Source organism: Manis javanica, chromosome X (genome assembly GCF_040802235.1).
Source record: "Manis javanica isolate MJ-LG chromosome X, MJ_LKY, whole genome shotgun sequence".
In the NCBI taxonomy this organism is placed as follows: domain Eukaryota; kingdom Metazoa; phylum Chordata; class Mammalia; order Pholidota; family Manidae; genus Manis; species Manis javanica.
Genome location: NC_133174.1, coordinates 138234956 through 138306473, shown reverse-complemented (window position 1 = coordinate 138306473; position 71518 = coordinate 138234956). Strand labels below are relative to the sequence as shown.

The 71518-nt window shown below is 47.0% G+C and overlaps 1 protein-coding gene, 1 long non-coding RNA gene and 1 pseudogene across 3 annotated transcripts; 2 read left to right on the top strand and 1 right to left on the bottom strand.

Annotated features, from left to right (window-relative positions):
- Positions 1-31614: 31614 nt before the first annotated feature.
- Positions 31615-70726, bottom strand: LOC140847405 (uncharacterized). Of its 2 annotated transcripts, none has more exons than XR_012127391.1 (5): positions 70658-70726; positions 65943-66111; positions 63394-63499; positions 33257-33361; positions 31615-33129 (listed from the first exon to the last, which is right to left on the bottom strand). It is a non-coding gene; the product is annotated as an uncharacterized lncRNA (long non-coding RNA). The 2 variants fall into 2 exon arrangements; XR_012127392.1 differs by lacking the exon at positions 70658-70726 and adding an exon at positions 69000-69113.
- Positions 38069-63075, top strand: LOC108401461 (tafazzin-like). The gene is made up of 8 exons (XM_037025087.2): positions 38069-38139; positions 38388-38473; positions 60859-60939; positions 61063-61104; positions 61330-61392; positions 61588-61640; positions 62057-62134; positions 62247-63075. Exons 1-8 carry the CDS (start codon positions 38069-38071, stop codon positions 62346-62348), a joined length of 576 nt encoding a protein of 191 aa, XP_036880982.2. The 3' UTR covers positions 62349-63075.
- LOC140847456 (ATP-dependent RNA helicase DDX3X pseudogene) lies at positions 47922-51492 on the top strand (annotated as a pseudogene).
- Positions 70727-71518: the final 792 nt, after the last annotated feature.

The following is a 71518-nucleotide window of genomic DNA, read 5'->3' as shown; positions in this document are numbered from 1 at the left end:
GCAGTCTCTGGCAAACGCTGACAGCTCTGGCGTTCAGGTGGAATTATCACTGGAAACTCTCCCCTCACAGGACAAAGAGGGAGGAAAAGCCACAGTTACAGATAAACACAAACTTGGCAAAGAGTTCTGTTTCATAAATAAAAATACTGAAGGGCGCTACAGCCCTGAGAGGGTCCCCCCTGCTCACGGCTGAAGCTGCCCTATGATACATCACACCTGCAGGTCTGCAGGGCAAGTCTAGCCTCCCAAAGGCCTGCCTCACTCCTTCAGCATTCAGCACACGCCTACCACATGCTCACCGCACTGGGGGCTGCACCAGGTGCTAGGGAGGGGACAGAGGCACAAATAAACATAGTGCAGGACCACAAGCAGTGAGGGAAAAGTGGGGGTCAGGTGAGACATAGGGTGCTTTGGACTAATGGCAGTAGCAGTAGAGAAATTAACACATTTGAGAGGGTGCTCAGAAGATAGAACCAAGAAGAGTTCATGATGGATTGTGTACAGGTGGTGGAGAAGAGTCCAGGATGTCTTCCAGGTTTCCGGCTTGGGTAATTTGCAGATGTCATTATTCAGGGTCAAAAATACAAGAAGGGTTTGGGGAAAGACATGCTGTTTGAAGGACATTTGCATAAAGATTACCAGTAGGCAATTGGATCATACATGCAGATAGTGATGGAAGCCACAAAAATGATTGAGCTTTCCCAATAGAATGTATGGTCTGGGTAAAGAAGACAGTCAAGGGCAGGAGAACCCTGAAAGATATTGGCATTTAAGAGCTGGGCAGAAGAAAAGAAGCCTGCAAAGCAGACATTTACTATGGATCCTTCCATCACTACCTCCATATCCTATGTCTGAGGTCAACAGTAGGGCAGCAGTGAGTGCTACAGCAAACCACAGGGGGGTGACAGTGCAGAAAACCGCCTTGGGAACTGTAGGGCCGGTAAGGTCCCCCCATCCCATTCATCCGCCCCCAAACATACTGCAAATGATACAGATATTGCTCCCAAAATGCATTTTACATTCATCTAATATTGTTTGTGTTGGTGAGCCACCAGAGAAAGTTTGATTAAAATTTTGATTAAAAACTTTCAATCCTTCTGTTGACTCAAATGGTCTCGTTTGCTCTCTTCAATATTATTTTTGTACAATACCAAGATTCTATCTTGACCAATGGGAAAACAAAAAGTGATTTCATCTAATGGATCTGAGGATTCACTTGTCTTCATCTATTTTCTACATTTTAAAAGTCAGTGCAAATTTCTTTTTTAAAGTATGTTAAATTTGAAAACACCTTGACCATTCACTATGTATCACCTTCCCCCCACTTAAGAACAAAAATCTCTCCAGAAAAACAAAAACGCATGCAGTGAAGAGGTTAAGCAAGCCGAAGAATCAAGGTTGGAGTTGCACTCACATATTGCTGAAGGGGGTGGCTTCAGGGTTTATTTCTCATTCTTTTGGACAATTAGCTCTGTTGCTATCTATGTGAGAAAATCAATGTTGGGCTACACTTAGTCATCACCAATCAATTGCTCCATGATCAGTTCAGATTCGTTCTCTTGAGAGTTTTTAAGTAAGTTTAGCTAAAGGGGAACTTGATGCCTGTCTGCATTAGCTGTTGCAGAAGAATCTCTCTCCCTCTCTCTGTGACATGGTGTTGATATATGACAATAACCAGAGACTTGCTTATTTTGAAATCAGAAACCCCAGAGACTAGCATTTAATTTCAGCACCTTTGTTATGATAAATTCATTTCTTGGCCATGTCAGGACTCTTTCTTGGCCATGTCAAACTTCTCACCACCTTTGGGAGAAGACTTCTTCCCTCTGAGCTAGTTTGGGGAGGGGATGGGAGTGCAATGAATCACAGACCTGGGGCTATGCACTTGTCACCGACTGGGCTTCTCTAGATCCTGAGTTACATGGGTCAACTGCTAGTCCTATTATCCTACGTTGAGTCAATGAGGTCAAGGTCAAGCACGATTCTTGTCTTCACGGGGGCTCTCTGTTTGTGAACTGTAGACTATCTCCCTCCCTCAGTTTTGCAAATATATTTAAAGATATAAATATATTTGTGTCACTAGCTTACTCTATAGTAAAAGTCCGGTATATAATACATGTAACATACAAATGTGTCTTAATTGACTATGAGATTGGTAAGGTTACTAGTAGGCTATTAGCAACACTCAGGGGGAGTCAAAAGTTACAGATAGGTTTTGACTGTGCAGGGTCTCAGCTCCCCTAACCCCTAGGTTGTTCAAGTGTCAACTGTATATATTTGCAAGAAAAAAGAAAATGAGGAAACAACAGATAAATCAGGGCAGATCCTGTCCCTCACTTACAAATGATCGCCTTGATACCTTCCCACTTCACCTCTGCCCCTGTGCCCTGGCCGGAGTCCTATCCCCGGATGGGACTTGCTGCTCTCAGAGCGTATAGGTTTGGAGGACAGCAGAGTAAGAGGCGCACCCAGCGGGGTAGGCAGGAGAGTGGGGCCGCCGACCTGTTAGCTCCACTTTCAAGGTGATTTGCTCAGTGTGACTGCTTGCCTGACACTGAGTTGCACTATAACTAGCCCCCGTTTGGGGGGTTTTTTGTTTGTTTGTTTCACTAGAAGGAGTTAGGGAGCATGCCTAATGAAATGAAAAGCTTGGTGCAGCCTGACAGGACTGAAGACCCAGAAAAGGGAAGGAGGAAGACACAGCCAATTTTCACTTACAGAAAAATACCAGACAAGTTTATCTCTGAAATCCCTTTCTAGTCCCAAGCACAGTGCCAGGCACAGTGGGCTCCTTAGGAAATGGCAGCTGAATCAAGGTGACTTGCCCCCTTACCAACTTCAGGTAAGGGTCTCCTTTTCCTCCCACTCCCTGACAGGCACGTCCTGCTTCCAGGCCACAGCTCTCGCTGGTGCGAGCCAGATGCCTGCTCCATTGTGCCCTTCATGGCTTTTGATGGACTAGTCCGGCGGTAGCTGAATGCACTGCTCCCAGAGACACATGCCATCAGAGTTCCGGAGATGAATGTACAAATAAGTTTTTGCTATGTGACATACTCATTAGTAAATTGGGGTGACTCAGTTTCTTCCAAGACTTTTAATTAGAAAGGATGCTCCAATTTTTATTGTCTGCCTCATTGAGCTGTGAGCAATGAAAGGGGCAGGGCATTTGTTACCTCAGAATGTGACAAGAGCAAAATTATCAACAGGTTTTGACTACTATACGTATGACATTAAAAAAATGGCCAGCACAGACAGAGTGCTTCTTGAGTCTCAGGCACTGTTTTGGGTGCTGAGTGTATATTTACTTATTTAGACTTTGTAACAGCCTCACAAGGGAGATACTACTATTATCCCAATTTTACAGATGAAGTGCTGTGGCTAAGCAACTGGCTAAAAATTACAGCTACTAGGTAGCCAAGCTGGGATTCAAATTCAGGCTGCTTAGTTCCAGCTTGGCATACTGAGCCTCAGTTTCCTGCCTCAAAGTCGTTGCTCATACTGCTCCCCATTGCTAACATTTCCCCTCCATTTGCCAAAACTCCTCCCATCCCTTGAGGTCAGGAGACAGTGCCTCCTTCGTGATGCCTTCCCAGATCCTCCTCTTTGGAATCAGCCTCCTTTTCTGTGCTCCCAGAGCTTTGCACACTTTTTTCATGGCACGTTTCACACTTTGCCTCTGATTCATGCTACTTACAAAGTTTTACCGAGTATGCTAATACCTCCCACCATGGGCTGCGGTGACTCTCTGTGGAGGCTGGACTTAGCTCACCCACGTGGCCCCTGTAAGTGCCCAGTAGAGTCTTACACAAAGTAGGTGAATACAGTATGGTCCCTCTCCTCAAAACATTGATAATCGCCAACTTAAATGCATCATTCCTGTGCGAGGAGAACCGACGGCCTATTTATACAGATCATGACAGCTGCCATCTGAATGGTCAACTCCACGAGTGGGAATCTTCATAATGGTCTTTTCCTGATTGTCCCTGGGATAACAGGTAAGCTGCTGTGGCTTAGTAATCATAGTAACCTTAGGATACTTGAGGAAAGGGAACTCAGCTCAGGCTCCCACCGGAACTCGGAAACTCATGCCCGGAGTCCTTGCCGGGGGTTCACAGGTGATGAGCATGGCCGGGACATGGCAGGTGCCTCTTCTCCCCTGCAGTCAGCCTGTACCTGTGTCTACAGCCTTGCTGGAAGGAAAGTCTTCCCAGGGTTGAACTAGAATCTGCCTTCCTCGTGTCTCTGGGTCTTGGTTCCTCTTTCTGCCCCACAGTAAGAATACAACAAATCTGTCTTCTTCAGTCAATCATTTTGGCAATTTGATCCTGATCAACTCTTCAGTACATGACACAAATGATTCAGACAACCGAACTTGGTCATCACACCCACCAAACTGGATTACCCTTTCAGCTGTTTGATGGATTACTTAGCAAACAGACCCAAGGGATTGGAAATGATTAATTATTGTTTCCATGTGTGGATATTGTCACAGGACGGGCACTGGCTTGTTAAGTGCCTAACTGGCAGAATAACGTCTACCCACTCACAGTGCACAGGTATGGCCACCAACTTCTTGCACTCCATGGGTTTTGGCGTGAGCATTGCCTTCTCCCCTTTAGACCACACTGTGTCCCAGGACAAACGCCTCTTCCCTCTCTATCTTCCTCTGGAGCTTCTCATGACCTGGCCAGCCCTCACTTCAGGGATATGGGAAAGGAGCTGGCCTGGAGGCTCTGGGTGGGCTGAGTTTGCTACCAGACAGCTGTCCTGTTCCCCCAAGGCCTCTGGGCCTCACACCCTGAGATCTTCCCACACTGCCCCCATGAAACACAGAGGGGCTTATGCAGGTCTAGCCTGACGATCAGCCTTGGGATCCAAAAGCTCTCCAAGGCTCAGCTCCCAGTGCAACCTGAGATTATAAGAGGGTCCATAGAATTTTCAGGGTTTTGGTAACGTTTGTGGATATTGACAAAGAAAGTCCCAAGAGCCAAAGAAAAATAACCATGCTCTAAGATTAAGGCCTAGAAAGAAAATGTCCAATTTCAAATTTTGAACCAAAAGTTGTAGGAAGAAGGCATCTGGACAGTTTATAAATGTATGCAACATAAGAGTGATCCTAACAGAAGGTCTAATTCCACTGATTCCATTTTATTGGCTGATCTGTTTTGTGTCTGGGGCCAGGACAAATGAGATCTAATTGGGAAAATGGGTCAATTGCCTGAGCTATTGTCCAGGAAACATTGGAATCAAAACCAGCTTCAAATTCAACTTTCATCACTGACTGTTTTGTCTTGGGCAAGTCATTTAGCCTCTCTGAGCCTCAATTACATCATGTGAGAAATCAGTTCAGTAATCCCTGCCCTGCCTACCTCCAGGATGGCCTGAAGACGCTGTGAGACAACATACGTGAAGACTCCGATTTGTTTTCCTTGAGAAACATCTGAAGTAACACAGAGGCTGCTTCCCAGGACTGCCAGTGAGTTAATACTGAGCAATAAAAATGATGTCCGAACCCCAAATGACCCAACCCACCTCTCAAGAAAGTACTTATGGTGACTTGGGAGGAAAAGGCCTTCTGCAGACCCTCTTCCTTCATGGTCATTTAAACATAAAGTATGTGTTTAGGTCTGTCGGCCTGAGTAGTGTCTTTATACTTAAAGCCAGACTTGACCTACTGGAATGTGGCAGGAGTTGCTAACTTGTCACCCAGTTGACATCAGCAGTTTCTATCGTCCTAAGGGGTGGGGGCAGGTGGGGGGCCCTGCAGAAAGGCATATCTTTCTGTAAGCTTTTGTTCTAATGGTGTGAAGAATAGCAGTTCATTTAAAGTTTCTGTTCTGTTTAAACTGTTGTGTAGAAGAATGCTGCCCCAGGCCCAGGGATATGCTAAAGTCTTCCAAAGTCACATCTTCTCAGTCTCTTGTTCTCTGCCTTCAGTACTTTCTTCTCTATCCTATGGTAGATGAACCCACTAGCAGTCTCACACTCTGCTCTTTCCCTGCCTGCCAGGAGCCCCCTTCAATTTTCTACCATTCAAAGCACATTTCGCACAGTAATTGGCAAAACTTTCTCAATTTAATGAGGCTTCTGGACAATTCCAAAACATCCCCCCACTTTAAAGTGGGTGCTCCCCAATAACAACTGAAACTTTAATCCTGAAACTCTGACTTTCATGCTTCTCCTGAAATAATATCTCTGATGACTTTTTGTGACTATTGGAGACCTTTGAATAGATATTGAATTAAATCACTGGCAATAAACATCCAGGAGTCATGTGAAAAAATCCCACAATTAAATGTTCATCTTGCCCATAAGAACAATTTCATTGATATTTCTTTGACTGATATATCTTATATCTTCACCAAGAGTTGTGTTAAGGGAAAATTTATTTATAAAATTATGTATTACATCACATTTCCTATTGTCTAGCATTACAAAAAATAGGTAAGTGTTCCGTCGTGATAGGAAAGAAACAATTTATTCTCAAAAGCACATTTTAGGATATAGCAAAAATTTTTAAATATTGCATATTCAGTAGATTTACTAACTTTATTAGCATTAAGTTCTAAAATAACACTGGGAAAAATTTGGTAAACATTATGAGTTAATTCTGTGAATCACTAATGGGTGCTCAGGATGGATTTTTCTCCCCTCAAACAGCCTCCCAAGTGAGCTATTCAGAATGTCTCCTGGTTCATCTGTGAAACCTCCCAGGGCTTCTGGGGTATTAAACAAGATGATTTTCCTCAAGGATTAGGAACCAAACTTCAACCAGAATGTATTTAGAATACACACACCTTGGCTGTCAAATTGAACCCTTATATTAGAATTTCCACTCATTTACAATATTGACTGAATGCTTAAATACACATTAAAGCAAGAGTACCTAGATCAGGCAAGGTGGAGAGAGGGCAAGCGTGGACAGGACAGGCCTGGGTAGCAAAAGTAATTATCAACAGCCTCACGGTCCTATCACCTTATGCCAAAAATAGACAAGAGCTCCCAAAGGATAGCGCAGTGATCCTGGGAGATTCATCAGCTACTTTTAAGTCCTCCCCTTGGTGAAAAGTGGCTTTCTTAGCTCAGTGCCACAGGGGACATCTTTGAATCAATCACTATAATGTTGGCATCGGAAGGGTCGTCAAAGCCAGTAGGTATGTGCTACCCATGTATGAGTGCCTGTGTGCCGAGACTGGTGTGAGATGCCAGAATCACCAAAGATCAGTGAAGCATAGGCCTCACGAAGCTCTCAATCTAGTCCACTTCCTAATTCTATACCCAGAAAGCTGGTCCACAGAGTAGAAGGGGTTTGTCCAAGGCCATCTGCTGCTCAGAAGACCAGCCCCAGCTGAGCCAGCATTTAGTGGCCCTCTCTTCCTCATCATGGTGCTGCCTTAGTGCAGCATGTTGTGGATTTTGTTTTTGTTCTGGGGTTTGCATTTGTTGCAGCATTAAAATAGCTTGAAATCACTAAAAGAGTTTCAAACCACTCTTAGCCTTAACGTCATATTGGGCTACAGCATCAGTGAGGAAAGAGAAGACCCTGCTTGCAGCTCCCACTCCCCTTTGAGAAGCCTGGGCTCAGGAAACTCTGAGCAAGGGGCCATTCCAGGAGCAGCGCAAGAGCAGGCAGATGACTCTCTCCTGCCCCCACGCCTTTTCCCGTGGGACTTTCTGGCCAGCCCTTGGAGAGGGAATAAGGAATGTAAGGAGAAACCATGAGTTTTTCCTGCAAGAGCATTGGATGTGCCCAAATAGCTTCCCTGGCTGGGTCTCCAAAGAGCAGAGAGGAAGTCCTCCCAGGCAGCCTTCTCCTCAGAAGGAGCCAAAATGGCCAGACGGGTGGAAGAAGGCATGATTATACATATTCAATTTAATAAAGTTAAGATTAGGGGAACTTAGCCTGAAAAAAAAATTGCAGGTTGTTTCCACCATACAAATTATTGAACCATTTACTGAGTTTGCTTTCCTGCATAGATATGCCATTAGAGAAAAGCACAAAGTCCTAGGCTCGCAAGGCTACTTGAGACTTTTAACAGCCACTGAGTTCGATCCAAACCTCTGACAACGTTCCAACCAAGAGGTCCTCCAGCCCTTCCTTGATTACCCCCGGGGCTCTCTGGGACCTCACTACCTCCCGCAGCAGTCCCCTCGGTGGGGCTCCACAGGCTTTGATTGCTCCTGAGCTCCTCCTGGCCAGGAGCGGGGCTCTATGAGCCTGTGCTGTAGCACTAGCCCTCCCAAAGCATGGCTTGTGGGCCCATGGAGCTTTGAAATTCTGATACCAAGTAGTTTCTGAAGAAAATGAGACTGACTCTCCCTAATAAGGCTACAAACTGGGCAGCGTTGTTCACAGAGGGCTCCACACACAGGCTTTGGAGAGTGCTTTGTTTTTAGGTTTGGATTTTTAAAAGCACATTGTGAGCCATGTCCACAGCTTACAGCTCCCTTGGGTAAGCTCGGTAGGAGCCGGGTGAGAAGCAGCAGAACCAAAGTGGTGCCAAGGCCTGGCCTGAGGAGGCGGACACATTCGCACGCTTCAAGTAGCTTCCCTTAGCAGGCACCGCTAGTCCCTGAGCACAGCCAAGTCCACGATTTCAAGGTCTTAGTGACGCAGTGGTCTGAGGGTGTGCTCTGAGGGAGCTGAGAGGCTGTGACTCTGATTGATTTTCATTGCCTAAGTATCAACTAGATACAACACAGTCCTGCCTTCTATGCATAACTCCCAGGGTCTTGCTTTTTCCACTCCAATTTCAAGTTATATTTGAAAACTCCCACTTTGCAGAGATTGAGAAGCAAATAAAAAACCAGAGGTGGGGAAGAAAGGGCCCTGAAAGTTCAAATATTACAGCTGGTCTTTGGAGAGCCGGGAAACAAGAACATCACTACGTCAGTTCTCTGGTAGAAAGAGACCATCGGTGCTGGGGTCTGACACAGGAAAAGCACCAACTGCCTCATTAGCAGAGGGCTTTTACTTTATTAGTCTAGAGTCTTTGACCAAATGCTGAGCCTTTCACAAAGAAACCTGCCTGTGAGTATCAGTACAACGTGGCTACAGGCATGTCCAAAGAGAATGATCAAGATGGCCACATCTTTAATATTCTTGAAATGTTCCGTTGGGTTCCTTTCAGCCACAGGCCATGTTGAAACTGCTTCCTCACATGTGAGCCCGTGAAACCATTCAGTGAGCACCCAAGGGTCTGATATAGGAAGGAGTTAGCAGTATTGATTAAGGATTTTCTGAGAAACCAACTGTTGAAAAGATCAAACGAGACACAGTTTTTCTAGAAGATTATCCCCAGGAATGTATACATTCTTCAATCCTTAAAATGGAAGCAAAAGTGGGGCATGAGGGGAGGGGAGGCAGATTGCCAGTAAGCACCCGTCAGTTCACCCCAGGAGTGATAGTCAGGGGAAAGAGATATGGCTGGAGCTGGGGCAGTATCTATCAGTAACTTGCTGGGTAATATTAATTAGGACATTTAAGCTATTTTACTCAGCCTATAAACATGAGTCAGATGTGAGGCATATATGACACAATGCTTAAGGAAATATTCTGCAAGCTGTAGAAATGTTCTTCACATGTGCAGGCTCTCATTATGCGTTACTATAGCCCCGGCAAGCCCTAAGCAGAGCACAGAACTAAGTGCATGCGCTGGGAGGCAGGCTACCTCGATTCGGTCCTTGTTCTGACCTACAGCAAGTTACTTAATTGCTCTGTGCCTCAGTTTCCCTATCTGTAAAATATGGGTAATGCAAGCAGTTACCTCATAAGATTGTTATGAGGACTGTATGAAAGGAAACATGTCAGGCCCTCAGCAGAGTGCCTGGCACACACAGGAAGAGCTCGTCCATCCTCAGGTCCTGTTACTGGTGCCATCAGAGTCTGACCTGTGGGTGTGCGCACTGGCAGCCTTGGGGGACTTTCTCCCTGTTCAACGCCCGGGCATCTGCTAATAATCATAGTGCTAGTAGTGCTGGCAGTGGTGATAATGACACTAAAAAGAGTGTCACGATGCTCCCCCTCACACTGTGGTCCGTGGCTCACACTAGCCCTGCGAAGTAGCCAGGGCAAGGATCTGTACCGCTGTTTTACAGATGAGGAAACTGAGGTATACAGGGTTGAAAGATTCGCCCAAGGTCACAGAGCTAATGAGGGTGACAGGAGCGCTGGTACCCAGGGCTTTCACCTCTGAATCCCATGCTCTTTGCCACGTGCCTTGCTGTCACCCCAGGGAGAGGGAGAGCCTGCATGTGTCTCATCTACAAGACAAGCAGCTTTCCTATCAAAATCTAACTCCTTGGCTCAGAGTACAATGCTTTCAGAAACAAGAAAATGGCCCCTGCTCTTCCCTGAGGACATCGAATGTTCGCTAATATCATTGTAGCAACAAAAATGAATATGATTTACAAATCCCATGGACCTGCAAGAGATGCAGATTAAATTTGTAAAAATATATAATTATCTACTAACATGTTTTGCATCAATAAGAAAAAATACCAGTCATAAATTCTGGAAAGCATATAGGTGAGAAAGGATTTGATTTCTCCACTGAAAGACACATGAAACAGCAGGACCCTTCTGGGAAGATATATGGGCAGACATTATGAAGGGCGCAGAGCCTGCTGCCCTTTTCCTCTTTCGCCGGTTTCTGACAGGTGGCAGCGGTCTGCACCCTCCAGGATGTACTTCTCCTCTGCACCCCCCGCCCGCGCAGTGGGCCAGCGCTCCGGTCTCAGGGCACACCGCCCGGGAGGCACCGTGGGGGGTGCAGTGTGGAGCTTCCCGGCGGGGCGGAAGGACCCGTCATGGGAAAGCTGGGTACTGAGGACAACTGCCAACATGAGCAGGCATAGAGAGAACAGCATAATGATCCCCCGCTCACCCATCACCCAGCCCTAACCAAGACCAAGGCTCACAGTGAATGTGCTTCGTCTCTGCCCTTCCCCTTGCCTGGGACTGTTTGGAAGCGAACCTCAGGTGTCCTACCATTTCGTCGGTAAATACTGCAGGTCACATTTCAAGCAGATGATACTGTCCTGGATTTTGCGGGGCCTGACTTAGCCATAAGCTAGCTGTGTGTTACTGGACAGAAAGTCACCCCTTGGAGCCTCAGTTTCCCCTGCCTGTAAAATAAGGCTGAGTGCAATTCCTGCCAGCTCTTGCCTCTGGGGAGTCCAGGGTTATCATTTTTCTTGTTTTACAGGTTTGCAATATCATTTTCATTTTAAAATATACCTCCTGGAGAAGAAATATCTTCCTATATAAGAAAAAAGAGATTCCACAAATGTATGCCCAGTGACATATTTCTGATGCTACACAATGGAATGCCCATCTCTTCTGAAGCATCTTACGGAGAAATAACCTTGAACACATTAGGTCACACAGAATAGTAACAGCTTAATTCTGTCTACTCCGCCTCTCTGCAGTCAATTGAGAAATAATTCCTATGGTGGAGTAAAGAGTCAAATATTTCAAGTTAAAACTTTAAAGAAAAATATTTGTTAGTTAAATTATTTGAATTTGAGAATCCTTCTTGAGCTAGAGCGGAGCAAGGCGAAGACTTGCTGAAGCAAGCCCTGATTATCTGGGTGATACCCCAACTGATGCTTAATCCAGTAGCCTCAAGTTTCCAGAGCACAGGCAGGAAGAAGCAAAGAAGATGAAGAAAAATACTTTCCAACTTCCACCTTTGACAATCAAATATCTCCCAGTAATGAAAATGGATGTTGCACAATTCCCACCCCAAGATGCACATACTTCTTTTCCAGGAGTGCCTCAGAGGCCACGGGCAATGGCTGGCACTCTCTGTTCTGTGTACAGACCCCACAAACAGGCCCAGCCTTCCAGGCCATGGGACAAATCCAAAAGCCAGGGACAGCCTACCTGGGGACTGCTCCGAAGCCTACAGTGGACGCTGCACGTCAGGGCCCAAATGCCAGCTGGGGGTCTGGTCAAAAGGCAAGCTGATCACACACACACACACACACACACACACACACCACACACACACACACACACACACACACACACACACACTGACCCCTGGACTTCAGCTTGATAACTGTTATGTACTAGTGGCTCCATCAGTCAGTAGGACATGGCAAGGGTTTATCTACCTGCTCACTAATGAAGGTTTCAGTTAATCACCTAGAGAAGAACCTTCTCCAGACGTCTAGATATAAGAGGACGCTTCGAGGATCTGGGTGCTCGTAGAATAGAAGTGAAGGGTTCTGGAGCCAGAGACACATATCTGAAGAGCAGAGCTCAAACAAAGCAAGTTCGGAACTGACTGGCAATCCCACCACACCTGGCAGCTGTTGTACCTGAATTGACCTTAGGTTGCCAAGTCGAGTATTATGGTCCACTTCCTGTCCTTCCAAAGAAAACGGCTTAGGACGTTGGGGGCCCTCATAAACTCTTCCAGGCAAGAGGACTGGGGACCAGTCACTACGGTTAGGAGAAGCACCTGCCTTCTGTGAATTCCACCGTTTCCCTGCTCTTTGATTTTTGCCTGCATTATTTTTTCTAAGTTTCCTAGATAGCATCCTTCTCTGAAAATGCTACACTTCTCTCCAATGCCCTTCAGTTAGGACGGAAAGCAAGAGGAATCCTTGCGCTGTGGAGGTCCTGACAACGGATTGGATCATTCCTGGATCAAAGTTCAGGGGCCTTCTAGTAAGACATTAAGAAACTCAGGCTTGAATAGATTTAGAATAAGGGATTAAAGATGGCAGCGTGAGAGGAGAGACAGAGGCTTCCTCCTAAAACTGGATACAATTAGAAAATATAGTTGGCGCAACTAATCCTGAGAGAGCAACAGGAAAGAGGACGGCATCAGACTGCACACACCTCGAGAAAAGAGCAGACCTCAGCGAACGGGGTAACGTACCAGAGCTGTGGCTCCGTGGGACCCGAGCCCCTCCCCCACCCCAGCTCACCGGGGTGAGCAGGGAAGGAGTGGAAGGCCTGGGACTGCTGAATACCTGGCTCTGGAGTCCTGCGCTGGGAACACAAACCTACATTTCACAGTGCTTTCATGAGACTCACATGACTACCGGGTTGGAAAGTTAAAACAGGCAGAGTTCCTGGGTAGACTGAGATCCCGCCGCTTGTGGGAAGCAGGGATCCATATCTGGCTGCTCTGGGACAAAAACCTATGCCTGTGTGACCGGCCCACTGGCTCAGGCAGTGGAGACAGGCACAGCTGCTGGGAGGCGGGGAACAGCTCTTTCCTCCCAGGAGGTACCAGTACAGCTCCCCTATGACCTTCGACATTGCTTCAGGGGCAGAGCAGCTCCAGAATAGAGCTTCTGGACACTAGAGGGCGCCATATACAAACATGAAACGCCAAAGGAACCTTGTCCAGAGTAAAATTATTAATACAACTCCCAAGAAAGATTTAAATGATATGGACCTCATGACTCTTCCTGAAAGGGAGTTCAAAATAAAAATAATCAACATTCTAATGGAGGTATGGAAAGACATCCAAGGACTCAGGAACGAATTCAGGTCAGAGATCCAATCATTGAAGAGCATGATGGAGGATATTAAAAGCAGGTTGGATACAGTGGAGGAGACAATAAATGAATATAAAGAGCTTGTGCTCTTAGGGCCTGTTCTGTGGACAGCACTTTGCTCAGTGCGCCATGTGTGGCTAACTGGGACGATTTGGCAGAAAAAAATTCTGAGAAAAATGAAACTCAAAGCAAGAGAACTTCGAGGGGTTTTAGTACGCATTTTCCAGGCTTCCAAATGGATGCTGGGGTCACTCCTAAATGGACCGTGCTGTGCGCACTTGTTTAAAATCTGCTGGAGGAAGTGACTACTGTGGGGAGCATTGAAAGGAATTTCTTTATAGAGGAAAAGAGGAGAGGGAGCCTGAATTCAGACAACCCTCCAGAAAGGGTGATGTTCACAGCCCTGAGAGAGGGATATTTCATACAGTAACAAAGTGGTGCTTATTAGGCAAATGGCAGGGAGAGAGAAAACCTGGAATCCCGACTCTGATGCTTATGAGCTTCTGCGGCCTCGTGCAAGCCCCTTCATGCTTCTGAGCCCATTGTCACCTGGGAAAAATTGAGATAATAAGCCCTTCCCTGTCTGCAGGGCAGAATGATCAGGAGGCCCCAGAGCCATAATGTAGGGGAACACACTCTGCTTATGTTCATGCCAAGGCTTGACTAAATATGAGTCGTTGTCTTTTCTCTCCCCTAGTAAACTGAGAGGAGCTTGCATCTTACTCATTTTTTCAAATTGTGCCTGATATTTACTTAGTCGGTCAACAAACATTTCATTGGCTCCCTGTGCTTAACAAGTACAAAATTGAATGGGAGAGAAATGACAATGTTTGTTTCTGCATTCCACCTTAGGCACTTTAGAAGTGCTTGTTAAATGAGTGGGTGGAAGATGTGGGTTCCTCTTCAGGACCACTAACCTGGAGCTTGGAAGCCGTGCTGTGCCCCGCAGGGCCAACGCTCCCACGCTCACAGCTCCAGCCCCTCTCGAGCAGTCCTCCTCTGCATCCCAACACTGCCAGCATCCCGAACGACCATGGCATCTGTGAGAAGGATCCATCCAGCGCCCAGGCCTTGGCTCCCTGACCTCCTTACCCCCTGTCCTCCGCCACCTAGTCACAGCCGTACTGACGCTGGGACGCCCATGCGCTTCACCTTCGCAACCAGATTCATAGGGCTGACGACCTGACCTCTTCCGCTTCCAGCTGGCTGACCCATTTCTTCCCAGTCTATCAGTGGGCCAGCTGTCTCCGTACTTCCAACCAGTGGCACTTCAGTTTCCTTATCCGTCAGTGCCCTCCTGCGGTCTTCACCTCCCACCTTCCCCAGCTTAGACCCATGTGCCCCAGGACTCCATCCAGGACTGTTCGCAGTCCCCAGCAAGCAAGGCCGTGCTCTGGAGCACCCACACGATGGGGTCGCATCTCCCTCCGGTGTCTGGGGCCGGCCAGGGCCAGCAGTGCTACCTAACCAGAGTGCTCTGGGCCTGAGCCAAGACCCTCAGGGGCCCCAAGGCCCAGTTCTTCTCTGAAGGACAATCTTTGATCCTGTATTCCCATTGGGAGGCCGACAAGATGCCACAGGAGCTCCAGGTTCTTACCTATAGACTTTTTTCCGAAGGTTTCATGGCCTGGCCTTGGTTCTAGGAGGCAGGCACCATGGACCCTTGGGCTTGCCGCTTGCTGTCTACAGCACTCAATGGCAGGGGAAGGTGATAGCAGGTGTCGTTTATCTGGTTCACCTTCTCCACTGCCCACCAACCATTGCTGGCACCCAGAGCATCACCACACCCCTGCTGCAGGCCTCACACCGTTTGTCAAGCTGTCTTCCGGTCTAGACATGCCTATCCCCTCTGAGGGCTTTTCACACCACTTCTCTGCACCACCAACAGAACTTTCTGATTAACATCCTCTCTCTCCCCGCAGTCAGTAGGGTGATGTGCTCTCCCACGTGGGTTTCAAGCCCTGCCAGAAGAGGGACACGCTATTCCTACATGATGGGACCACTCTTTGTTTTCAAGCCTTGCTGCTGGGGCCTTGCCTGTCCTCCCTTCTGGTGGCATTGTGTGCCATGCAGGGGTGCAGCCAACATGGAGAAAGATCCTGTTCTAGGAAGGCAGGGATTACATCCTAGAGCACTCAAGGGAACACCTGGTCGGAAGATGTGCTGTTCTACATTTAGGCTGTAAAATGCCAATCAGTAAATTGGCTGTGACAAGACAACAACTTATCCTTCACCTTTTTATGCCAACTCTGCGGAGGGCCTCTGCTTGCAGTCGCCACCAGCAGAGCAGAGCAACAAGGTCTGAGAGTCAACTGGAACCTGGTGTCCATGGCTTGGGCCCAGTGGATAATGACAGCCTCACCAACAATGACGTAGCCAGCATTAAGTTAGTGGCATCAAGAGGGTTAATGGTGTCAGCCAACAAGATCTAGACTGTTCCAATACCAGCAGGTTCCGAAGAGCCATGGCTTGTGAGTAACAGTATCAATACTTCCCTTCTCTGTGGGAGATATGAAATTTTCCATTCCAGGTGTGCTGGGCAACAAAGAACATGAAGAGATGGTTCCTGGACCTGAACAGGAAGTCATGGGGCCTGAGTCTCACATGACCCTTCACATGCAACTGACCAGGCAGTAAACAGACAGCGAAGTCCCTCCTCTCCCTATTGGGTTAAATCCTCAGAGACAAATTCCAATACCTCACATAGGACCGTGAATTTTGTCATAGATGTTTTCACTCAATTGCTTTTAGGGACCCACAAAAAATATTTGCCTGGAGCCCTGCACATCCTAGGGACACCCCCGACTCTACTTACTCTTTTACCACCTTTCTCAGACCCCTCCCTCCATTATCCGTCTGCGGTAACCTGTTGGAAGATTCTAGGCTCCAATGAATCCAACTATAAGTTTCCTCTGGGCCTGCGCTTAACCTGCTCAGTGATATTGGAGGGAAAACCCACATCACACACAGATGGGTGCTGCTGTCTATTCACTGACCTCAGCTGACCTCAGCTGGGCCTGCTGGTCTCCTAATGTGCTCTGTTCTCCCACTCTTTATAAGTCTTTCTTTAAACATCTATCTTTTATAAGCCTTCAACCACTCTTTTCTATTTCCCCTTCACTTGAGATGACTGGCTGCCTGCTTCACAGAGAGAATTGGTGCCACCAGGTAAGGATTTCCAGCCATTCAGCCTATAAGCGTGTGCAGCCACTTCCTTCCCCCTCCTTCCAACAGCAGTGGCCCTTCTCCCATCTACAGCAGGCCTGAGACTGTTTCCCTTGATCCCATCGTCAAGGATTCACTCACTGAAATATCTTTGTCTATGGTGTCTCCTATCTTGACTATCTACCAGGTTCTTCCAAACAGCATTTAAATATGCTCAAGTCTCTCCTGCCTTAAAATTATCTCCCTTAAACTTAAAATCCCCTTTTAGCAACTACCCAGGCTGTCTGTGTCTCATTCACAAACTTCTCAAAATAGTTACCTAGAGTTATGTTCTCCACTGACTCACCTCCAACTCCTCAACCCTGTGCAGTCAGTCCCCTCCCACCCCTTGGCATTGCTCTAGACATCACCATGACCTCCATGTCACCAGACTCAAAGGACACTTTCATGCCTACTTTCCTTAACTGGCCAGCAACATTGACCACCACTGACCTCTTACAACAGCTGTGGGGCAAGGTGGCTCCCGGGGCAGGTACCTGTCGTGAAGGCCAGGACTGTACTGCTGCTGTGAGCCCCCAGCTGAGGCTCTGCGGTCCCAAGTTAGAACGGGTGCAATCTGGATGGCGAGGTGGCTTTCTTGGACAGTACTAGACAGTGCCAGGCAGCAGAGGGCCGGGAGGAAGCTGCCAGGATGGGGGTGTAGGGGGAACTGAGGGGGATGTCCCAGAACTGGGATTGCAAAGACAAGAACACTGGAAGTGCAGGCGGCTGGGAGATGAGGCGAGGCGAGGCCACCATAGGGGCCCAGAAGGGAAGACGTGGAGGAGGGGAGACTCAGTGATGGCAGAAGGGGTGAGTGCAGAGTCCTAGCGGTGTGAAGGGAGGCCAGATCCAGCCAGCCCAGCCTTCTGGCAAGCTCTTGAGGAAAACGCAGCCGAACTTCAGGCTGGGCCCTTTACTGTTCCAGAGCCAGTTTGCCTCCGGATGGCATCTTAGCTGCCACAACATCAATAGGAACTCCAGGAGGCAGAATACTGTCTGGGCCCCGTTTGGAAGACTAAGGACATGGCTGCTGGTTTTATTACTTCTTCAGGCTTATAAGAAGAGAAACTTAGATGTGGAAATGTGTTTGATGGTCTGAAAGAGAACAATTTCTATCTCTCTACTCTCCCTAGCTACTTGAATATTTAGAGATAACCCCATTCTCCTCCGTGGCAATATATTAAGGTGGTGCCGAATTAATGCTCTTTAATTACTTGTTGACCATCAGTCTCCCCTGCTAGGTTAGAGTTCCATGAGGACAGGGGCCCTCTCAGGTTTATGGCACCATGTTGTTTGACCTTAGGACAGTGCCTTGCACACAGTGGGTCGGGTGGACCCTCTGCAAGTGTTAGTTCGGCGAATGAATGCCTGGAAACTCACTGCTCTAATCAGGAGGGCTTTAAGTAAAAAGAAAAATAGCAGTGGACAGAGATGGAATGCTCAAATCGTGCCATAAACATGGGCACCTTGGAGCAGTTCAAATATGGCAGAGAGAAAAAAATTCTCAAAGAGGCCCAGTAATTCTTAGGAGAAAATAATTGGAAAGGGGGCAAAGAACAAAGCATGTGGTCTCAGCTGTCAATATACCAATGGAGCATGAAGACCGTGGCATCAATGCTGCAACACAAGCCCATAGGTGTCACCAAGATTTGCAAGGATGTGACTCATGGCTGAAAGTGACTTTGAAAATGCACACTTTGTCCAAAAGGAGAAGCTTTTGTGGACAAGAAGGCAAGACAGCATTTAAAGCGAGCAAATATTCAGGGCCCTAATGCTGAAGCTTGAGTAAAGGTCAGTGTGCAGGGACAAAGGCCGGCCAGTGCCACTCACACCTCGGTCTGCCTCGGTCACTGTTTGCTTAGTGCCTAAGTGGTGAAACCCTCCTGTGGGAGCAGGGCACCGAACACCTGGCCTGTTGGGAGGTGGTGGTCATTACATGGATTCCAAAACGGACTCAGAGGCCAGGGCTCCAAGGGCTGGGTGGCTGGCAGCCCTACATGCTGCATGTTTTCTATGGCCGCAGCGCTTGATCCGACAGACTGCTTCCTTCTCATCCCACCAGATGCCTTCCTACATCTGCTCTCACTACCCATGCAGCTACCTTCCTGGACCTGATGACCTTTTCTAGTCTTCATGCTGGAAAGTTCCAGATGGTCTACCTTCTGGAAATTTGAGTTTCTCTTATCATACTCCACCTGAGCTGGAAGAAATCAGAGTTAGCTAAGTACCTGGAATTGTGTCTAGCCCCTAAATGCCATGCAATTCATATTCACTCATTGACTCTAATCCATCCCCTCCAGCCCAAGCTCCCTCCCACACTCACACTGTGTAGATGGGGCAATCAAGACCTGGAGAATGGAGGGCACCCTCCTTCTCTCTCTCCCCCTGGGATATTTTCTACTTAATAAAGAGGCTCAGCATCTTCAGTAGGAGTAATCAGCAAAGCCAGAAAAAAGCCTTCAAGTTGATGAGATCGTATGTTACAGGTGGCAAATAGGATCACCATCACCAGTAGCGTTTAGTGTCACTGGGAAAAATACTCCAGGTCCCTGGAAAGTAGGCTAAGATGCTAGTCAATTTCTATACTAGACTTTTCTCTCAGAGATACAGAAATCCTCATTTGTACTCATTCAAGAAATGAATATGTTAGAAATTTAATGCCAAAGATTTGAAGGATTGGCTTAAATGCCCTGGAAATACATCAGAGCAAATTCCAGGTTGACCAGAGATTTATATGTGAAAAATAGAACCATAAACATGTAGAAGAACATATAGGTTAATATTTTTATATTCTTTTATACTTTTATACACAGCACACAGGAACAACAAATTGTGAAAAAATTTGCAAATTTGTGAAAAAAACAACTAAAGTGTTAACAGTCTCACTATTGAAACTCTTGAAAATCTATAAGAAAAAAGATAAACAACTCGACAGAAAAATAAGCAAAGAACATGTATGGAAGTCACCAAAAGTTAATAAAGGTTTGAAAAGATGTTCAATCAAACTACCAATTAGAGAAATATATTGTTGCTGTGAGTATAGATTAATGCAAATTTTCTGCAGGGCAATCTGGAGAAGGTTACGGATCAGATGGGGATGCAAGAGCCTTGTTTACAAAAAACGTCTCAGAAACAATTGAAATGTCCGTTAGTAGGATTCAGTTAACCAGGTTACTAGAGTAACAATACAAAGCAATTTTATGGGTGTGTTAAAAGTAGTGATAAAAATCTGTATTTATTGACATTATACGATGTCCTCAGAATATTATTTATTAAGTGGGAACAAAATAATATTAAGTGAAAACAAAAATAATATACATGAAATAATTTCTTTTTAATGAAAAAAGTTTATAAAACTTGATAAAAGCCTGCAGGTGCATCAAAATTTTAGTTATGGTTTTTCTCATGTGGGACTATATGTGATTTTCATGATCCTCTTTATATTTTTGGGGTTGTCTGAAAATTTTTTAATAATAATGTTTATTTATTTAACAAACATTCTTAAACTGCTCACAGTTGTCAGGAATTGTTCTAAGAACTTTACAAATATTAACTCATCTTCCCAGAACAGAAAAATGGCAGTACTAAAGTATTGCCATGTGTGGGGTAGAGGGGAGGGGCTGTGCCTCAGGAGCGGTTGGCTGCTAGCTAATATGCGACTCTCACGGAAGAAACCCCCCAGTCTTGACTCACAGCTGTCTCTTCTTAATGACACAACAAGGTCAGCAAGGTCAGCAGGTCATGGGGGCCCCATTCCCTTGCCTTTCTCTGATTCCTTTCAATGATGGGACAGCCAATTAGCCATTAGGGATCAGCCCAAGAGAGCTTAAGCAGAGGAGCATGTTGGAACTGGGAAGGGGGCTTCCAGTCACATGGGCCCCTCTTTGATTCTGGGCTCCAGTACTTACGCGCTGTGTGATTTGGGGCAAGTTGCTTCATTTTTCAGAATGAAGCAACTTGTCTTCTAAATTGGAGCTTGCTCACTTTCCCCTCCTGTTTGAAGAGCTGGTCTCCATCCTGCAGATCATCCCAGCATGCTGTGGTCAGGGTCACCTGGACCCAGAGCAAGCTGTGAAGGCACCCTCAGCTTATCTGGTGGGTTTGGGGATTACTGGTTCTTGGTCTTGGAGGTCTGAATGTTTTGCATTTTCAAATGTGTTTGCGTCCTTTCTGTTAAACCTGGAAGCACCATTCGGTAAGCAAATTACCACATGGACAGTCTGCTTGGTACATTTATTCTCTGGCCTCTGAGGATGGACCCCTCTTGAAGATGATCAGTGCACCCCTCACCCTTCTTGGTCCTCTCCATCTCAGCCCGGCACTGCCCAAGAATATCTCCTTCCCAACTCCCCCAGATTTCACCCTTTTCCTTTCTCCCCCAAAACCTTATTATCTCATACTTTGAGAATGACACCAGAATCTGGAGCACAACCGACAGGGCTTCGGGCCAGGGCGAGGTCATGCCGTAAGTTTGGCTGGCCCTACCTGGCGGCTGGGATTCAACGCTGGGAGGCTTCTAAGAGTCATACATGGCAGGTCCCTAGAGAGCACCACCTTTATTCTACAGATGGCAAGACTGAGGCTTAGAAAGGGGCAGGATCTTAACAAAGGTCATGGGAATTAATGGTGGGAACAGGATTAGTTCTAAAGATAGTTATAGTGGTTCTAGCAACAGCACAGAACAGTTTTATCAGTGTTAGTTCAGCCCAACTCTACTTGCTCATTCACTCAACAAATACTCATTGAAGCCTACTTTGTATCCAGTGCTAGGGATGCAGCAGTGACAAGGATGGACAGTTCTGCCGTCCCCACTAAGCTCACAGTCTGGTAGGAGAGGCAGGCTTGAGTACCAGAAGCATTACGAGAAGCAGTACAGCAGGGTAGGCAGGTGCACGGGCTCCGGAGCTGCTCTGACTGGCGTTCCCAGCCTCCTGCTGCCACTTAACAGCTGTGGGAACTGAGGCAATTTCCTTAACACTCTTTTCCTCATCTCTGAAATGGGGATATTCATGGGGTTTTGCAGATAAACCCTTTAGAGCAATGGCTGCCACCCAGTTAGTACTCAAAAATGTTAGCTAGTATAGTACCACCACTATGAAGGCACCCAGAGAAATGTGCTAAGAAGGACAAGTCCATTTTGAGTACCCAAAGTAGACATTCAGCCTCTTCACTGGAGCCATCAGAAGGTGGCCGAGCGCCTTTCAAGCCCCTTCCTCCTGGCCTAGGGGAATTTGCAAAGGGCTGCAGCACTGGCTCCAAGTCCCAGGTGGCCTGGTCAAGAGCTTTCACCTCTCAGGCTCCAGCTGCTAAAGCTGCGATGGAAGGGGTGACCTCTGTGATCACTGCCAGCTGAGGCAAGAATTGTCATGGTCTTGTGTTGAAATGTATGGAAGAAACCTCTACACAGATTTCCTCTCCAAGTTGCCCAGGGACCATTCTCGTTTTCACTTTCTTTTAATTGAAGTATAGTTAATACATAATACTAGTTTGGGGTGTACAACATAGTGACTCAACAATTACTGTGCATTACAAAATGCTCACTACTGTAAGTGTGCTCACCATCTGTCAGCATACAAAGTTACTACAATATTTTTTACTATGTTCCCTATGCTATACTTTCATCTCTGTGACTTATTTTACAGTTACCAGTCCGTACCTCTTGATTCCCTTCACCTATTTCATCTATCCCCCACCCCCTTCCCTCTGGCAACTACCAGCTCTCTGTATTTATGAGTCTATTTCTGTTTTGTTTGTTCATTTGTTTTATTTTTGTTTTAGATTCCACATATAAGTGAAATCCTATGGTATTTGTCTTTCTCTGTCTGACTGACTTCACTTAGCTTAATACCTGCTAGGTCCATCCATATTTTCACACATGCCAAGAGTTCATTCATTCTTCTTTATGGCTGAGTAATATTTCATTGTGCGTGTGTGCATGTGTGTGTGTGTATGTATCATATATATTCATATATGTGTCTTGCCAATGGGTTTCAGCCCCAGGCAAGTTAGCTCTGGATTCAGTGTGACCAAAAAAATTGACAACAAAACGTTCTTGGGGTGAAAGGGTTATACCCAACTATATTTCCAGGTGGCAGGTCAGTCACTAAAATCCCGTTCACTCAGAGCGAGTCTGCATGCAGCAAGCTGGTCTCTGCCTCTGGGTCCCTGTGTCTGCACAGCTGTCCTCTGGGCCCCTCTGTCCACACAGCCATCCTCTGGGCCCCTCTGTTCTCACAGCCGTCCCACACAGCCATCCTCTGGGCCTCTCTGCACAGTCGTCCCACACAGCTGTCCTCTGGGCCTCTGTCCTCGGTGCTGCCACCACTACAGCCTCTGCTCTGCTCTCCTGCAGCCTTGCAGCCCTGCCACGGTGTTATCCCCACAGCACTGGGCAGAGCTCTTTATATAGAGTCAACAGCCCACAGGTGTGCAGTGACCTAGTCAACCACAGCCAGGTGAGAATCCTGGCCACAGGAACTCTCATTTTATCCATAATATGTTATATACATGTATATCAAATCTTCTTTATCCATTCATCTATTGGTGGACACTTAGATTGCTGCTATATCCTGGCTATTGTAAATAAAGTGGCAATAAACATAGGAGTGCATGTATTTTTTCAAATCAGGGGTTTTGTTTTCTTTGGGTAAATTTCTAGAAGTGGAATTACTGGGTCAAATGGTGTTTCTATTTTTAGTTTTTTGAGGAACCTCCATGCTGCTTTCCACAGTGGCTGCACCAGTTTACATTCCCACCAACAGTGTAGGAGGGCTCACTTTTCTCCACATCCTCGCCAACTTGCTATTTCTTGTCTTTTGGATGGTGACCATTTTAACTGGTATGTGGTGATATCTCATTGTGGTTTTGATTTATATTTCCCTGATGATTAACAATGTGGAGCATATTTTCATGTGCCTGTTGGACCTCTGTATGTCTTCTTTGGAAAAATGTCTATTTAGGTCCTCTGCCCACTTTTTAATCAGATCATTTTTTTTTTGGTGTTGAAGTGTATGAGTTCTTTATACATTTTGGATTTTAACCCTTTATTGGATACATCATTGGCAAATATCTTTTCTCATTCAGTAGGCTGTCTTTCTGTTTTGTGAATGGTTTCCTTTGCTGTGCAGAAGTTTTTTAGTTTGACGTCATTCCTCTTGTCTATTTTTGCTGTCGTTTCCCTTGCCTGGGGAGATGTACCCAGAAAAAAAAATTGCTAATGCTGGTGTTCCAGTGTCTACTGCCTGTGCTTTCTTTTAGTTTTATGGTTTCAAGTTCTTCTTTAATGAGTTCTCTTACACAACTTGGTGCTTTTCAAAGGATACTTGTCAAAGGCACTACTAAGACATAGTCTTCAAGGCTTTTAGCAATTAAGTCTTAATGTTTTTCTACCTCCAGGCCACCTCTGCAGACAGTCTTATACAGGAAACTGGATTAGTAAACTCCCTCCCTTGCTCGAACCATCCTGGCATTATTTTCCTGCCATTGAAGGGTGGGCCATCACTCTCCCTCTTGAACTCCACTTTTGTGCTTATGCAGCTTGTCTTGGAGACTGGAAACAACCTGAGGATAGGGACTCAGTTTCTTTCTCTGGGAATTCCTCAAAGTGTTTAACAGAGAACCAGTACCAGACAAAGGCCGAGATAATGAGGTGTTTGGTGAGCAAGTTATACATGGCAGTAATTCTTGAAGTGTGGATATTGATCGCCTACACTGAGTCACCTGGGGGACACGGATTTGGAAGTATAGATCTAAAGCCGCCTCAGCACCTGTATGAATTGGATCTTGGAAGACAGGGAGCAGTAGTCTGCATTTTTTAGAAGTTCCCTAGATGATTTGAAAGCATCCTGTAGTCTGAAGACCACTGGGCTAGACATTCTAATTACTTAGTTGAAGGCTAAGTGGGACAGCAATTCATTATCCCAGTCATCAGCTAAAGAAGTGATCCAAGTGAGTTATTTTCCCCAAATTTACTTTCATTTCTCTTTTTCTTTTTGTATCATTAATGTACAATCACATGAGCAATACTGTGGTTACTAGATTCCCCCCATTACCAAGTCCCCACCACATATTCCATTACAATCACGGTCCATCAGCGTAGTACGATGCTATAGAATCACTACTTGTCTTCTCTGTGTTGTACAGCCCTCCCTGTGCCCCCTACCAACATTATGTCTGCTAATCATAATACATCCTTTTTCCCCCTTATCCCTCCCTTCCCACCCATCTTCCCCAGTTCCTTTCCCTTTGGTAACTGTGAGTCCATTCTTGGGTTCTGCGAGTCTGCTGCTGTTTTGTTCCTTCAGTTTTTGCTTTGTTCTTGTACTCCACAGATGAGTGCAATCATTTGGTACCTGTCTTTCTCAACCTGGCTTATTTCACTGAACATAATCCCCTCTAGCTCCATCCATGTTGTTGCAAATGGTAGGATTTGTTTTCTTCTTATGGCTGAAAAATATCCCATTGTGTATATGTACTACATCTTCTTTATCCATTCATCTACTGATGGACACTTAGGGTGCTTCCATTTCTTGGCTATTGTAAATAGTGCTGCAATAAACATAGGGGTGCATATGTCTTTTTCAAACTGGGATCCTAGATTTTTAGGGTAAATTCCTAGGAGTGGAATTCCTGGTTCAAATGGTATTTCTATTTTTAGTTTTTTGAGGAACCTCCACATTCTTTCCACACTGGTTGAACTAGTTTACATTCCCACCAGCAGTGTAGGAGGGTTCCCCTTTCTCCGCATCCTTGCCAGCATTTGTTGTTCCTAGTCTTTTCTATGTTGGCCATCCTAAACTGGTGTGAGGTGGTATCTCATTGTGGTTTTAATTCGCATTTCCCTGATGATTAGCGACGTGGAGCATCTTTTCATGTGCCTGTTGGCCATCTGAAATTTTTTCTTTGGAGAATTGTCGGTTCAGATCCCCTGCACATTTTTTAATTGGATTATTTGCTTTTTGTTTGTTGAGGTGCGCGAGCTCTTTATATATTTTGGATGTCAACCCTTTATCGGATCTGTCATTTATGAATATATTCTCCCATACTGTAGGATGTCTTTTTGTTCTACTGATGGTGTCCTTTGCTGTACAGAAGTTTTTCAGCTTGATATTGTCTCACTTGTTTATTTTTGCTTTTGTTTCCCTTGCCTGGGGAGATATGTTCATGAAGAAGTTGCTCATGTTTATGTCCAAGAGATTTTTGCCTGTGTTTTTCTAAGTGTTCTATGCTTTCATGACTTACATTCAGGTCTTTTATCCATTTTGAATTTACTTTTGTGTATGCAGTTAGACAGTGATCCAGGTTCATTCTCTTACATGTAGCTGTCCAGTTTTGCCAGCACCAGCTATTGAAGAGGCTGTCATTTCCCCATTGTATATCCATGGCTCCTTTATTGTATATTAATTGACCATATGTGTTTGGGTTAATATCTCAACTCTCTATTCTGTTACACTGGTCTGTGGGTCTGTTCTTGTGCCAATACCAAATTGTCTTGATTACTGTGGCTTTGTAGTAGAGCTTGAAGTTGGAGAGTATAATTCCCCCGCTTTATTCTTCCTTCTCAGGATTGCTTTGGCTATTCAGTGTCTTTTGTGGTTCCATATGAATTTTAAAACTATTTGTTTCAGTTTGTTGAAGAATGCCATTGGTATTTTGATATGGATTGCATTGAATCTGTAGATTGCTTTAGGCAGGATGGCCATTTTGACAATATTAATTCTTCCTACCCAAGAGCATGGGGTGAATTTCCAATTATTAGGGTCCTCTTTAATTTCACTTAAAGTGTGTCTTATAGTTTTCAGGGTATAGGTCTTTCACATCCTTGGTTAGGTTTATTCCTAGGTATTTTATTCTTTTTGATGCTATTGTGAATAGAATTATTTTCCTGATTTCTCTTTCTGCTACCTCATCATTAGTGTACAGGAATGCAACAGAGTTCTCTGTATTTATTTTGTTTCGTGCAACTTTGCTGAATTCAGATATTAGATCTAGTAGTTTTGGAGTGGAGTCTTTAAGGTTTTTTATGTACAGTATCATGTCATCTGCACACAGGGACAGTTTGACTTCTTCCTTACCAATCTGGATGCCTTGTATTTCTTTGTCTTGTCTGATTGCTGCACCTAGGACATCCAGTACTATGTTGAATATCAGTGGGGAGAGTGGGCATCCCTGCCTTCTTCCCGATCTTAGGAGAAAAGCTTTCAGCTTCTCGCTGTTAAAGATGATGCTGGCTGTGAGTTTGTCATATATGACCTTTATTATGTTGAGGTACTTGCCCTCTATGCCCATTTTGCTGAGAGTTTTTATCGTGAATGGATGTTGAATTTTGTCGAATACTTTTTAGGCATCTATGGAGATGATCATGTGGTTTTTGTCCTTCTTTTTGTTGCTGTGGTGGATGATGTTGATGGATTTTCGAATGCTGTACCATCCTTGCATCCCTGAGATGAATCCCACTTGATCATAGAGTATGATCCTCTTGATGTATTTTTGAATTCAGTTTGCTAATATTTTATTGAGTATTTTTGCATCTATGCTCATCAGGGATATTGGTCTGTAATTTTCTTTTTTGGTGGGGTCTTTTCCTGGTTTTGGTATTAGAGTGATGCTGGCTTCATAGAATGAGGTTGGAAGTATTCTCTCTTCTTCTATTTTTTGGAAAACTTTAAGAAGAATGAGTATAATGTCTTCTCTGTATGTCTGATTAAATTCAGTGGTGAATCCATCTGGCCCAGGGGTTTGGTTCTCCAGTAGCTTTTTGATTACTGATTCAATTTCATTGCTGGTAATTAGTCTATTTAGATTTTCTGTTTCTTCCTTGGTCCATCTTGGAAGGTTGTATTTTTCTAGGAAGTTGTCCATTTCTTCTAGGTTATCCAGCTTCTTAGCATATAGGTTTTCATAGTATTCTCTAATAATTTTTTGTATTTCTGTGGGGTCCATTGTGATTTTTCCTTTCTCATTTCTGATTCTGTTTATGTGTGTAGATTCTCTTTTTCTCTTAATAAGCCTGGCTAAGGGTTTATCTATTTTGTCTATTTTCTCAAAGAACCAGCTCTTGGTTTCATTGATTTTTTTCTATTGTTTTATTCTTCTCAATTTTATTTATTTCTTCTCTGCTCTTTATTATGTCCCTCCTTCTGCTGACTTTGGGCCCCATTTGTTTTTCTTTTTCCAGTTTCAATAATTGTGACTTTAGACTATTCATTTGGAATTGTTCTTCTTTCTGTAAATAGGACTGGGTTGCTATATATTTTCCTCTTAGAACTGCCTTCACTGCATCCCACAGAAGTTGGGGTGTTGTGCTGTTGTTGTCATTTGTCTCCATATATTGCTTGATCTCTGTTTTAATTTGGCCATTGATTCATTGATTACTTAGGAGCATGTTGTTAAGCCTCCATGTATTTGTGAGCCTTTTCGTTTTCTTTGTACAATTTATTTCTAGTTTTATACCTTTGTGGTCTGAGAAGTTGGTTGGTAGAATTTCAATCTTTTTAAATTTATTGAGGCTCTTTTTGTGGCCTACTATGCAGTCTATTCTGTAAAATGTTTCATGTGTACTTGGGAAGAATGCATATCCTGGAGCTTTTGGTTGTTCTGTAGATGTCTGTTAGGTCCATCTGTTCTAGTGTGTTGTTCAGTGCCTCTGTGTCCTTACTTATTTTCCATCTGGTGGATCTGTCCTTTGGAGTGAATGGTGTGTTGAAGTCTCCTAGAACGAATACATTGCATTCTATTTCCTCCTTTAATTCTGTTAGTATTTGTTTCACGTATGTCAGTTTTCCTGTATTGCATGCATATATATTTATAATGGTTATATCCTACTGGACTGACCCCTTTATCATTATGTAATGTCCTTTATCTCTTGTTACTTTCTGTGTTTTGAAGTCTATTTTGTCTGATACTAGTACTGCAACACCTGCTTTTTTCTCCCTGTTGTTTGCATGAAATATCTTTCTCCATCCCTTGACTTTTAGTCTGTGCATGTCTTTGGGTTTGAGGTGAGTCTCTTGTAAGCAGCATATAGATGAGTCTTGCTTTTTTATCCATTCTATTACTCTGTGTCTTTTGATTGGTGCATTCAGTCCATTTACATTTAGGGTGATTATTGACAGATATGTACTTATTGCCATTGTAGGCTTTGGATTTGTGGTTACCAAAGGTTCAAGGTTAGTTTCTTTACTATCTAACCATCTAACTTAACTCTCTTAAGCTATTATAAACACCGTCTGATGATTCTTTATTTCTCTCCCTTCTTATTCTTCCTCCTCCATTCTTTATATGTTCAGTGTTTTATTCTGTGCTCTTTTGTGTTTCCTTTGACTGCTTTTGGGGATAGTTGATTTTATTTTTTGCCTTTAGTTAGTGTTTGGTTGGTCTGCTTTCTTTGCTGTGATTTTATTTTCTCTGGTGACATCTATTTAGCCTTAGGAGTGCTTCCATCTAGAGCAGTCCCTTTAAAATATCTTGTAGAGGTGGTTTGTGGGAGGCAAATTCCCTCAACTTTTGCTTGTCTGGGAATTGTTTAATCCCTCCTTCACATTTAAATGATAATCATGCTGGATATAGTATTCTTGGTTCAAGGCCCTTCTGTTTCATTGCATTAAATACATCATGCCATTCTCTTCTGGCCTGTAAGGTTTCTGTTGAGAAGTCTGATGATAGCCTAATGGGTTTTCCTTTGAAGGTGACCTTTTTTCTATTTGTGCCATTGTTAATGGAACCTTCCTTTTGTTATTTTCTAGCTGGTTATGTGTCTACATATAAAAACTTCTGATTTCTGGACATTAGTTCTGTTACCTGTTACTTTACTAATATCTTCCATTGTTTATAGCAGTTTTTCCATTAATTCTTCCTGTCTAGTTTTATGTGTGTATTTTCCTCTCTCGTGTCTAATTACATCGGATCATACCTCCACCACAATGTCAAACAGTAATGAGTATTAGGCATCTCTTTTTGTTTTGTTTCTGACTTCTCTGAGCTAAAGTTTCCCCATTGAACAAGTTACTGGCTTTGGGGCTGAGATCTGTATATTTGATTAGCTAAGGCACTTTGATCCAGCTATATTCCTTGTGAGAAGTCACTAACCACAACACTCCCACAATTCTGAAAGAAAAAATGTGACTTTCCTACTGAGTGTGTGCTGTTCAATACCTGCTTCCATTGATTAAAATACTGTATGAAAGAAAACAAGCTGGAGGACAGGTACAAAGGGCACATGCAGAGTAATGTTACTACGTTCACATTGTATGTGCTAGCAAAGCATCTGGCAATAAACCTAGCTGGACAATTGTATTAAAATTCCTTCCTTTGGCCCATTAAGTAATAAGATAATTTAATGACAAGAGAGTTTTAGTGTCTGTGAAGAGAATTTTTAAGAATATATATGGAACATGAGTTTGTTTAATTGGGCTAAAGCACCTAAAGTCTTACTTGTATTATTATATATTTGCTACTTAACAATTCTCCAATTTTCAAATCCCTTTACCATCATTTATTAGTTAGTATTGATTCTGCTTGTGGATTAAGAGTTAAGCACAAAGGCTCTGGAACCAGGCTGTAGGGCCGAATCAAATGCTGGCTCCACATGCCTGTTGTGTGAACTTCAGTAAGTGCTTGACCTCATTTTCTTCAGTTTCTTCATCTGTAAAATGAAGCCACAAATGTCCCACCTGGGTTCCATGACTTCCCAGCTTTTCCATTGCATCTTAGCCCTTTTACCTCTTGTGACTCAGTTTCTACAATTGTGAAACATGTTGCATATTTCATACAACTCCAACGAGGTTCAAATATGAAGTACAGGAAAGGACTCTAATAAAATGCAACATTTTCATAGAAAAATTTTTGGTTAACATGTGGCCTTGGGGAAAAGTAGGCAAACAGCTGTTGCTTCAGAAAGACAGATGATAATGTTTTTATATTTTCCTTTTGCTTCTAATGGTTACTGCATCATTTGCTCTGGACATATTTAGTACCTTCTGCCTGCAAATTTCAAGATACCCTCATTCTAATGTCTTGAAGACATTGTATCATCAAGCACCTGACCACATTCACTGGTAGTCCATGGAAAAGAGGAGAAGCAGTTGGGGGAAACTATGTGTAAGGGAACTCTCCCTTGACAAGAAGCCACAATACTATCAAATGGGGTCACCTTTGAATGTAGAACAGAAGTCCCGCAGGTTCTATTATGTCTACCTTAGTCAGTCAGCCCCCAGTAGTCACCAACATTTAGGTTCACAGGTATGATCAGAGTGAAAGTACCATAAAATTTATGCATTCATTAGAAACATGACCCCAAAAATTAATTTCAATCCTGAGGATAAGAAAGGGAACCACTGCAGTCAAAGGTGTAATCTTTGTGTCTCTGAGCAATCCTTATCAGACACTTGGGGCTTCACTGTGGAAGAACTCCATAAGCATTCACGACATGAAGGATTTTTAGCCCTATTGAGAGTGATGCTTGCTTTGACTGCTACAGATCAAAACATGGAATCATGATATTGCATAAGTGCACTGGCTTATAATGCTGGCTTATAACCCATTTGTAAGTGTTAAGGGAATAAAACAAGTGTCAGCTGTTTGATCACTAAGTATGTGAAAAACAGAAAAAAACAGAGATACACCTCTCCTACAAATCCATTTTTGAAACCTAACACGTTGAAAACAATTTCTGTAACTTAGACTAAAAATGCATGCACTTAACTGGCTTTCTCCAAATACATTCTGGAACGATTTTATGTTCATTAAATCAAGTGTTTCCAAACGAAGTTGGACTGCAATTGTTGAGTCAGTCAAACGGTATTAGAACAAAAGATGACTTTCTTGACATTAGTCATTTTTCAAAGGAGATATTTAATTACTATGGAAGAAAATAAAATACAAGCTGTAGTCTACCAATTAGAATTTTAAGGGGCTAAATGGGATTTCCTATAATTTGTATTTAGTAAAAGATGTCTGACCAGTTCTGGAGAAAAATGAATCTTTACATTTACTTTAAGGGGACTTGTCCCTTTTTGATATTCTGAATTTAAAATTTATTGTTACAAAAAAGTGGACACTAACCACTACCCCTTTTTAAAAGTAGAACGTTAGCATAAACACAGTAGACATTTAAGAAAGTTTGTCTCTTAACAGAACATTTTTTGAAAAATCTTGTCTTTAGACTATCGGCCACAGTTGCTGCAAGTACACGTTTACCCATTTGTAAGTGTTAAGGGAATAAAACAAGTGTCAGCTGTTTGATCACTAAGTATGTGAAAAACAGAAAAAAACAGAGATACACCTCTCCTACAAATCCATTTTTGAAACCTAACACGTTGAAAACAATTTCTGTAACTCAGACTAAGAATGCATGCACTTAACTGGCTTTCTCCAAATACATTCTGGAACAATTTTATGTTCATTAAATCAAATGTTTCCAAACGAAGTTTTTGAATATTGTTAAAAAAGTGCCCATTACAAAAGGAAAGATATAAGAATTACTTATTAAACTTACTATTTAAGTTTTTAGAGGAATCTACAAATATCCATATACTCACTATTAAACTTGAAAAACATAGCTTTGCAAGTAATTCATCCCTAAAGACACATGTGAAATATTTAAACTATAATAAATTAGGTGTATGTATATGTTAATGAAATACTTTTAATCAATGCTAAGTTCAGGCGTCATTTAATAGTGGACCAACACCAATTAAAAATGACAGTTGGATGTCTTGCTGAAGATAACATTTTACAAAACCAAATCCCAACACTGAGCAGTTCATATTCTCGTTCATTTGTATTAATGGTGTTTAGCAGTTTAATTCTCTCAAAAATGCAAACTGAAGTTTAGCTTTTAATAACTTTTATAAGGCTCTAGAATAGATTTTCTTTTAAAGTCTTCCATAGAATTGGCTCTGTAACCTACTGAGAAAACCCAAAAGGGTACACATATAAAAGACTTTGTATTCTTTATTTTTTTTTCCTTAAGGAAGAACAATGCAACAACGTTTCCTACTTGTGCTTTCTACGTTTAGGGATTGATACAGAATTGCTGGCGCTAAAGCCTAAAATTGAATCAAATAGTTGCTAAAAGTTAATTAACATGTTAGGGACAGAAAGTCACTACTAACAAAGGGCTGAAAGCTTGATACTTATAACTGTGGAGTTGCTGCTACCCATATATATACTGTGCAGGTTTTTTGAGGTTTCTTTACACAGAAAGGGGGTCTTGCAACTTAACAAACAAGCTGTGACAAACAAGGTGTGCTGCCTACAACTAGAAACTTTTAAACCAGTATAATGTGCTTCAATGTAGCTGATGGTACATGTGTGTCATATAAATTAGGTTCCAGTTCTTTCTTCGAAGTCATCATATTAACGGGGACAGAAGGACTTGTACAGCTGCAGGTCGAACTGTTTCTGTTTCAGGAAAGGAAATTAAATGTTTGCACATTATTTTGGTAATTGTTATATGTATTTCAGCAAACAAAATACCCCAAGGCTCACGCTATTCCTTAGTTCTTAATATTAAATATACAGTACTTACAGCTTCCATCAGAATACTCTTTTGAAACTTATCCCTCTCTTCTCTAATTTCACCTTGTTTACCAGCAAGAAGACGCTCATGATCCTTCTCTAAGTCTTCCATACTCTGAAACAAAAAGCTTAGCTCAGTTACAAACCACCAATTTTCATCTCACATTCTAAATATGTACAATTAAACTTCAAACTAACCACTCTTAGTATCAAAAGGATGTGCATTACTTATTCCAAACAAATGTATTATAACTAATACATGCAGATCAAAACGCCCACTTAAGACATTTTTTAATGTCACATTTGAGTAAAATATTATTATTGTAGAGGCACCACACAGCACACTTTGCTCGAAACAGTGGGTTACTGAACAGTTAAGGTCAAGGTGGAGCAAAGAAAGACACTGACAGTCCCACAGAATGAAACACTGTGACTTCAATGCTCTTTAACAGGTTTTCTAAACATCAGGTAACAACCAATGCACTTATAAGGCTAATAATCAATCATTCCCTCAATTGGAGGGAACAAAATTATCTGTAAGAATGGCATTTTTTTATATCATTAATGCACAATTATTTCAACAACATTATGGTTACTAGACTCCCCCATTATCAAGTCCCCCCCACATACCCCATTACAGTCACTGTCCATCAGCATAGTAAGATGCTATAGAATCACTACTTGTCTTCTCTATATATACTGCCTTCCCCAAGTCCCCTACATTGGGAAACTTAATTAACATGTTAGGGACAAAAAGTCATATGTGTGCTAATTGTAATGCCCCATTTTCTCCCTTAGCTCTCCCTTCCCACCCACCATTTCCAGTCCCTTTCCCTTTGGTAACTGTGAGTCCATTCTTGGTTTCTGAGAGTCTGCTGCTGTTTTGTTCCTTCAGTTTTTGCTTTGTTGTTATACTTCACAGATAAGTGAAATCATTTGATACTTGTCTTTCTCTGCCTGGCTTATTTCACTGAGCATAATACCCTCTAGCTCCAGCCATGTTGCTGCAAATGGTACGATTTGTTTTCTTCTTATGGCTGAATAATATTCCATTGTGTATATGTACCACATCTTCTTTATCCATTCATCTACTGATGGACACTTAGGTTGCTTCCATTTCTTGGCTATTGTAAATAGTGCTGCGATAAACATAGGGGTGCATCTGTATTTTTCAAACTGGGCTGCAGTCTGTGTATGTCTTTGGGTTTGAAGTGAGTCTCTTGTAGGCAGCATATAGATGTATCTTGTTTTTTAATCCATTCAGTGACTCTATGTCTTTTGATTGGTGCATTCAGACCATTTACACTTAGGGTGATTATCGATAGGTATGTATTTATTGCCATTGCAGACTTTAGATTTGTGGTTACCAAAGGTTCAAGGGTAATTCCCTTACTATCTAACAGTCTAATTTAACTCACTTTGTGTGCTATTACAAATACAACATAAAGGTCCTTTTTTCCCTTCCTTTTTCTTCCTCCTCCATTCTTTGTATGTTATGAATCATATTCTGTACTCTTTGTCTATCCCTTGGGTGACATCTATTTAGCCTTAGGAATACTTCCAACTATAGAAGTCCCTCGAAAATGCACTGTAGAGGTGGTTTGTGGGAGGTAAATTCTCTCAGGTTTTGCTTGTCTGGAAATTGTTTAATCCCTCCTTCAAATTTAAATGATAATCTTGCTGGATAAAGTAATCTTGGATTCAGGCCCTTCTGTTTCATTGCATTGAATACATCATGCCACTCCCTTCTGGCCTATAAGGTTTCTGCTGAGAAGTCTGATGTTAGCCTGATGGGCTTTCCTTTGTAGGTGATCTTATTTCTCTCTCTGGCTGCTTTTAGCAGTCTGTCTTTATCCTTGATCTTTGCCATTTTAATTATTATATGTCTTGATGTTGTCTTCCTTGGGTCTCTTGTGTTGGGAGATCTGTGTACCTCCATGGTTTAAGAGACTATCTCCTTCCCCAGATTGAGGAAGTTTTCAGCAATTACCTCCTCAATGACACTTTCTATCCCTTTTTCTCTCTCTTCTTCTTCTGGTACCCCTATAATACAAATATTGTTCTGTTTGGGTTCATCACACAGTTCTCTCAATATTCTCTCATTCTTAGAGATTCTTTTTTCTCTTTGTGCCAAAGCTTCTTTATATTCCTCTTCTCTAATTTCTATTCCATTTACTGTCAGTTCAACTACATCTAATCTGCTTCTAAATCCCTCCATTGTATGTTTCATTTCAGATATGGAATTTCTTAATGATTGAATCTGACTTAAATTTGTTCCTGAGTTCTTGAATGTTTTTTTGTACCCCCATAAGCATGTTTATGATTTTTATTTTGAACTCTCTTTCAGGAAGATTGGTGAGTTCAGTTTCATTTGACGCTTTCTCTGGGGTTTGTGAGATTTTCGTCTGAACCATGTTCTTTTGATGTTTCCTATTTCTGTGTGGTGCCCACTAGTGCCCAGAAGCTCCAGTCTCTGGAGCTGCTCAGCTCCTAGAGTGAGGTTGGGGGTCGTAGGTGAGCGGAGCTGGTGCCTGGGGGGGAGGAAAGATGTTTCCTTATTCCCGTCTGCGGTGCCTGTCTCCGGTGTCAGAGCCAGTGGGCCAAGCACACAGGTGTAAGCCTGTGTGCTTTGCGTCTCTAGCTGTTGTAGGTGGGGCCTCCCTCTGGCTGGCCTCAAGCCAGCACAATGACTGCAGTTTTGTGAACCAGTGTTGGCAGACTAGGAGGAAGGTGCAGCAGGCTGCATGTCACAGTGGAGGGCCTCGGAGCTGAGTAGGCAACCAGGGGGATGGAGCACCTGAAGCTCCTCAAAGTTCCCAACCAGCTGGGCAGCATGCGCCCAGACAGCCTTGTCCAGCTCTCGCCTCCCCCATGCAGCAAGCTCCATGCAAACCCCACTCCTTCAGCAGCTCTCTCGCTGCTAGGAAGCCTCTCAGACCGCCGGCCTTTCCCTTGTCCCAGAGCAGCCAGGTGTGGATCCCCTCCTCCACAAATGGCCGGAATCTGTCTCTCAAGCACTCCACCTGTCTGAGCTCTCCAACGTCCAGAGCACCACACAGTGTAGGTTTCTGCTCCCAAAGCAGATCTTCAGAGCTGGGTGTTCAGCAGTCCCAGGCTTTCACCCCCTCCCCTGCCCCAATTTCTCTTCCTCCCGCAGGTGAGCTGGGGTGGGGGAAGTGCTCGGGTCCCGCCAGATTAAGGCTTTTGTATGTTACCCTGTAACATTTCATGAGGTCTGCTCTGTTCATGAGGTCTGTATGCAGTCTGGTTCAGCCTTCTTTCTTGTTGTTTAAGGATTAGTTGTATCAATTAACTACATTTTCATACTATCTGTGGTTTTGGAAGGAATTCTCCATCTCACCTCTCATGCCGCCATCTTGAATCCCTCCTCCCAAGAATGACATTTTTAAGTCATGAAAAACAAACTCATGTTCTAACTCTCTACTACTCATTCCACAAATAGTGATCTAGTGTGTCCTATACAAAAAGGACTCTGTCAAATGCTATGGAGGAATCTGAAAATGAATACATGGCCTCCTCCTTGTTCCAGTGAGAACAGAAAACACTCAAGTAAAAATGACACGAAAACTTTATGACAATTAAGGAAACAAATGGCTGTGACTATGAAGTGGTAAGTAAGACGGATTCCAATTTAGTTGGCTAAAGAATACGATTTCAACAGATAAAGAAAAGAGGAACTTGGAAGTATTCTAGGGGCAGAGCATAAGCAAAGCAAGGAAGTAATGGTAGGTTAGTTCAGATAAAGCAACTCATCTGGAGGCCTGGGAGGGAAGAAAGGATGTAGGCATTGAGAGCACAAAGGGAGTCTTGTTATGGGGCACACGCTGAATACCTGAGAATTGAAAATGGGAAGCTAATGACAGGTTTTCAGGAGGGAAGGCATACATTCTGGAAGATCACATTGCAGAACTGTGAAGGGTGGATTGGAGAAGAGAGCAATCAGATAAGAGTTTTAATAGTACAAGCAGAGAATGATGAGGTCCTGAACTGGGTCAGCAGCAGCGGGAATTCAAAGAAAGCTGCTCAAGTACAGGTGCAGAGGTAAACATTGCAGGGCCTGGTCATAACTGGATGGGAAGGATACAGGACTCGGAGGCGTCAAAGACAATACTAAACAGTTCATTCTCTGAGTGCTGGCATTTGGTAATAACCTTTGGAAGAATTCTTCTTTGGTACTTCATCAAATCTTCACACCAATTAATAAATGGTTCTCAAGGAGCATTAGAGCAACACTTGTTCTCTACTTGGAAACTAAAATTTTGTATATACATAATTCTGAAATCCTTTATAGAATATTTATTTCAAAACTCTTTTGCTAGTTTACTTATACCATCTCAAGTAGTTTAAGAAGAGTGACACATTAACATGCATTTGAACAAGGTGATTAGTAAAAAGAACACCTTCCCACCCCACCCCCACCAAAAAGAAAAAGAAAAGAAAGGGAACGTACAGGATTCCCATCGCCTCCTGAGTAAGTATATGTATCTGCACAAAGTGTCACCGAGGACAATTTGCTAATGTGCAAACGTCACAGATCATTGTCAATTCACAAACCTTTAGCCCTCCTCTGGCTTTTTCCTTGTTATGCATTTCAACCTTCTCTTATGGTTATAAGTTTGCATAGAAAGTCATTAATGTTCTAAAAGCAAATATTCCATTTGAATATAAAAGCAGCCTTCACTAATTATGATGACCTACTTCATATTTAACAATAACTGTTAATACAAGTAAAAGACCTCCCTCATTCCCTGAAACGGGGTGGCAGGAAAAGGTGTTCCCTAGGGACAAGGTCAATTGACACATGAAACTTTCCTCTCCTTCTCTAGGGATCCTGAAACTCCGCCGCATCTGGAACCTGAAGTTGATGCGTTGGTGAGGAGCAATGGGCCCCTCGCACTGGGCCTGGCAGGCTTCACCCGTCTCTGCCCAGATTTGCCCTCCTCCTTCTTTGCCAGGAGGTGGCGTCCAGCAGTCCAGGCAGGGCATTGGGTGGGGCCCGCAGGCCCTCCTGTGCCTCCGTTCTCCATTGCTGATGATGGCAGGCATCATGCTCGGGGGGGGGGGAGGGGGGAGGCAGGGTACAAGGGAGGCAGGGGTGACTGTGCCTGTCCCCACTCCAGGACCCCTGCAGCTGCAGACGTCTGCTTCACCAAGGAGCTACATTCACACTTCTTCAGCTTGGGCAAGTGTGTGCCCGTGTGCCGAGGTGAGCAGCTCCCTGGGAAGGGCTGCCGGGCCAGTGGGTGTAGGAAGGTGTTTCTGGGGGCTTCTTTGCCCTCCCTTGGGGCAGGAGGCTGGGCCCAATGCCTCTGGCTTGGCAGTACTGGCAGTGGAGGGACCCAGCTGGGACAGGCAAGCTGGGGACAAGGGGAGCCGCAGTAGCATACGGCCCAGCTACATTGTGTGGCAGCAGAGGTGGCAGTGGCTGCTGGAGGAGCAATGGCTTCTCGGAGAGCACTCAGTTCTCCACGACCGCCTGAGGCTTGTGCAGACCTACAGCAGTCAAGGAGGCATTATCTACAGCCCCTTCTCTGGGGGGCACTGCTGACAGACTAAATGATGGCAGTGTGGGGTCACTGCTCTGTGAGGGTGGTGGTATATACCGGAGTCTGCAGGGTTTGGGCGAATAAATAGGATTGTGTGTTGATGGGGGGGTAGGGGCCATTTTGACCCCCCAGTCTCCATATAAAAGGGCTTGGAGAGATTAAGCCATTGCTCGAAGGTCAAGGGGGAAGAGATGGCAAAGCCAGGGTCCACATACACGTTGCTCTTTGCTCGGGGGTAGTAGAATTTTCCCAGGCATAGTATGGAAGGAAAGGTGTTCTAGACAAAGGAGGCACATGCCAGAAGCTGCAGAGGTAAATGGCAAAGGTAGAAAATGTAGGTTGGCTGTTGAGTATAAAGGTTCTGGAATAATTGTGTTGAGCAGCTGGGACTCTGTCCGTTCTCTCACTGCGGTAGTGATGTGCTTTCATCAGTGGCCCAGAGAGCACCACGGCTGCAGCAAGGCTGGTGGACTGGAGCTGGGCCAGGAGGGGGTAGGGAATCTGGTTAGGGGTTCCTGCAGTAATTCTGGCACCAGACGCTGAGTAGCTGAGCCTTTGCTGATCACTGCTGAGAGCCGGCGAAGGGGACAACTTTGGGATGTGCTCTGGAGGTAGAGTTGGCAGGACACTTGGTCGACTGGGTGTGGGAGATGGGGCAAGGAAAAGAGAACTCAAAGGTGATTCCAGGAGATATCTGGTAGTACGAGTCACGGGGAGGATGGGATGAGGGGAAATCAGCGTGGGGGTTGGAAAGGAAGGGGAGTCCCAAGTTGCACGTGCTTCATCTGAGGAGCCTCTCACCCAAGAAAGGGAGCAGCCGAGAGGCAGTGGGATGTGCTGTTCCACAACTCAAAAGAATGTTCAGGAATAAAGATACTGGGGACTCAATCAAAAATGAAATCACAAACATAGAGGCAAGATTGCAGAGAACAGAGAGAGAGCAGGGGCTCAGGATGGTACCTCAGAGTACAGGGCAGCAGGAAGCAATGGCCAGAGAGGAAGCGAAGTAGGGCCCCTTGGCACCGTGGGAGCCTCCAGTGACCCCACAGAAGCCATTTCTGTGGAGTGACAGTGGCAGGAGCTGCAGGGGGTGGATAAGCAGGAGTGGAGAAGGCAGAGAAGTAACCAAAGTGTGTTAGAAGTCAAGGGAGAGTTTCTTATTTCTTCCTTCTGGCTGGTCAAAGTAAAACAGTAACATCCAGTAAAGTCAGTGAAGAATAAAGGAGCACTTTTAATGAGAAGCTGCAGTGCCTGCCCCTCCAGATCCGCAGACCTGCTCCCTGGACACAGCTGCCTTTCCGGAATGCTCTCTTTGTGCTGCTTTGGGCAGCTACTTAACTTCTCTGAAACGTAAGCAGAGGCCACAATGTTGAGGCGAGTGACCATGGCACTGGTTATCACTCCCTGCTCCTGGGCCCCCATCCCCACATCTCAGCTCCTCCCTTCTGCAGCCGCAGACAGAGGCCTTCCATGTCCACTTGCCGTTCTGTTCCCTTCCTTGACCTGTATCTAAGTTCTATTGCACAATTAAAAAAAGAAAGCAAAATATTAATCTTAACCTCCTTTAATCAAAGAAAGTAGGCAGGGACAGGCTATTTATCAAACACGTTTTGTGTGCAGCAAAGGTCTAACAACAGGTGTTAAAGCAGGTGAAGTGTCTTTGCTTCTGTGTTCTGAAAAAGTCCTTTTCCCTGAAACACAGATAGGCCTTGTGAGAGGGCATGAAGTGTCAGCGTGATCTTGCACAAGCTATACAAGTGAGTAGAGATAGCATTTGCAAAAGGTAAACATTATGAAGTGTTGCTCCAAAAGCATACTAGCTTTTTATTTTGTTATCATTAATCTACAATTAATAAAGAACATTATGTTTATTAGGGTCCCCCCTTCACCAAGTCCCCCCCACAAATCCCATTACAGTCACTGTCCATCCGTGTAGTAAGGTGTTCTAGAATCACTAGTCTTCTCTGTGTTGCACAGCCCTCCCCATGCACCCCCCTACATTATACATGCTAATCGTATTTGGTTGGTCTGCTTTCTTTGCTGTGATTTTATTTTCTCTGGTGACATCTATTTAGCCTTAGGAGTGCTCCCATCTAGAGCAGTCCCTCTAAAATCCCCTGTAGAGGTGCTTTGTGGGAGGCAAATTCCCTCAACTTTTGCTTGTCTGGGAATTATTTAATCCCTCCTTCATATTTAAATGATAGTCGTTCTGGATACACTATTCTTGGTTCAAGGCCCTTCTCTTTCATTGCATTAAATATATCATGCCATTCTCTTCTGGCCCATAAGGTTACTGTTGAGAAGTCTGATGATAGCCTGATGGGTTTTCCTTTGTAGGTGACCTTTTTTCTCTCTCACTCCCTTTAATACTCTGTCCTTGATCTTTGCCATTTTAATTACTGTGTCTTGGTGTTGTCCTCTTTGGATCCTTTCTGTTGGGAGTTCTGTGTACTTCCATGGTCTGACTGATTATTTCCTACCCCAGTTTGGGAAAGTTTTAAGCCATTATTTCTTCAAAGACATTTTCTATCCCTTTTTCTCTCTTCTTCTGGTACCCCTATAATGCAGATATTGTTCCTTTTGAATTGGTCACACAGTTCTCTTAATATTGTTTCATTTGTGGAGATCCTTTTTTTTTTTAGATAATTATTTTTAATTGAAGGGTAGTTGACACACAGTATTACATTAGTTTCAGGTGTACAACACAGTGATTCAACATTTATACACATGATAATTCTAGGTACTAGCTATGACCATACCAAGTTGTTACAATATTTTGACTATATTACTTATGCTATACATTACATCCCAGTTACTTATTTATTTTACAATGGGAAGTGTGTACTTTTATTTTTTGTGAGGGCATCTCTCCTATTTATTGATCAAATGGTTGTTAACAACAATAAAATTCTGTATAGGGGACTCAATGTTCAATGTATGATCATTAATCCACCCCAGGCCTAATTTTCATCAGTCTCCAATCTTCTGAAGCATAACGAACAAGTTCTTACATGGAGAACAAATTCTTACATAGTGAATAAGTTACATGGTGAATAGTACAAGGGCAGTCATCACAGAAACTTTCGGTTTTGATCATGCATTATGAACTATAAACAGTTCAAATATGAATATTTGATTTTTATACTTGATTTATATGTGGATACCACATTTCTCTCTTTATTATTATTTTTAATAAAATGCTGAAGTGGTAAGTAGATGCAAGATAAAGGTAGAAAACAGTTTAGTGTTGTAAGAGAGCAAATGTAGATGATCAGATGTGTGCCTGTAGACTATGTGTTAATCCAAGCTAGACAAGGGCAATAAGACATCCACAGATGCAGATTTCTCTCAGAACGGGAGGGAGGTTCTAAGCCTCACCTCTGTTGATCCCCAATTTCTCACCTGATGGCCCCCCCTGCGACTGTGCCTGTCTTAGGTTGTTCCTCCCTTGAGGAATCTTACCTGTCTCTGGCTAACCAGTCATCGTCTGGGGCCATACAGGGAAATGTAAAGTTGGTAAGTGACAGAGAAGCCTTATTGTTTGAAAGGGTTAGCTTTTTACTTCTATGCATATTTATGCCCTGTGGCTTCTATGCCCAGCATTTGTCTTGAGGTATGTTTACTTGGAAGAATTGTGATACACGGTAAATTCCATATAAGGCACGAATTCTATTTAGGGGTTGTAATTAGGAAGGAAGAAGAAAAGCTATAGAAGTAGCAGATGGAAGAAAACATGGGAAGATTGATTATTTCTTTGACATATCTTCTTGTAGAGTAACTTCAGCATGTATAGGTTTTAAACTACTAATTAAATTGTGCACACACATTAACATAATAGGAATACAGTTACATAACCAAAGCATACCTATAATTACCAGCCATCTCCAGTGAAACCAAGAAAACCAGTTAGGCACCTTAGGCATTTGTGAAAACTTATCTATGATATGGTGGATATTGTCCAACTGAACTTGAACAATCTGAGAGAAATCAGACAATTTAAAACAACCCATTCATGGGGACTCTTCACATCCCATGTGTTCTTTTAACAGTAAATAGTCTGTAAGATTTTGGAGCGCTACAATTTGCACTTCTCCTAATTCTTGGTTGAGTTCCAACAGTGTAGATCCAGTCAAATTTGTTGTTTTACTGTATGCACAGGCCAGCTTAGATATCTCCTTCTTCATTCCCATGGCAAGTCCAGGAACCGGTGGGATGAGTGCATCTACACCTGTAGCAGCGCATGGATCTTTGTTGGGGTTTTTTGATGACCATCTTCTTGCATGAGTCTTCCAGAGAGTGCTGATGTTGGAAGTTCTTTTCCTATCACATCTTAGTTCATTTTCGGGGTAGCCAAATTAGGCTTTGATCCTCTGTATAATCACAAACAAATCCTTTGCCTACCCTTTTATATGCCCTTTATAACATTGTGTAGAACTCAATGGAGGTCACCACACAGGAACTGATTTTTTTTTGTTTTGTTATCATTACTCTACACTTACATGATGAATATTATGTTTACTAGGCTCTCCCCTATACCAGGTCCCCCCTATGAACCCCTTTACAGTCACTGTCCATCAGCATAGCAAAATGTTGTAGAGTCACTACTTCTCTGTTGTACAGCCCTCCCCTTTCTCCCACCACCCCCATGCATGCTAATCTTAATACCCCCCTTCTTCTCCCCCCCCTTGTCCCTCACTGCCCACCCATCCTCCCCAGTCCCTTTCCCTTTGGTACCTGTTAATCCTTTCTTGATTTCTGTGATTCTGCTGCTGTTTTGTTCCTTCAGTTTTTCCTTTGTTCTTATAGTCCACAGATGAGTGAAATCATTTGATATTTCTTCTCCACTTGGCTTATTTCGCTGAGTATAATACCCTCCAGCTCCTTCCATGTTGCTGCAAATGGTAGAATTTGCCCTTTTCTTATGACTGAGTAGTATTCCATTGTGTATATGTACCACATCTTCTTTATCCATTCATCTATCGATGGACATTTAGGTTGCTTCCAATTCTAGGCTATTGTAAATAGTGCTGTGATAAACATAGGGGTGCATCTGTCTTTCTCAAACTTGATTGCTGCATTCTTAGGGTAAATTCCTAGGAGTGGAATTCCTGGGTCAAATGGTAAGTGTGTTTTGAGCATTTTGATGTACCTACATACTGCTTTCCACAATGGTTGAACTAATTTACATTCCCACCAGCAGTGTAGGAGGGTTCCCCTTTCACCACAGCCTGGCCAACATTTCTTGTTGTTTGTCTTTTGGATACCAGCCATCCTTACTGGTGTGAGCTGATACCTCATTGTAGTTTTAATTTGCATTTCTCTGATAATTAGTGATGTGGAGCATCTTTTCATGTGTCTGTTGGCCATCTGTATTTCTTTTTTAGAGAACTGTCTGTTCAGTTCCTCTGTCCATTTTTTAATTGGGTTATTCGTTTTTTGTTTGTTGAGGCATGTGAGTTCTTTATATATTCTGGACGTCAAGCCTTTATCGGATCTGTCATTTTCACATATATTCTCCCATACTGTAGGGTTCCTTTCTGTTCTATTGATGGTGTCTTTTGCTGTACAGAAGCTTTTCAGCTTAATATAGTCCCACTTGTTCATTTTTGCTGTTGTTTTCCTTGCCCGGAGAGATACGTTCAAGAAGAGGTCACTCATGTTTATGTCTAAGAGGTTTTTGCCTATGTTTTTTTCCAAGAGTTTAATGTTTCATGACTTACATTCAGGTCTTTGATCCATTTTCAGTTTACTTTTGTATATAAGGTTAGGCAATGGTCCAGTTTCATTCTCCTACATGTAGCTGTCCAGTTTTGTCAGCACCATCTGTTGAAGAGACTGTCATTTCGCCATTGTATGTCCATGGCTCCTTTATCAAATATTAATTGACCATATATGTCTGGGTTAATGTCTGGAGTCTGTAGTCTGTTTCATTGGTCTGTGGCTCTGTTCTTGTGCCAGTACCAAATTGTCTTGATTATTATAGCTTTATAGTAGAGCTTGAAGTTGGGGAGTGAGATCCTCCCTACTTTATTCTTCTTTCTCAGGATTGCTTTGGCTATTCGGGGTCTTTGGTGTTTCCATATAAATTTTTGAATTATTTGTTCCAGTTCATTGAAGAATGTTGCTGGTAGTTTCATAGGGATTGCATCAAATCTGTATATTGCTTTAGGCAGGATGGCCATTTTGATGATATTAATTCTTCCTAGCCACGAGCATGGGATGAGTTTCCATCTGTTAGTGTCCCCTTTTATTTCTCTTAAGAGTGACTTGTAGTTTTTAGAGTATAAGTCTTTCACTTCTTTGGTTAGGTTTATTCCTAGGTATTTTATTTTTTTTATGCAATTGTCAATGGAGTTGTTTTCCTGATTTCTCTTTCTGTTGGCTCATTGTTAGTGTATAGGAAAGCCACAGATTTCTGTGTGTTCATTTTGTATCCTGCAACTTTGCTGTATTCCGATATCAGTTCTAGTAGTTTTGGGGTGGAGTCCTTAGGGTTCTTTATGTATAGTATCATGTCATCTGCAAATAGTGACAGTTTAACTTCTTCTTTACCAATCTGGATTCCTTGTATTTCTTTGTTTTGTCTAATTGCCGTGGCTAGGACCTTCAGTACTATGTTAAATAACAGTGGGGAGAGTGGGCATCCCTGTCTAGTACCCGATCTCAGAGGAAAAGCTTTCAGCTTCTCTCTGTTCAATATAATGTTGGCTGTGGGTTTATCATATATGGCCTTTATTATGTTGAGGTACGTGCCCTCTATTCCCATTTTGCTGAGAGTTTTTATCATGAATGGATGTTGAATTTTGTCAAATGCTTTTTCAGCATCTATGGAGATGACCATGTGGTTTTTGTCTTTCTTTTTGTTGATGTGGTGGATGATGTTGATGGACTTTCGAATGTTGTACCATCCTTGCATCCCTGGGATGAATCCCACTTGGTCATGGTTTATGATCCTTTTGATGTATTTTTGAATTCGGTTTGCTAATATTTTGTTGAGTATTTTTGAATCTACGTTCATCAGGGATATTGGTCTGTAGTTTTCTTTTTTGGTGGGGTCTTTGCCTGGTTTTGGTATTAGGGTGATGTTGGCTTCATAGAATGAGTTTGGGAGTATTCCCTCCTCTTCTATTTTTTGGAAAACTTTAAGGAGAATGGGTATTATGTCTTCCCTGTATGTCGGATAAAATTCTGAGGTGAATCCATCTAGCCCGGGAGCTTTGTTCCTTGGTAGTTTTTTGATTACCGCTTCAATTTCGTTCCTGGTAATTGGACTGTTTAGATTTTCTGTTTCTTTCTGGGTCAGTATTGGAAGGTTGTGTTTTTCTAGGAAGTTGTCCATTTCTCCTAGGTTTCTCCTATAGGTTTTCATACTATTCACTAATAATTCTTTGTATTTCTGTGGGGTGCGTCGTGATTTTTCCTTTCTTCTTTCTGATGCTGTTGATTTGTGTTGACTCTCTTTTCCTCTTAGTAAGTCTGGATAGAGGCTTGTCTATTTTGTTTATTTTCTCAAAGAACCAGCTCTTGGTTTCATTGATTTTTACTATTGTTTTATTCTTCTCAATTTTATTTATTTCTTCTCTGATCTTTATTATGTCCCTCCTTCTGTCTGGTGAATCTCTCCTTTGGAGTGAGTGGTGTGTTGAAGTCTCCTAGAATGAATGCGTTGCATTCTATTTCCTCCTTTAGTTCTGTTAGTATTCGTTTCACGTATGTTGGTGCTCCTGTATTGGGTGCATATATATTTACAATGGTTATATCCTCTTGTTGGACTGAGCCCTTTATCATTATGTAATGTCCTTCTTTGTTTTTTTTTACTTTCTTTATTTTGAAGTCTGTTTTGTCTGATACCAGAATTGCAACACCTGCTTTCTTCTCTCTGTTGTTTGCATGAAATATCTTTTTCCATCCCTTGACTTTAAGTCTGTGCATGTCTTTGGGTTTGAGGTGAGTCTCTTGTAAGCAGCATATGGATGGATCTTGCTTTTATATCCATTCTATTACTCTGTGTCTTTTGATTCGTGCATTCAATCCATTTTCATTTAGGGTGATTATTGAGAGGTATGAACTTATTCCCATTGCAGGCTTTAAGTTTGTGGTTACCAAAGGTTCAGGGTTAGATTCTTTACTATCTTACTGTCTAATTAAACTCACTTATTGAGCTATTATAAACACTGTCTGATGATTCTTTATTTCTCTCCCTTCTTATTCCTCCTTCTCCCTTCTTCATATGTTGGGTGTTCTGTTCTGTGCTCTTTTTAGGAGTGCTCCCATCTAGAGCAGTCCCTGTAGGATGTCCTGTAGAGGTGGTTTGTGGGAGGTAATTTCCCTCAACTTTTGCTTGTCTGGGAATTGTTTAATCCCTCCTTCATATTTCAATGATATTCGTGCTGGATACAGTAGTCTTGCTTCGAGGCCCTTCTGTTTCATTGCATTAAATATATCACGCCATTCTCTTCTGGCCTGTAGGGTTTCTGTTGAGAAGTCTGATGATAGCCTGATGGGTTTTCCTTTGTAGGTAACGTTTTTTTTCTCTCTGGCTGCCTTTAATACTTTGTCCTTATCTTTGATCTTTGCCATTTTAATTATTATGTGTCTTGGTGTTGCCCTCCTTGGATCCCTTGTCATGGGAGTTCTGTGTACCTCTGTTGTCTGAGAGGCCATTTCATCCCCTATTTGGGGAAGTTTTCGGCATTTATTTCTTCAAAGACATTTTCTATCCCTTTTTCTATTTTCTTCTGGTACCCCTATAATGCGTGTATTGTTCCTTTTTGATTGGTCACTCAGCTCTCTTAGAATTCTTTCATTCCTGGAGATCCTTTTATCTCTCTCTGTATCAGCTTCTCTGCGTTCCTGTTTTCTGTTTTCTAGTCTATTAATGATCTCTTGCATCTCGTCCATTCTGTTTTGAAGTCCTTCCAGAGCTTGTCTTATTTCTGTATTCTCCTTCCTTAGTTCTTGCATATTTCTCTGCAAATCCATCAGCATGGTTATGACTTTTGTTTTGAATTCTTTTTCAGGAAGACTGGCTAAATCTATCTCCCCAGGTTCCTTCTCAGGGGAGGATGTAGCAGATGCCGAAGCTGTCTGGGCTAGTCTTGTCTAGATCATACTTTTTTGCCTTTTCATGTTGACAGGTTCTATTCACTGTCAGCTGGGAGGGCCAAACTTTTCACTTGCTACTGGCCTTTCTTTACTGGGACAACTGCGACCCCTAGTGGCTTGTGTTGGGTAATTGCGTGTAGACTGGGTCTTTGTGTGTTGCCCGGCTGATATGGAGAAAATTCCCTTTCTCAGGGGACGGGGCCTGCCTTAGGATGCTTCTCTGCTTCAGCAGCGCCCGGTGGGGAAATGGACGGGGGGGGGGGGGTTGTTTAGCTCTTTACCTCCGTGAGGGGTCTTAGAGCTGTTGCCCATGGGGTTAGTGCGCCATTTTCCCTGTAATTTCCAGCCACTGGACTGTGACCTTTGTTCTTTCTGCCCAGCTGTTATATCCCTGTCCCTTTAAGACTTTCAAAAAGCACTCGCTTTTCTTTGTCACAGGGGCATCAGCTTCACAACCCGCTCAGAGGTCTTGCTGCCGTTTCCTTAGTCTCCAGCCTTCCACGCATGCACTGTGTCTGTGCTCTGGTGCGGGTGGCTGGGGCTGGGTGTTTAGCCGTCCTGGGCTCCCTCTTCCTCCTGCCAGGAGCTGGGGGGAGGTGTGCTCGGGTCCCGCCGGGCCACGGCTTGTATCTTACCCCTTTCACCAAGCGCTGGGCTCTCGCACAAGTGGATGTAGTCTGGCTGTTGTCCTGTATCTTCTGGTCTCTCTATTACGACTACTTGTATTCGTTGTATTTTCAAAAATATATGTTTTTGGGAGGAGTTTCCCACTGGCCTACTCACGCCACCGTGTTGTCTCCGCCTTCTGGAGATCCTTTTATCTCTCTCTGCGTCAGCTTCTATGCGTTCCTGTTCTCTGGTTTCTATTCCATCAATGGCCTCTTGCATCTTATCCATTCTGCTTATAAATCCTTCCAGAGATTGTTTCATATCTGAAATCTCCTTCGGGACATCATCCCTTAGCTCTTGCATAGTTCTCTGCAGTTTTGTCAGCATGGTAATGACCTTTATTTTGAATTCTTTTTCAGGAAGATTGGTTAGGTCTATCTCCTCAGGGGTTGACTCTGTGATTTTGGTCTGCATCAAATTCTTCTGCCTTTTCACGGCAATAGAGGTAGTTGTGCAGAGCTGGCGCGTGTGTCGGCTGGGAGAACGTCCCTTCTTCTTCCTGGTTTGTGGCCTTCCTCTCCTGGGAGAAAGGAGAACAGCGACCTCTAGTGGCTTGTGCTGGGCAGCTGTGTGCAGACAGGGCCTCTGATTCTTGCCCAGCCGCTGTGGAGTTAAGCTCCGTGGTTGCTCTGGGCGTGGCTGGCCTTACTCTGCTGCTCCATATGGTGGAGACTCGACAGAGGGGAAAAAGGCAGGAGTCTGTTTATCACTGTGAGGGGCCTCTGAGCTGTGCTGCCACCCAGGGGTTTAGGGCGCCTGGAGTTCCCTGGGATTCCCAGCTGCTCGGCTTAGTGTCCCAGAACACTTCACTCCACATACTGAAAGTTTCAGTGATGTTGAGATGGGAGAAATTATCATTGGGAACATTGAGCTTACTTGTTACACTCGTGCAACTCCAGTGCAAAAGCATGCCATTCTCATTATTAAAGAAAAAAGAGACTTGATGGCTTCAGCCCTAATAGGCTCTGGAAAAACAGCATTTCTCTTGCTCATCTTAAGTCAGATTTATGGAGATGGTCCAGGCGAGGCTTTGGAGGCTGTGAAGGAAAATGGAAGGTATGGACGCCATAAACAATACCCAGTTTCCTTGGTTTTAGCTCCTATAAGAAATAGGCTGTACAGCTCTATGAGGAAGCCAGAGAATTTTCACACTGGTCTAGAGTTCGACCTTGTGTGGTTTATAGTGGTGCTGATATTGGTCAGCAGATTCAAGATTTAGAATGTAGGTGTCACTTGTTAGTTGCCACTCCAGGGCATCTAGTGGATATGATGGAAAGAGGGAAAATTGGATTAGACATCTGCAAATAGTATTGGAAGAAGCTCATAGGATGCTGGATATGGGATTTGAACCTCAGATACGTCATATAGTTGAACAAGGCAGTATGTCACCAAAGGGTATTTGCCACACCTTCATGTTCAGTGCTATCTTTCGTAAGGGAATACAGTTTCTTGCTCGTGATTTCTTGGGTGATTATATCTTCCTGACGGTAGGCAGAGTTGGCTCTACCTCTGAAAACATCACGCAGAAAGTAGTTTGGGTGGAATAGTCAGACAAATGGTCATTTTTGCTTGACCTCTTAAATGCAGCAGGGAAGAATTCACTGACTTCAGTGTTTGTGGAGACCAAATGGGTGCCGATTCTCTCGAGGATTTCTTATACCGTGAAGGATATGCTTGTACCAGAATTCACAGAGATCGGTAACAGAGGGACAGAGAGGAGCCCCTTCACCAGTTCCACTCAGGAAAAAGCCCAATTCTAGTGGCTACAGTTGTGGCAGCAAGAGGACTAGACATTTCAAATGTGAAACATGTAATCAACTTTAATTTGCCAAGTGATACTGAAGAATACGTACATCAGATTGGTCATACAGGACGTGTAGGAAACCTTGGCCTTGCTGTCTCATTCTTTAATGAAAGAAATACAAATATCACGAAGGATTTGTTGGACCTTCTTGTTGGGAAACATGGATCATGAACACCACTATAAGGGTAGCAGTTGTGTAGGTTCTAAAAGTAGATTCCGTGGACGATTTGGTGCCAGAGACTATCGACAAAATAGTGGTTCCACCAGTTCTGGCTTTAGTAGTAGTCATGCAACGAGCAGCCACAGTGGTGGAGGTGCTCACACCAGCAGCAGAGGATTTGGTGAAGGTGGTTATGGAAGCTTCTACACTAGTGATGGATATGGAGGAAATTACAGCTTCCAGGGGGTCAACTGGAGAGGCAATTGAATCTGCTTTACAACAAAGTCATCCTTTTAAACAACCTCATGGAAACCACACGTAACTTAGCCAGACTATATTGTATAGCTCTAAGAACTTCAGTACATTACTAACTGTGATTGAAGGGCCCCCACCAGTAAGATGGCGAACTTCCGGCTTCTCTTCCGGGTCCTCGGTTCCCGGACAGCACCACCTAAAGACCAATCACCTCTCTCCCCACTCCCACTCCCAGCACCTAGCCAATAGCCACCAGCCCCGTAGAAGTACCACCACAATCACCCCATGTCCCTTCCTATATAACCCAGCACCTTTCCCCAATAAAGCGGATTTCTCCGGTGAATTGCTGCTGTGTGTCGCTCCTTTCCATTCATTGGTGCCAAAACCCGGGAGACGGGACACCCCAATTGGGAGCCGTCTTTCCCCGACACCAGCAGCAGCTTACCCTCGTCCTCTTTTTCCGGCACTGGCTCATCACACTCACCACTCCTCTCTGGCCTTTAGTTGAACACTAAAGGCCCCCAGAGTGGGCCACTGTTCCCCGAACTATTGCAGTGCCATTGACCGTGATCGTCCAGCAAGGCACTGACATTCGGGGACGAGGAGGGAACTCTCCCCGCCTCAGGCCTTCACGGCTGCGGTGTACCCTCAGGCACCCCCCCTCCAACAGCCATAAATTGCTGCCTCAGGCCTTCACAGCTGCTGCAGACCCTCAGGGCCCCCTCCAACAGCCATGAATTGCCGCCTCCGGCCTTCACAGCTGCTGCAGACCCTCAGGCCCCCCTCCAACAGCCATAAACCACGCCTCAGGCCTTCACAGCTGCGACAGACCCTCAGGCCCCCCCTCCAACAGCCATAAAAGAGGTGACTCCTTTGTGGATGAGAACGCTCCCTTTTCCCCCTTCCTCCTTCTGTTCTGCCTGCCGAAATCTGTTCCATCCCCGAAAATTCCTAGTAATAGGTACCTCGTGACTCCGGCACTCTGCCTTCTCAGTGAAGTCTGGGTGACGACCCACACTTCCTAAGAAATTCTGACTCGTATACGAGTTTCCGCAGACCACCAAGGATCATCGGGGACGCCCTTGGTCTCCTTGCAGTCTGCCTCCAGTCTGAGGATCTCCGTTCGTCTTCCCGTTTGTCTCCTTCTCTGTCCTTTAGCCATGGGAGCCTCCTCATCCCTCCCTGAAAGTTCACCTCTTGAATGCCTGCTTAAGCATCTGGCTACCCTCTCCCTCGCACCTGATATAAAACCAAAACCTCTCTGTAAATACTGCTCCCAAGATTGGCCAACATACACCCTAGACAAGAACAACCAATGGCCCGCAGGGAGAACTCTTGATGCTAACATCACTCATGATCTTTTTAACTATATCGATCTTTTCCCTATATCGAAGCTTTTCGCCTCCTAGCTCAAAATCCCAGCCTCTGCACCACCTGTTCCCCGCCCCAAGTTCTCCTAGCCTGCAAGCCGTCTCCCTCCCCTCCCCACACTCCCAGTCCCTCTTTGATTACCTTTGACTCAGACGACGAGCCTCCACCATACTGGCTTCCCCCTTCGGCCCCTCCCCCTCCTACAACCCCTCCACCCTGCAATGCCATGGCTTCCTCCACCCCCTCAGAAGCCTCCGGTCCTCTCCCTTCCCCCTCCTCTCCTCCCTCTACCACCATCTCCTCCCCCACCTCACCCCCTCCGCCTCCATCCCCCTCACCTTCCCCCCTCCCGCAGATTGAGCCTGAGCCTTTCAGCCCCTCTCTAAGTCCCAGGAGCCTCCTCCGTCTTTGCCCCCTCAGACTCAGTCCCGAGGGCCTCCCAAAATTATTGCGTCTTTGTCCCCATCACCTGTCTCCCCCCCACCGACTGAGTCAGAATCCTTCAGTCCCCCTCAGACTCAGTCCCAAGGGCCTCCCAAAATTATTGCCCCCCTCCAGGAAGTAGCAGGATCCGAAGGCATTGTGCACATTCACGCCCCTTTCTCCCTAGGAGATCTAGCCCAAATACAGAAACGCTTAGGTTCCTTTTCCACTGATCCCACGACATACATCAGGGAGTTTCAATGGACCCTTCAGTCTTACAGCCTCACATATCATGACATTTTCATGCTCCTGGCCAATACTCTCATGCCTGAAGAGCGTAGACGAGTTTGGGACTTCGCCCAAACGCACGTTACCGAAACCCACAGGATTGACCCCACCTACCCCCTAGCCCCACTGCTGTCCCCGAACAAGACCCACACTGGGATTATAACACCGTCGTCGGTCTCCGCTCTCAAGATATTTTTGCCTCCTGCTTAACAGCAGGTCTAAAAAAGGCAGCTCGTAGTGAATTTTCAAAAGCTCCAAGACATAATTCAAAAGAGAGATGAAACCCCCTCCAAGTTCTTAGACAGACTCACTCAAGCCCTATTACAGTATACCAGCCTGAACCCAGAAACGCCTTATGGAAGACATCTCCTTATGACATACTTCCTAGCTCAAAGCTACCCCGACATTAAAGCTAAACTCAAAAAGTTAGAACAGGGCCCCGCTATCCCACAGACTGAGATCCTAAAAGTGGCCTTTAAAGTCTTCCATAACTGGGAGGAGAAAGAATGCCGTAAACAAAAGGCTGATCAGGCCAATTTCCAAATGTTGGCCCAGCTGATAAAACCACAACCTGGGCGCCCCTGTACAAACAAGCACCCCCCCCCCCAGGAGCTTGTTTCAAGTGTGGAAAAGAGGGACATTGGTCAAGGGCGTGACCCTCCCCCAGAGCTCCTACCACCCATGTCCCAGATGCCACAAAATGGGCCACTGGGGGTCTGATTGTCCAACCACCCGAAGGGGAGGCTGGATGAACAATCCCCATCCTGAGCCCGCCGTAGTGGGGCTGGCAGAAGAATGACGGGGCCCGGGGGCTTCTCGCCTGACCATTTCCACCACCAAACAGGAGCCCAGGGTTACTTTAATAGTAGACGGTCGCCCCATCTTCTTCCTCCTAGATACAGGAGCCACCCTCTCAGTCTTGCGAGAAAACCGGGGCCCTACCATGCCTACCATTACTCCTATAGTCGGGGTTGGAGGTAAACAGATTTTCCCATTAAACTCCCCCCCCTTTTATGCACAATCCAATACAATCCCATACCTTTCTCCCTCTCCTTCCTAGTTATGCCCCAGTGTCCCGTCCCTTTACTAGGATGAGACATCCTTTCTCTCCTCGTTTCCATAACTATATCCACTCCCACAGCCCCCAGTACTCCCTTTCTGATGGCCCTCATAGCTGATGATCCCCCTCTACCCAATGAAAGCTCCAGTTTCACCCTCATACACCCTGTAAATCCCAAAGTTTGGGACATTACAAGCTCCTCCGTACCTCTATGTCCTCCTGCCTCTATCAAATTACATGACCCCTCTCAGTATATCTGTCAGGCCCAATACCCCCTAACCACTTCAGCCCTCATAGGCCTCCAACCCATCATCCAAGATCTCTTAAACAAAAATTACCTCAGACCCACTCACTCCCCGTTTAATACCCCCATATTAGCTGTTAAAAAAGCCAACGGATCTTTCCGCCTCGTCCAAGACCTTCGCCTCATCAACATGGCCGTTGTCCCTATCCATCCCTTAGTTCCAAATCCATATACCCTTTTATCGCACATCCCTGCCTCAGCCTCCCATTTCTCAGGCCTAGATCTCAAGGATGCATTTTTTTCTATCCCTCTGGACCCCTCCTCCCAAGATTTCTTTGCCTTCACCTGGATGGACCCATACACAAGACATTCTGAACAACTCACTTAGACAGTTTTGCCACAAGGCTTCCGAGATAGTCCCCATATTTTTGGACAAGTCCTAGCTCAGGACCTCAAACAGTTTCATCATGATCACGCCAAGTCCACCTTATTACAATACGTAGATGATCTTCTACTCTGCAGTCCCTCTTGGAAACAGTCTCAACTTGACACGGCCTCTCTACTTAACCTTCTAGCATCCAGAGGTTACCGGGTATCCCCCCTCAAAGCTCAAATCTCTTCCCCTTCTGTCACTTACCTTGGATTCCTTCTGTCTCAACAAAGAAAGTCTATTACCTTAGACAGAAAACAGCTCTTCTCTGACCTGCCCGTTCCCAAAACCAAGACAGAAATCCTTTCCTTTCTAGGCCTGGCTGAGTATTTTAGAGCGTGGATCCCTAACTTATCCCTGTTGGCAAGATCCCTATGTGAACTCAGCAAGGGTCCCCCTAAAGAACCATTATCCTCTTCAGCCCGACACTCATTCATTAAGCTCAGTCAAGCCCTTGTGGAAGCCCCAGCTCTCCATCTTCCTGATTTTTCGAAGCCCTTCTCATTATACATTCATGAGAGGTCCAGTCAAGCTCTAGGAGTCCTAGGCCAATATTGTGGCCCATCCTTTGCCCCAGTAGCTTATCTCTCCAAGCAATCAGACCCCACAGTTTGGGGATGGGACCCCTGCCTAAGGGCATTAGCCGCTGGGCAGCTCTTGCAGAAAGAAGTTCATAAACTAACATTCGGGGCACCCCTTACCATTCTGTCCCCACATCACCTAAAAGATCTCTTAACCTACAAAAGTTTACAGACGCTCCCTCCCTCCAAACTCCTGACCTTACTGTACTCTTTCCTCAAAAATCCAGACATTTCTTTCCTTCCCTGCCAGCCCCTGAATCCGGCCACTCTTCTTCCTCTACCCTACTCTCCTTATACTCCCTCGCATGATTGCCTGGAAGCCCTTCACAACTTCCTTCCGTGCCACTCCACAATCTCCGAAGGAGCCCTCTCACACTCCGACCTCGTGTGGTTTACTGATGGGTCCTCCTTTAAACATGAGGGCGCCCACTACGCAGGATACACAGTAGTCTCTCTTGAAGACATCATTGAAGCACGAGCCCTACACCCCATGGTACAACCAATCAACAGGCCGAACTCATTGCACCCACCAGAGCTTGCACTCTGGCCCGGGACATGTCTCTCACACTGTACACTGAATCCAAGTACGTATTCCACATTATCTTGTCCCACGCGACAGCATGGAAAGAACGAGGCCTCCTCACCACAAAAGGAAATTCCGTAACTAATTCAGCCTTAATTACTAAACTTCTAGAGGCTTCACAACTCCCACACCGACTAGGCATAGTCCACTGCAAATCACATCAGAAAGATGACTCCCCCATTGCAAGAGGTAACAACAAAGTCGACAAGGCAGCCTGGTCAGTTGCCCTATCAGAAGACACACTAGACAACAATCCGTCTGCCCTTGCGGTTTTAGCCTTATCACAAGACAGCCTCTGTTCCCAGGACAAAGAGTCTCTCTTCCGCTTCTTACACGATCTGTTCCATTCCAGCCCACAATCCGTGATCCATTTTTTACAATCCTTTTTTTCTCTCTCTCCTGAAGACAAAACCCTCCTTAACCAAATCACCCGCAGGTGCACCATCTGCCAATGCACTAACTTTAATACCCCCCTCAAAACCCGACACTTCCCGGCTCATCAAGCAAGGGGTAATGTCCCTGCCGCAGATTGGCAAATAGACTTCACTAACATGCCCCCTGTACGACGTACCAGATACCTACTCGTGATAGTAGATACATTTTCAGGATGGGTCGAAGCTTTCCCCACCAACAAATGAGCGTCCACAGTTGCCTCTATCCTCCTCACCCAGATTTTTCCTAGGTTCAGGATGCCCACCTCTCTCCAATCAGTTAACGACCCTGAGTTCACTGCCCAAATTATCCAGAACCTCTCCAAGTCACTCTCGGCTCCCCTGGCATTTACATTGTCCTTATCGACCACAAGCTTCGGCAAAAGTAGAAAGAACCAATAGAACTCTAAAGGACATCCTGACCAAACTATCGCTAGAACTACACCTTGACTGGGTTCGCTTACTTCCCTTAGCTCTACTCCGCATTCGGGCCCTCCCAAAGAAACCTTCCTTCTTGTCGCCCTTTGAGATCATGTACGGCCGCCCGATTCTACCCCCGGTGCTCCCTTCCCACAAAGGGTCAATTCCTCCCAATATGGCCCTTCCGCTACTCTCTCTCCTTAGCAGTGAATTGTGGAAATATCAGGATTGGCTCCTTCCTGATCCATCCGCCTCCCAAAATCCTCCTGTCTTACAGCCCGGCCAACTAGTGTTTTATAAGCCACCAGAGGATCGGCCCTCTCGCACCCTGAAATGGGAAGGTCCACACCCAGTTATTCTCTGCACCCCCTCGGCCGCCAAGCTCTCACTGCCTGATAACTCTGTCACCCCTTGGATTCATATTTCCAGGCTGAAACCAAATACCCAGAACCCACCTTCTCTGGACACCCAAGACACATCAGTCACAATCCAGAGTCCTTCGGATACAGCCCAAGACGCTGTCTGCTCTACCACGCCTCATCCCTCTGATCCCTTGAAACTCCGCATCTTCCGTTCACCCCCTTTGCCATCCATACCTGAATCATGACTTTTTCCTCCTTTACCGCTCTCTTGCTTTTTCTCCTCATTCCTATTGTCTTCCCCGCCACCCCAGCCTCCTTTGTATGGCGATTCAAGTAAGACAGACTTACACACAGCATCAAACAAAAGTTACTGCCCTCATTGCAACATAAGACTGCCCTCTGAAAGGCTGCTCTGAGCCTTTATATCTCCACTTTCCTCCCTCCACTGAAGTGTTCACTAGCAGCTGCCTTTATTCTCCCTACCTCTGCTTCCTCTATGACCAAAGACAAGCCTATTGCAGGCGATGGCAAGACACCTATGGGGGATGTCCCTACTGGTCTTGCGCCATTTACTACATGGGTAACTCCCGGTACCCACAGTATTACTCCTCCAACCGTTTCATGAAATATCCCAACGGCTCATTCTCCTTATCAATCCCAGATCCCTGGGACTCTCGATGGGCTGCCGGGGTCACAGCCTCAGTTTACTATGGGGGGTCCTTGACCCCCCATGGTACCCTTCATATCTCTCTAGAGTATGTTCGCTCTCACACCCAGATCTCAAGTTGCATCAGATATCGGACATTCCGAAAAAGTCATTATTCAAACTCTTGATGGCACTTCTTCATCTTCTTATTCCTCCTACCCTTGGTTACAGCATATTCAAGACACCGCCATCTTTCTGAAATACACCCTCAACACCGCCAATTGTTTCTTGTGCGCATCACTACAGTGCCCATTGCTGTCTGCCATGCCCCTTAATATTTCCAACTACTCCTTCCATGCAGAAGGACAACCCCTCCACCCCCTGGAAGACATACCCCTATGAGATCCAGAATACGCAGATAATCTCACCATCCACCACTGTGTAGGCCCAGCTCCACCCCCCTCCAGCGCACTTCACTGCCTCTATCTACACCCGTACCTCTGGCTCTAAGACTTTCACTCAACCGGGATACTTCTTTTGGTGTAATGGCAGTCTTTTCAACTCACTGCCTCCAACCTCCGATACACCCTGCATTCTCGTCACCCTAATCCCACAGCTTACGCTTTATAGCATGGCAGAATTTCTTGAGCTCCAACCTCCCTTGCCCTCACGCACAAAAAGGGCTGCTTTCCTTCCCATCATGGTCGGTATCTCTTTGACCACCTCAGCCATTGGGGCAGGGTTTTCGGGAGGAGCCTTGGGTCACTCTCTATGGGCAATTAGAGATCTCAACACCAAACTTGAGACAGCCCTGACATCCACTGCCGATTCCCTAGCCTCTCTCCAAACACAGGTCACTTCACTAGCTAAGATCGCCCTTCAAAACCGGCAGGCCTTAGATCTGCTTACAGCCAAAAAGGGTGGCACCTGGTCTTCCTTCGAGAGGAGTGCTGCTATTACATCAATGAATCCGGCATTGTGGAAACTGACATTACCAAACTCACCGACCTTGCCTCCAGCCTCCACTCGGCTTCCAATTCCAACCCATTCTCTTCAATACTAACAAACCCCCTCCATACCTGGCTTTGGCCCATTGCAGGCCCCATAATAATCATTCTTCTTGCCTATCTCTTCTTACCCTGTATAATAAAGTTCATCAAATCCCAAGTCGGAAAAATCTCTAATCAAACTTTCAACCAGCTTTTACTCAGGAACTATCAGCTTCTGGCCACAGAAGATCCCTCACCCTCACATAACCTCCTCACCACACACTGAGATAGACCCCTCTCTCCGCTCGAAACTGTTCCTGGAAACAATGGCCGCAGACGCCTGGCTTCTGGCACCCATATCCTCTTGGCACCATTGGAATCAACAAGTCCTCGACCTATGGTTACAAGGAACCTTCATTGATTTCCAACCTGAAGAAGTCCACATCTACTCGTCCTTACTGTGGAGAGTCCTGTCAACCCTTTCCCCCCAGTCCTCAAGCCCTAACTTCCTTCTCCACCACCGTTCAGCAGGAAGCAGTCAGAAAGAAAGCAACATCCACAACCCCATAGAGGAGAAAGGGGGGAATGAAGGGCCCCCACCAGTAAGATGGCAAACTTCCGGCTTCTTTTCCGGGTCCTCGGTTCCAGACAGCGCCACCTAAAGACTAATCACCTCTCTCCCCACTCCCACTCCCAGCACCTAGCCAATAGCCACCAGCCCCGTAGAACTAACCTCACAATCACCGCATGCCCCTTCCTATATAACCCAGCAGCTTTCCCCAGTAAAGCAGATTTCTCTGGAGAATTGCTGCTGTGTCGCTCCTTTCCTTTCAGTGATTGTCCTGAAAATTTAAGGGAGCTCAAAAAGAAGAAAACAGTAGTGAACAGTCTATTAATAAATTGATTTAAAGATTTAATTGATGTACTTTGGATTAAACCCCCTCCTGCTTATTCCCACCCCAAACTGCATTTATAATTTTGTGACTAAGGATCATTTGTTAATTGTGACTTTAACTTAAGACAACTTACTGTTTTGATGTCCTATAGGCTCACTAATGCTCAAAATATCAATCGTTCAAATAAAGTTACTGAAGTTGGGCTAAAAAAAACCCATTTCTTAGTGTACTGGGCCAAGATAGTCCCAGTGTCTGTCTCCATCCTTCTTTGCGATGGCTCTCCATTCCCTACTTGATAAGGTGAGGGTATTTACTTGACCCTACTCCTTTGACCTCCCCCCTTCGCTGTCTCTGTCTCTGTCCACTACATAAAGGTTGATGAGATTCTTACTGTGTGTGATCACAGACTGTCTCCACATCACCCCAAAGTTGAAAGCAAGCATGCAACATAAGGCATCTCTGTGGCTGCTGATCACAGGGCCACCTGGCTCCACTGTCATGGTCTCAGGACATCTGCAAGGAGAGTGGTGCTGGCATGGGGGGCAGCATGAATCCACTTTTTTCAGCGTAGCAAGTTTGAGTTTTTCCCAACTCTCAATGGCGCTGTCTGTCCCATCATGTGTTCTCCTTTTCCCAAGAGGCCTCACTAAGGGGAAGTCAAGTTTTCAGGGGGAACCCTGAGAGGAAGGGGCGAGCAATGGGGGGATGGCAGAGCTCAGGCAGAGGCCTAGGTAAGACCCCGAGAAAGGGTGCTTTCCAGAATCTGGGGCCCAAGTGAGGTTGGAAATAATGTACCGCTTTGCTCCAGCAACTCCCTCTGTGCCAGGGGCTACATATGGAAAGCCCACTCAAGGGGCAGTGCATCTCAAGGAGAAAGAGAAGGGTTCAAGAGCCAGGCTAGGGATGGAAGGCAGGGAGGGTGATGCGTTGGTCTGGGCAGCTGTGAGGGAGTGGACTGCAGGTGTGCGGCACCTGAAGTGGCTCAGCGGATGAAACTGGCGGGACCAGCAGGCAGCAGGTGGGGCCCTAGAGTGGTAGAGGAGCTGCCAGCTCAGGATTTCAGTCACAGTTCCAATGATGCGGCCTTGTAAGTGACAGGCACTTAGAGGTTTAGAGGATGTTAGTCAACTAAGGATGTCAAGGGCCATAATGCAGCCAGGGCTGAACAGGCCCAGGGGAGACAGTCATTAGAGGGTGTCCATGTGGATTGCGAAGTGAGGGGTGAGGAAGTCCCTGAGCTGCTGCTTCATGTGCCCTTCATTCCCAGGGAGGGGGAAGGAGGGGCTCAGGAGAATGGGGACTGATGGGGAGAGGCCTTTTCCTGGCAGGAGATGGTGTCTACCAAAAGGGAATGGATTTCATTTTGGAGAAGCTCAACCATGGAGACTGGGTGCACATCGTCCCAGAAGGTCAGTGGGGCTGGCAGGGTCACAACCCACCCCACCCCTACCAAGTATATGGGTGGAACTGGTCCCCCCCTCCACCTCCCCCCGGCAGCCCCCAAGCTTCTCCTGTGTTCCCCCTCTCAACAGGGAAAGTGAACATGAGTTCTGAGTTCCTGCGTTTCAAATGGGGTAGGGGCTGCTGGCCTTCTCTGGCTGGGTTGGACTGTGGCAGATGGGGGCATGTGGGTGTGCTGGTAGCAGCAAGAAGAAGACTGGTGCTGAGATGAGGGATTGTCATGCAGAGGGACCGGACCAGTGAGCTGGTTTTAAGTGGGGGAAGGGCAGGGGTGGCCTGGCTGTAGGCTGGCACTTAAGCTCTGCTCATGCCAACATTTCTGCCTCTCTGTGGGGCAGGAATTGGACGCCTGATTGCAGAGTGTCATCTCAACCCCATCATTCTGCCGCTGTGGCATGTTGGTGAGCCTCCCTCTCAGGCCAAGGCTGTGGCCTGGGCACGGTGGCGGGGAGAGGGGTTTCTCCAGATGGTGTTGGCAGGGAGTTCCACTGGGTGGCAGGGAGAGGATGTCTGGGTTAGGGGTTCCACCTGGGCTCAGGCTGCACTGCTCCACGCCCTGCCTCATGCTTCTCAGTCTTCTGTCCACTGTGCTGCAGGAATGAACCATGTCCTTCCTAATAGCCCACCCTACTTCCCCCATTTTGGACAGGTGGGTAGGGGCTGCTGACCTTTGTGTCTGTCTGTCTGTCTGCCATCTACCCCATGTTCCCTGCCCAGCACTACTGAGGCCGGACTCAGGAGGAGCTGAGCTTGAGGCCACAGCTGGGGGACTGGGTGGAGCAGAGAGAGGGCCTAACTGGCACCAAGGGCGATAGAAGGAGAGCAAAGGAAATCAGGAAGGGCTGGGCCTGGGGCAGGGACAGAAGGGGACATCAAGGGCATGGACCCCAGGACTGGAATGGCACATGGAGCCCGAATACCTTGTTGTAAAGAGAGAGTGGCTCTGAGGGAGCATGCAACAAGTCAAGGGCAAGACTCAGGCCTCTGGCTCCCCGGGGTGGTTGGGCTGGGATTGTGGGCACGCCCCCTGTTTGTGTAACCTGCCTCTGGCTGCACTCCCCTCAGAAAATCACCGTGCTGATTGGGAAGCCCTTCAGTGCCCTGCCCACGCTCGAGCAGCTCCGGGCAGAGAACAAGCCAGCTGTGAGTCCTGCCCCACCCCTCCTGCTGTCCCCTCCTACCGGTGCCCTCTTCTCCCAGGGCCCCTGGGCCCAGCTCCCCAAGGCTGCACGCCAGCCCCAGTCCTTCCCCTCAGGTGGAGATGGGCAAAGTCCTGACTGACTTCATTCAGGAGGAATCCCAGTGCCTGAAGACCCAGGCTGAGCAGCTCCACAGCCACCTGCAGCCTGGGAGATAGGCACCACCCTGCCCAGACCCTGTCCTTGCTTCCTTTCAGAAGAGGGCAGCCAGCCCCTGAGGCCCGGGGAAGAGGCAGTCCTGGGACCCAAGCCCCAACTGCTGGGCTCTCAGCACCATCCTTGGGCTCTTGCCTGGCACAGAGATGGGGCTGGGGGATGAACTCGTGCTCTGAGCTCAGCTCTGGTTTTGTGGACAGATTTGTTCATAACCCTTCACGGGTACCCTCTCCTAGATGGTGAGCATTCAGCGCCTCTCGTTCTTCACTTGAAGGAAGGCTCTCAGCTACTCCTCCCACTTGGCCGTGAAAGGAGGAAGAAATTTAGGCTGGAGCCTCCTTCCTGCTTGCTTCCAGACGTTCCCCCCAGGGCTGGTGTCAGGAGGCAGAGTAGTTGAAGGATGTCGGGTGGCCAGGACAGACCTTCAGGGAGGGGCCCATGAAGGGGTGGGCCCAGGCTTCCGACCACCCGCCCGGATCAGGGATGGCCACTAGCCACGTCTTCCTTCTGCCCATGCTTCCCACAGGTGTGGGACTCTTGGGCAGGGCCCAGCCTCAGGCTGCCGGCAGAAGAGCAGCCATTTGCCAGAAGTGGAGCCCAGTCAAACAGGCTGTAGCCAGGGCTCACTGACTTCTCTTGTCCTTCCCACCCCCTAGCATCACTCAAGTACCCTGGAGCCTAGGTTTTCATGTTTTGTAAACAATAAAGTATCTGTGTTGTACTGCTTTACCTCTGGCCTCTCTGTAGAGGTGGGGATGGGAGGTGACCTGCTGGACAGGGAGACTGGACCTTTACAGTCCTGGGCAAATGAAGAGCCCTTGAGCAGACAGGCTTCAAACTCAACGTGCACCAGTCACGTCAGACTTCAGTCATCGTCTGTAATCCCCTACCGACCTTGCAGAGGAGGCAGAGCAAAGCTAATGGACTTTCTTCAGAATTCAAAGCCAGCAAGGTAGGGGAAGCTAGCAGCAATTTGATCCCCCTCAGGCCAGTTCCCGGGAGGAAGGTCTCTGAAGGGCCCGTGGAGCCACCATGAGCAACACTTACCGTGATGGGAGGTGGGGCAGAGGTCGCTAGATTGAGCTTGAGACCCGGCTGGGAACAAAGACGGATCCAGGGTGGTGGCGCTCCCGGCAGAGGCAAAAGCAAACCTCTAGAGAAAAGTGAGCTCAGTTTAGGCCTCCAGGTTGCCCATAGATTCAGATCAATCAAAAAGAAACACCTCACAAACTTCACTAAAGTATACAAGGAAACGAAGCACTGTGCCTCTGTCGGCAGAAATACGAACAGGCTGGAACCCTTGGGGACTTCTAAAATTGACGGTCAGACAGAACATGGGAAATAGAAATGTGTAAAGAAAAGATGGGATCACAAGACTGAGGCAGCAGGAAGAGAAGCTGCGAAGGTGATCAGGACTGCAACTCTGTGGGAGTCTATGGTGACTTAAAAATAAAAGGTTTTTGAAAAATGACCGGAAGGGGACTGCTCTCCTCCTAGAGACGGCCATTAAAATCTCTCGCTTGGGAATTTGAGCTGCCTTGGGAGCCCTCACTCCCTGATCCTCCTCCACGAACCCACCTTCCATCTCCCCGGTCGCTCGATCTCCCGCCCAGCACGGGCCTCCGATTTGTTACTCCTCCAGGACTATCAAGGCCTTTTCACGAATAATGAAACCAGCTATGACAACATCACAAATCATCTCAAGATGCTCACCCTTCCCCAACTCTACAGCAGTGGCCTCTCCAACCCCAGAATCTGCGCCCCCTTCCAGCAGGAAGTAGCTAGAGAATGAGATTCTACACCCAGTTCCCCAGAGGCCCTATTAAGAAAAGATGAGAATGAAGGCAAGTTCTGGCACGCTACGATGCCCATCACTTAAGATCCAATCACCAACGCAGAACACACCCTAGGCCTATTCCTTAAAAACGCACTTCCTTTCGTAACCACGAATCTAAAGCCTGCAATGGCAATAACTACATACCTGTCGATAATCATCCTAAATGTAAATGGTCTGAATGCACCAATAAAAAAGACACAGTCACACACACACACACATACAAAAAAAAAAATGACCGGAAGGGGAAAAAAGTCACTTGAGAGGAAAAAAACAACTTGTAAATAGACATACGTAAAAATACTGCTGGCCAATTTGCATTTATAGGTCCAAATGCAACATCCCTTTTCATTATTTTAAATCTACTTGAAGAAACACCAACTACGTTTCATAAAGAGTTCTGATTTTATACCCTATGATAGCATGTTTCATCTTTTTCATGTTCTTGTGTTTTTACTACATACTCATTTCCATAAATATGTAAATACTCCTGTAAGTTTTTAAACTTTACATAAATTATACTGTATTGTATAGATGCTTCTGCAATTTGGTGGGGTTTTTTGTTGTTGTCGTTGTTATCATTAATCTACAATTACATGAAGAACATTATGTTTACTAGGCTCCCTGGTGGAGTTTTTTTATAGACGTTTTTTAGAGCCATTTTAGGTTTACAGCAAATTTTGGCTTGCCCTACCTAGGACTGCAAAATCTACAAATGCCATTGGCCAAATTAACTGATTAGAGGACAAAACCCATATTATAATTTCAATAGATGTCAAAGAAGCACTTGATAAAATATTCATCATTTTAAAAAATGGCAAACTATGAACAGAGGGGGACTCTCCTAATCTGATAGAGTCTATGTACAAAATATCTTTCTATAATCTGATGGAGAATATCTGTTACGGGGAAGCGTTGTGTATTTTCCTCCGTTCTTGTCCCTGCTGCAACAAAGAATTGAAGGGCAGAGAAATAGTAATGAAGCAGAGTAAAAGTTTTACTTAAAGTTACTTAGAGGGAGGAGCTAAGATGGCGGTGTGAGTAGAGCAGAGGAAATCTCCTCCCAAAACCACACATATTTTTGAAAATACAACAAATACAAAAGAGAGACCAGAAGACTCAGGACAACAGCCAGACTACATCCACACCTGTGAGAACCCAGCACCTAGTGAAGGGGGTAAGATACAAGCCGCAGCCCGGCGGGACCCAAGTGCCCCTCACCCCAGCTCCCGGCGGGAGGAGAGGAGTCGGAGCGGGAAGAGAGAGGGAGACCAGGACTGCTAAATAGCCAGCCCTAGCCATCCGTACCGGAGCGCAGACACAGTGCCTGCTTGGGGTCCTGAAAACTAGGGAAACAGGACAGTCAGACCTGTGAGTGGGTCCCCGCAGCCAGCACCCCAGGGACAAAGAAAAGCGAGTGCTTTTTGAAAGTCTTAAAGGGACAGGGACTCTAAAACTGGACGGAAGCACCCCGGGACACTTAGCCCAGCAGCTGGGAATCCCACGGAACTCTGGGCACTCTAACCCCCTGGGCAGCAGAGCTGCTTCTGTAATCACCTCTTGTGATCAGGAAGCTCCTGTACAGCTTCTGTGATCCTGGTCTGGGACAGGAGGATCAGGTGGGCGACCTCCAGTACACGAAACTGCTTCCCACACACACGGACTTTGCTGTTTACAATGTGGAGGACTCAGAAGCAGTGCCCCCAGGGGCACCGTCCCTGCGCTGCGTGCTGTACCGGCAAAGGGGTCAGATAGACGGTACCTTCGGGGCCCTCCTCTAGCCTCATGAGCTCTCTCCACTCTTGCATGCCAGGGTCACAGGCTGCCATGTCCTCAGCCTCCCTCGAGGCCTTCTCAGCTTTCTCCAGGTGCTTCCTCCCAGGCGGCATCATCTGGAGGTGTCTTCCGCGGTGGACACAACTGTCCTGCACCTTGTGGACCCAAGCAAGCACACGTTAAAGGAATGGGGACACTGTCAGTGCACGATGCCGGGCATCGACCCTTGGCGCACTTCAGACTACATGTCCTCATGGCTCCTCTTGGACCAGGAACGGACAAAGCAGATGGTGATGGCGGCCCCTACCCCCAGTCCCCACCCTGACATCAGGGGCCACCCCCTATCCCATGGGGTCCCCCGAGGACACTGTAGGGACAGCACCTCAGGGCCCGAAAGCCAACCCCCGCCACACCCCAAGCCTCGCTGAGGAGCTCCCCGTGCCCACCCACTGTCCCCGCCGGCTTACGCTTCAGGAGCCCCACTCCCACCGACACTGGCCCACTCACCCCTCAGGAGTCCCACCCCAACCAACCCGGCCCTCTCACGCATAAGGAGCCCTGCCCCAACCACTCACGCATCAGTTGCCCCGCCCCTGACCCGTGCACTCATTCCTCAGGAGCCCCACCCCCGACATGGCCCACTCACGCCTCAGGGGCCGCTTCTCCTAACCGCTCACGCCTCAGGAGTCCAGCCTCCGCTGACCCGGCACCCACACCCCTCAGCAACCCCACCCCCACCCAGCTCACGCCTCAGAAGCCACGCCCCCGGACCGTGCATGTTTCAGGAGCCCCGCCTCCAACGGCGGGTTCACTCCTTTTGAGCCCATCCCCGCCGTGGCCTGAGGACACCTCAGGAGTCTCAGGAGCCCCGCCCACGCCAACCCTGGCCTGGTCACGCATCAGTAGACCCTCCCCCGCCACACCAGTCCTTAGGATCCCCGCCCCCAGGCCCGCTTACGCCTCAGGAGCCCCATCTCCACAATACTCACGCCTCAGGAGCCCCGCCGACCCCACCACCCTCTCATGCCACAGGAGCCACACCACCTCACCGCTCACGCCTCAAGAGCCCTGTCCCTCACCACTCACGCCTCAGGAGGCCCACCCCTGCCACCGCTCGCTCACACTGCAGGAGCCTTGCCCCCACTGGAGCCCGCTCACTCCTTAGCCCCCACCCCGCCCCCCACTGCATCCCACTCTAGCCTCAGGGGCCTTGCCCCCACCACCGCCCGCTCACACCTACGACACCCCTCCCAGCCCGCTCCCGACTCAGGTGCCCTGCCCCCACCACGGCCGGCTCACGCCTCAGGAGCACCATCCCCACCTCACCGCGCTCACGCCTCAGGAGCCCCACCCCCGCCAACCCCAGCCCACTCACCCCCTGAGACCCGCCCCAGCCCAGCGTAAGACTCAGAAACCATGCCCCCAGATTACGCATGTTTCAAGAGCCCCAACCCCATTGGCGGGTTCGCCTCAGGAACCCCATCCCCTCAAGGCTCACACCTCAAAGGAATTTCAGGAGCCCCGCCCCTGTCCCACCCACTCATGCCTCAGGAGCCCCGCCCCCCCTCACTCAAGCCTCAGGAGCCTTGCTGCCAACTCGGCCTGCTCACACCTCTGGAGCCCACCCCTACCAACTCTGCCTGCTCACACATCAGGAGCCCTTCCCCCACCAACCCCAGTCCACTCACGCCCAAGGCCCTGCCCCGCCCCTGACCCACCCACTCTTTCCTCAGGAGGCCTACCCCCGACGCAGCCCACTCACGCTGCAGGAGCCCCGTCTCCACCACTCAGGCCACAGGAGCCCCTCCTCCCCCGGCCCCGGCCCACTCACCCCTCAGGAGACCCACCTCCACCCAACGTACAACTCAGAAACCACGCCCCCAGACCACGCATGGTTCAGGAGCCCCGTCCCCATCGGTAGGTTCACGCCTCAGGAGCCCCGTCCCCGCAGGGCTCACGCCTCAGAGGAGTCTCAGGAGCCCCACCCCTGCTGCAGCCCGCTCATGCCTCATCAGCCCGGCCACCGGCCGCTCACGTCTCAGGAGCCCCGCCCCCACCAACCCTGGACCGCCCACTCTCGCATCAGGAGCACCTCCCCCACCAGCTCCGGTGCGCTCAGACCTCAAGAGCCTTGCCCCGCCTGCTGACTCCTCAGGAGTACCCCGCCCCTTAGCCCACTCACGTCTCAGGAGCCCCTCCACCTCGCCACTCACGCCTCAGGAGGCCTGCCCCTGCCGCACCCGGTTCTCGCCACAGCAGTCCTGCCACCGCCGCCCGCTCTAGCCTCAGGAATCCTGCCCCCACCACTGCCCGCTCACGCCTCAGGAGCCCCTCCCCCGCCAACCCCGGCCAGCTCAGATCTCAGGAGCCCTGCCCCCACTGCTGCCTGCTCATGCCTCAGCAGCCCCCACCCTCAGCCCCCTGACGCCTGAGCCTCGCCCCACCCACTGACACCTCAAGCGCCCTGCCCGCTCATTCCTTAGGAGCCCTGTCTCCCCACCACACACGCCTCTGAGCCCCGCCTCTGAGCCCCGCCCCGCCGTGGCCTGCTGACTTCTCAGGAGGCCCGCCCCCACAAACCAGGGCAGCTCCCACCACAGGAGCCCTGCCCACTCCAAGGCCCACTCACGAATCAGGATCCCTGCACCTGCCACAGCCTGCTAACCCTCAGGATCCCCCGACCCCTGGCCCACTCACACCTCAGGAGCCCCCTGCCCACCAAAACCGGCCAGCTCACTCATCAGGAGACCCTCCCCCATCAACCCCGGCCCACTCACGTCTCAGGAGCCCTGCCCCCACTGCGGCCTGCTCACCCCTCAGGAGTACCCCCCCTTGGGCATCTCACGCCACAGGAGCCCCAACACCTCACCACTCATACCTCAGGAATTCTGCCCCCACCACTGCCCGCTCACGCCTCAGGAGCCTCTCCCCCACCAACCCCGGCCCGCTCACGTCTCTGGAGCCCCGCACCCGCCATAGCCCGGTTACGCCTCAGGAGCCCCATCAACTCGCTGCTCACGCCTCAAGAGCCCCATCCCCTTACCGCTCACGCCTCAGGGGACCCACCCCTGTAGCGGCCCGCTCACGCCACAGGAGCCCTGTCCCTGCTGGAGCCCGCTCACTCAGGAGCTCCGACTCCGCGGCTGCCAGCTCACGCCTCAGGAGCCCCGCCCCCGCCACGGCGTTTTACCCTCAGGAGCCCTGCCCCCACCAACCCTGGCCCGCTCATGCATCAGAAGCCCCACCCCCAGCCCACTCAGGCCTCAGGAGCCCTGCCCCGACCAACCAGGCGGCTCAGTCCTCAGCAGCCCCGCCCCTGCTGGAGCCTGCTCACTCATGAGCACCAGCCCAGCAGAATTCCCGCTACCCTCAGGGGCCCTGCCCCCACCAACGCCACCCCACCTCCACCACAGACCAATAACGCCTCAGTAATCCTGCCCAGCCAACCCTGGCCCGCTCAGAGCTCAGGAGCCCCGCCCCATCCAACCCCGACCCGCTCACTGCACAGCAGCCCCGCCCCCATTGGAGCCCGCTCACACGGGACCACCGCCCCCCTCAGAATCCCACTCTAGCATCAGGAGCCCTGCCCCCGCCAACACCGGCCAGCTCACGCCTCAGGAACCCCGCCCCCATCCTTCTCACTTCTCAGTAGCCCCGCCCTCGGCCCCTTCACGCCTCAGAGGCCTGCCGGCTCATTCCTCAGTAGCCCCATCTCCCCACCACACACGCCTCAGGAGCCCCGCCCGGACAAACCAAGGCTGCTCCCACCTCAGGAGCCCTGCCCCTGCCGTGGCCCACTCTAGCCTCAGGAGCCCTGCCCCGACCAAACGGGTCACTGAGTCCACAGCAGCCCGCTCCCAATGGAGCCCGCTCACTCAGGAGCACCACCCCCACTGAATCCCACTCTAGCCTCAGAAGCCCTGCCCCCGCCGACACGGGCCCACTCACGCCTCAGGAGCCCCTGCCCCTTAGCCACTCATGCCTCAGGAACCCGCCCAACCAACCCCTGCCCACAGCCCGCCCCCGCCGCACCCTGCTTACCCCTCAGGAGCCCCACCCACCCACTCATGCCTCAGGAGACCCATCACCTCAACGCTCATGCCTCCCGAGCCCCATCCCCATACCACTCACGCCTCAGGGGGCCCACCCTTGTCGCAGCCCCCTCACCCCACAGGAGCCCCGCCCCTGCTGGAGCCCGCTCACTCAGGAGCACCGCCCCGCATAATCCCCCTCTAGCCTCAGGAATCCCTGCCCCCACCAACCTCAGCCCTCTTACGCATCAGGAGCCCCGCCCCCAGCTGGCATACGTCTCAGTAGCCCCGCCCCCGCCAACGCCGGCCCGCTCACGCCTCAGAAGCCCCATCCCCACCGCGCCCCGCTCACGCCTCATGAACCCAGACCCCGTGCACACCTTGCCTGCACAGCGCCACCCGCTACCACCGCCCCCTGACACGCCGAGGAGCCCCCGGTGTCCACCCCGCCATCTCGGCCCCATCCCTGGCCCGCTCACGCCTAAGGAGGCCCGTCCCCCTCCCGCCATGGCCACGCAGCGCCGCCCGTCCTCCCCCGTGACCCCTGGCTGCGCCAAGGATCCCTCTGTCTGCCCCCGCCACCCCCGCCCCACCCCCAGGCTGCCCCGCACCCCAATCCCCGGCCCTGTCTCTCTGGCCTTCCCTCCGTCCCTCCCACCTGCACTGCTACCTCAGCGCCATTCCCCGGTGGCCTCCGGTCAGCCAGGAGCCAGCCGCTCAACTGCGAGGGAACTCCGCCAATTGGCCGGCACAGTGCGCATGCGGGAGGCGGAGCGTCGGCTAGACCACGCCCCTGGAGTGACTACGCCACCGTGGCGGAGGCTGGGGGCCCGGGGCAGGGCTTTTCCGGTTCCTGTGTTCAGAGACGTCTCACAGGTCGTCTTTCTGGAAAATCACAGAAGGAACTGGGAGTGTGGAGCAGGCGCTTCAGCCTCCACCTTCCTGATGAAGGAGAGTCTACCAACTCCAGTCAGTTCCCTCCTGGGGTCCTTCCCGCCTGCCCCCGCCCCTTGCAGAGGAACAGCCATCCCCCTGATTGTTCTCTGTAAACCACCTCCCTCCATTTTCCAGGTGTTTCCAGAGACCCACGTGTGCATCCGTAAACAGGGCTGCCTACTGCTGTCTCGCCTGGCATTACAGTAAACTGGGTCACGTTCTGTGCAGTTTTCTGCCACTTCCTTTTTTCCAGTCAACATTGTGTCACTAGCAGGACCTTCATGGTTCCATGTAGCCACAGTGCTTCCACCATCCCTGCTGTAGCATGTGCCACTGTGGAACCACTCCTACATTCACTCACCCATTTTCTTGTCTGTGGACATCTGGACACCTCCCGCTTCAGAGGCCTTGACCAAAGCAGGGATGCTACAAATATGCTGATGCCTGGCACACGTGCATATATGCTTTGCAGTGTCTAAAGTAGTCAAGGAGTTTTAAGGAATTTAAAGGACTTTAGGCCTCTATTGCTAGGTCACAGGCTAGGTGAGGATTGGGTTGTGGTTTCCACCTTAAGACTCCACCAGCAGCTTGAGCC

What these genes read in the sequence shown, in the direction of transcription:
- LOC108401461 (XM_037025087.2), top strand. Translation starts at nt 38,069, where the DNA reads ATGAAACTTTCCTCTCCTTCTCTAGGGATCCTGAAACTCCGCCGCATC. An exon ending in GGTGCACATCGTCCCAGAAG is followed by an intron (nt 60,940 to 61,062) that starts GTCAGTGGGGCT and finishes CCCTCTCAACAG; the next exon opens with GGAAAGTGAACATGAGTTCT. An exon ending in ACTTCCCCCATTTTGGACAG is followed by an intron (nt 61,641 to 62,056) that starts GTGGGTAGGGGC and finishes CACTCCCCTCAG; the next exon opens with AAAATCACCGTGCTGATTGG.